The following is a 72089-nucleotide window of genomic DNA, read 5'->3' as shown; positions in this document are numbered from 1 at the left end:
TCAAGATCATATTTTAGAAAGTCTCTCTCAGCATTTACATCAGCCAACCTAGTCTCCAATCGTTCAATCTCAGCATCCTTAGCCCACTCTCCTGCTCCAATGCTCTCACTTTGTTATTCTTGGGAACCCTCTTGGATGAACCATGTTCTTTAGGAGTAGTAAGGACTTCATAGTCATAGACAGTCAAAATGTTGGCCCCAAAGTATTCTTTACTAGTCCAAACATCCCATTTCTTGAGGGGAACCTTAAATTGAGCAAGCACAATAGTGAGTATGAAGCCATAAGGTATGACATGTGTTTTAGTGCCACAAACCACCCTATTAAGAAGCTGGATTATGAATAACTGGCAATTTATTTGCTTTCCCTTATCCAAGCACTCCATAAAGATCAGGTCCATGAAGGTAGCAATGTGCCTTCTCTCCTGCCTCGGCAGAACCACTTTGTTAACAAACTTAAAGAGTACTTTATGGGCAGGTTTCATTTCACTTCCATACACAGCCCTGGGTTCTTGCTCCAAGTCCCTATCAGCAAACTTCCTGGTGATGGTCAGTGAGGTAGGAAGACCTTCTAGACTAGGCCACTTCAACTTGGTGTAGTCATTATACCCCTCAGCATGTACACCTAGAATCTCCCATAGTTCTTTATCATCAAAGCTCACCTTCACTCCTTTCACTTCACTGTTGACCCTTCCATGCACAATCTTACAATTTGCAAGGAACTCAACAATCTTAGATCGGGCTAAACTTCCTCTTCTAAATCCCCGAGGAGCCTCCCCTTCAAAGTTGTTCTCTTCTGGAACTTGACTACTTTGTATTTTTCTTCATCAGTCTCCTCTTTTTCTCTCTCTTCCTCCACAAATTACACTTTTCTTGATTTCTTGGCATACCTGGTTCTTTTTTACAAGGTAGAGCTCTCTGTATCAGCAAACTTTTCTAGAGACTTCTTCTTAGAAGTCTTTCTTTTCTTGAAATTGGGAGTCATAGCCTCCGCTTCTTTTGCCTCTTCTTCATCATGAAGGACCAGGTCCATCTCCTCTATCTCAATGGTTTCACTTGTTTCACACAGATTTTTCTTGCCTTTAGCAGCAACTTTCTTTGCACTCTCAACTAAGGCCTTTTCTAGGTCGACCTCACTCTGCTTCCTCTGACCCTTGTAGTTCTTACTCATGTAGGAGAAGTCTCTACAGGGATAGAAGATGCAGCCTTTCTCTTTTTGTCACCCATTGCCTTTCCAGGAATCTTAACTCCAGCACTTGTTTTCTTCTTGGGACTGTAAATATCCGTCACTCTTTTTAGTAGGTCATGGAGAGGTTCCATCCTAGATGGAACAGGTTCTTGGAACCTTTTTATTAATCTAACCAGCCCTTCCGCTGCAGAAACATCCCCAGACCCACTTCCTCCTTCTTTTCTCATACTCTCTTCCTCCTCAGCACTTTCCCCACAGAACAACACCAATGCCCATGTTTCTTATGTCAAACCAACAAGAGTGGGTGAAGAAGGTTCAACCACTCTTTCTTCTCCCTTTCCCCTCACATCTACTTTAACACCCTCACTCATATTTTCTTTTCCCTTTTTATTTTTACCACCCATTTTCCAGTCTCAAATTCTACACAAGCAATTGTACCAACCAGGACAAACATTTTCTCAATATTTTTAGAACCTTTAGAAGAAACATCAAAATATTTTAACCCAAAAGGTACCGGTTCAGTTTCAGATGAAACCATTTCTTCCCCCTCAGTCGTAGACTTGAAGGACTCATCTAATTTTTGGGGTTTCTCTACTTGACTGTCCTGTAACTTCTCATTCAATTTCTTGGCATGTTCACTACCAACTACTGTTTTACGAGATAGCATCTTGACACGCTCTTTCTTTGGAGTTTGAGCGGTTGAAGGTGTGGGTGAAGGTTCTTTAGGTGGTCAGGTTGGGTTTTCTGTGTTCTTGATGTTTTTAGGTAAAGATGTCATTTGATCATTGTAGATAGACGAAGAAGGTTGAGAGAGTTTTAGGTTTTAGGGGCTTTGGTATTTTAGAAAATAAGAGATGAGAGAAGATAATAATTGCATATGAATATAAAGGAGGGTAGATTGAGTGTATAACGACACTTTTTGAAGTCTAGAGGTCTTATCACTTTGGGAGTTTAAGTTTGAAAGATGTTGGTCTTTTCCCTAGATGTGTGGCATTTATGGCGCGTGGAACTATTGATGAAACTAGTTCGTTTGTAACTAATTGGTTCAAAAATTAATTTGGGACAAAGTGGGACTCTTTTTAGACCATGATCCAAATACAATTATTTCAAATTATGCGGAGTGTAGAATACATACCTTATAAGCTTGATGAACCTAAACCAGGCTCTTCACTGAAAGTTCTCTTGTGTAAGACTGAATTTTCCAAAAACATAAGGGTAATATCATTAGACATAGGTGAAACATTTTAGTACATGGCACAAGTGTATACTAATAAAAGTATGAGAGTGGGAAATATCTAATCTAATTATTTATAAAATTCTCAAATTATCTAACCAATCATTGAGTTAAAACCGGGGTATCTTAATCATCCCTAATTCTAACTTGTTTCTTTCAATGTGATCTCTAATTAGAATTTTTATGAAGTTGTCAGCTATTTGCTTATCAGTAGCAAAAAATTCTATAATGATCAAACTATTATCAAAGTTGTCCCTCAAAAAATGATGCCCAACATCTATGTGCTTAGTTTTTTTGTGATGAGCCGGGTTCTTAGTATAGGTGTCAAGGGTTCGGGCCGGGCCGATCAGGGGTAGAGGAAAAGAGAACTGGCCAGTTTTATTACCGGGCCGGTTCCGATTATTTTTTACCGTACTTACCAGTTCCGGGCTTCCCCGATGCAAGATTTAACCGGAACGGTTCCGTGCCTAATGGGTCGGGCCGGGTGTTTTTATATTTTGTATAAAAATCGTAATTTATAAAAACAAAATCAAAAAATAGCCATTAAATCGGTCTGGTTAACTGGTTCCCATATGACTTGACCATAACGGGTCGTACCGGTCTGATTAACCGGTACCAAAAATCTACCCAGCACAGTACGGTCCCCGTCCCAACCCAGCCCTACCCGGCCCCTTACCATCGGGTCGATCTAAAATCGGTCTGGGCCGGGCCGAAATCGGGTCAGCCCGGCCCGTTTGACAGCTATAGTTCTTGGATATACTAATTGCACTAGTGTTGTCACAAAAGATGGAGATACAATCTACATCAATTCTAAAGTCTATTAATTTTTTCTTAATGCTCAACAATTGAGCACAATATGAAGCAGCATCCACATACTCAGCTTCACTAGTAGACAAAGTTACCAAGTTTTACTTTTTGATGGCCCAAGACACAAGACATGAGCCAAAACAGTGCACCATACCTAAAGTGCTCTTTTATCCACAAAATATTTGCATAATCAGCATCAACATACCCCACTAAATCAAAATTAGTACCTTTTAGATACCATAGGCAAAAATCAGAGGTGCCTTTTAGGTATCTCAAGATCCTCTTGACAGCCTTCAAGTGAGACTCCTTTGGATTTTCCTTGAATCTACCACAAAGACCTACACTGAAAACAATGTTAGGTCTACTAGCAATGAGATATAACAAAGAGCCAATCATTCCCCTATATATCTTCTAATCAACAGATGAACCAGGTTCATCCAAATCCAAGTTCGTGATTGTTGCTATAAGAGTGTCAATTTCATTGGAATCTTCCATTTAAAACCCTTTATGTAACTCTTTTATATACTTTTGTTGATGTATTATAGTTCCATTTGAAATTTATTTAATTTTTAAGCCTAAAAACAATTAAGCTCACTCATCATACTCATTTCAAATTGATCGCCCATTTTGGGTCTTGATACCAGATGCCAAAATTGACTTCTCTCAAATTGGTTGAATTCATCTTGCATTGCATTCACCTAATCTCTATCCTGCAAAGCCTTAGAAATATATTTAGGTTCAATAAGAGATAGAAAAGTATCAAAAGCACAGAGGTTCTTTAAAGAAGATCTGGTTCTGATTCCAGAGGTTGGATCGGTGATTATGTTCTCAATTGGATGAGAACTTTGATACTTGTAAGGTTTCACAACCAACTGATTTTCTATAGATGTTCCTTCAATATTTTGTTGTTGAGGAATAGGTTCATGGACAGGTTCCCCCGAGTTTTGAGGATCAGTTCCTCTTTATTCAGTTCCCGTTATTAGGTTGCCCTAGGTAGAATGACATGTTCCATCACTTGTTCCTTCCTGTGGTGCAGCTTCAGGCTGGGCTGTGGTTTAATTTGAGTCTCTTACCAGCCCAATTTCTTCATCATCTTGTTCCTTCCTCTTAGAAAGAATATTAGTTTCATCAAAAACAACATTTACACTTTCTTCTACACACATAGTTCTTTTTTTTAATATATTTTATAAGCTTTACTATGTGAAGAATATCCAAGAATACTCCATCATCACTTCTGGGAACAAACTTACCTAGGGAGTTTTTATCATTATTGTGCACAAAGCACTTGCATCTAAATGTCCTAAGATGGGATATATTTGGTTTTCTCCCTTTAAGTAACTCATAGGGAGTCTTCTCAATAAGAGGTCTAATCATGCATCTATTTATAATGTAGCATGCAGTGTTCACAGCTTCTGCCCAGAAGATGTGAGGCAATTTACTAGAAAGTAGCATAGTCCTAGCTATTCCTCGAAGGTTCTATTCATTCTTTCAACTACCTCATTTTGTTGTGGAGTTCTAGGGGTAGAAAGATTATGATCTATGCCATGCTTATCACAAAATTCTAAAAATTTAGCATTCTCAAACTTAGTACCATTATCAAACCTAATTGATTCAAGTTGATTACCTAGTTGTATATGAGTTTTTCTAACAAATGAAGTGAACATGTCAAATGTTTCATCTTTAGATGATAAAAACAGTATCCAAGTAAAGCTAGAGTAATCATCAAAAAGCCCCATAACATATCTCTTATCACCTCTGCTCATTGACCTCATTGGTCCACACAGATCCATCATCATTGGTCGACACAGATCCATAAGGACCAATTCCATCGTCCTGGTAGTACTCACCATTTTCTTACTTTTGAAAGAGGATCTTACCTGCTTCCCCCTTGCACAAGCCTCACAAACTTTATCTTTCTTGAACTTAATGTTAGGTATCCCTATCACTAAATCCTTGGAGACTAATTTTTTGAGTTGACTCAGACTTGTATGTCCAAGTCTCTTATGCCACAAGAGGGGATCATTGTCCAACACACTTAAGCAATTGAGTTCATTATCTGAGAATGTGGACAAATCCACCACATATATGTTGTTCACTCTTTTTCCCTACAAAAATATCTTGTCAGTGGTAAGATTTAGCATAAAGCATTTTATAGAGGTGAAGGCTACTAAGTTTTCTCTATCACTTAGTTGTGATACACTTATCAGATTGTATTTCAGTCCATCTATCAAGTAGACATTCTTAATAGAGTGAGAATCATATTTACCTACCTTTACAACCCCAATGATATCACCTTTATTTTCATTTCCAAATGAGACATTACCTCCTTTAAGGTCCTCAAGTGAAAAGAACTGGTTCTTGCTTCATGTCATATGCTTTGAGCAGCCATTATCCATAAACCATATTTGGTTTCTCCCCTTCACTTGGACATTTAAAAAAAATTAGGGGTTAGTCTTAGGAACCTAAACTAGTTTGGGTCCCTTTCTATAGGCAAAAGGATATATCATATTCTTTTTAGCCCAATTTGATACCCTATTTTTCTCTAGAACAAAGTTTTTGTTCTTTTGACTTGCCTTTTCTTTTGCAGTGCACTCACTCTTATAGTGACCAATGTTACCACACAGAGTACAAATTTAATTCTCAGGGAGTGTGAGGTACTTGCTTTTGGGATCCCATTTAGGTGTAGAGTTCCTGAAGCCAAGTCTTGTTCTATTGCTACTATGGTATTCTTGTTGCCGTGAAAGTGCATTAGAGGACCGGTTCCATTTACAAGTTCTATCTAGCTCATGCTTAACCTTATTTAGTCCTCCTTCAAGACTCCTACATATTCATCCTTTTTATACAACTCATATTTCACTTTACCTAAATTTTCTTTTAGTGTGAGTTGTGTGTTACCAGCTATCTTTTTACCTATTCCTAACTTCAATTTTAGATTTTTAGATCTAAGTTCTAGAACATTTGTATCAAGTGCATGAACCTGGTTCTTTAACACGTCAATTTTATTTTCAGTTTCACAAGCCCTAAGTTCCAGGTTTTTGCACTTTGCTTTCAAAATTACACACACTTTTGATAGTTATTCCTTTTCATTATTCACATCTTCAAACTCAACAATAAGATCTAATAGTAATTCAGATAGTCTTTCTTTAGAAGAAACTTAATCTTATATTTGAGTTAAAAGAGACATACCTCAATTTCTCCATCAGATTCTCCATATCCATTAGTGCTCGCTCATCATCATCAAAACTTTCATCTAAGCTATCTCCCCAAGCAGCAACCATTGCCTTGGTTGATCCCTTGTTATTGCCTTTCTTGGGATGAACTTGTTCCTTATTTCGGTTCCTTCATTCAGCTCTTTCCTTTTTCCACTCAATCTCCCACAAGGTACAGTTCTTGATTATGTGATCAGGATTGTTACACCCCATGTTTTCGTACGTGAAAGTACTCCATAAGTAAATTGATGGAATCTCAAAAAATGAGATGTTACATCCTGCATTTTCGTATGTTAAAGTTTCGTTGTAAGTTAATCGACATAAGTTCGGGGATGAGGTTATTTTGAGATTATAAGCATTATGCTATTTCAATCAAGTGATAAGTAAATTCGTGAAGGAGAGAGGGTAAGCAAATCAAAGAAAATGAGTTTCGTCAAAGTTTGGCAATTTGGGATAAAATATGGTCCAAGCTATAATACCCCGTATTTATAGACTAGTACCCTACAAGGTACCACATGATCATGATAATAAGGTGTATAATATGTGTTAAAGGGGAGTAGTATTTTAAGTAGTTTGAGATAATTCTTAATTATATGAGTAATTGGTTAATTGTAGGATTAGTGGAGAATTACCAAGTTAATTAAGTAAATTGGTAATTAATTAAGACATTTTGGATAAAATTTGTCACGACCCAATTTCACATATAACTCGTGATGGCGGCCAATACTACATCTAGGAAAGCCAACTAATAAATTAAGCATACATTGATAAAATTTAAAACCAAGAAAATATAATAAAACCCAAACTCTACCAATGTGTGTGCCAAGATCTGGTGTCACAAGTGTATGAGCACCTAGTAGATTATACAAAATTCCAAATACTTTCTGAAATGAAGTAGACAGAATGTAAATATAAGAAGAGACATTGGTAGCTGCAGAACGGCTCAGAAAGGCAGCTCACCACTATGTCTCGAGATGACGTGGATATGTGATGATAGGTCCTCCACTAGTACCTGTCTCAGATCCTGCACAAAAAGTGCAGCAAGTGTAGTATGAGTACGTAAACAACATGTACCCAGTAAGTATCAAGCCTAATCTCGAAGTGGTAGAGACGAGATGGCCGACTTTGACACTCACTATGGGTCAATAATAATAATTGAAATACAACTAGGATATTTAAATTAGTATGATTTATAGAGTTTAAAATAATTTATTTAATCAGCGGAAGTAATCAAATTTCTTCAAATGCAACAATTCTCAAATTAATTAAATTCCTTCCATTCAAATAATTTTCAATTTATCAATTAAATATCATTTATAGGGATAACAATTAATTCATTAACAAGCAAGAATAATAATTCAATGAATTCCAAGAATTTTCCAATTTATCAATTAGCTTCGCAAGCTGAAATAAGCTATTAAAGTATCATGTAATTATTATTATTATTATTAAGCACGATTTCTACCGAGGACGTACGACCCGATCTAGAGTGTCGTATACACTGCCGAGGGACGTGCGGTGCGATCCATAGATGCATCTATCCTGCCGAGGCGTTCGGCCCGCTCCACAAGAAAGGAGGATATTTTCTTATGTACCTTCGGAAGGAGAGTTTATTTATTATGAGATCAATTCGGGAAGAAGAATAATTTCTTTTAACAGTTAACTAATTTAAATAGAAAATCAAACATATAAATTTTCCATCCTGTTATATTTTGATCTAATAATTCACAATATATATATATATATATATATATACACACATACATATATATATCAAATAATATTAATTAAACAAGAAATATAATTTACACAAGTAATTCATGCTTTGGGTCCTAAACTACCCGGACTTTAGCATTAATAGTAACTACGCACGGACTCTCGTCACCTCGTGCGTGCGTAGCCCCCGCAGTTATCAATAATTATTCAATTTAATCCTTATAGGGTAATTTTCCCCTCACGAGATTAGACAAGAGACTTACCTCGTCTCAAAGTCCACTTTCTAATTATCGCGTCGCGTAAAATTCTCGATTCAATGCCGAAAAATCCGAAACTATCCAAAAGTTATATAAAATAATTAATATATGTTCAATAATTCGAAATTCATCTATTAAATAAATTACCCTATCCAAAATGGTAAATTCCTAAAATTCACCTCGTGCCCACGTGCCCGGATTTCAGAAATTTTCGGATGAAAACATTACCCATAATCTCAAGAACTCAAATATATAATTTCTATCCAATTCCATAACCATTTTCGTGGTTAAAATCTCATTTTTATAAAAATCTAGGTTTTTCACCTAAACCTTTGATTTCTAAGATTTACTAGTTATAATCTACTTATAATCTATGTATTTTACTCAAGGGGTGTAGAATTAACTTACCTCCAAATTGCTAGTTGAAATCCCCTCTCAAAAAGCTCTGAAATCGCCCAAACATGGAAGATGAATTGGCAAAAATGGTGAAATTCCGTTCTTTTAAGCTTTCTGCCAAACAGGTCTTTCGCACCTGCAGAATTTGGAATGCACATGCGGCTCCGCACCTGCGGAAAAATCCTCGCAGGTGCGAGTTTCACTTGCCCGGCCAATTCTCGCATTGCGCACAAAGCTTCGCACCTGCGCGTTCGCGGGTGCGCAAATTGTCCGCATCTGCGGTGGATTATCCCTTCCCATTTCCGCTTCTGCGCTCAAAATCTCGCATATGCGAGTGCCGCGCCTGCAAGCTTCTGTTGCATCTGCGAAAGTCGCACCTGCGACTGGCCAAGCGCAGGTGCGATTATGACAGTAGCTGGGAGCTTCAGTTTTATCTCCCAACTTCCAACTTGGTCCGAGTCTCGTCCGATTGACACTCGGGGTCCCCGGGACCCCGCCCGAACATACCAACAGGTTTGAAATCATAAAACGGACTTGCTCGAACTCATGGAATGTGTAAAACAACATCAAATCTAAGAATCATACCACAAACCAAATTGAATCAAACTTAAGAAATTCGAGTTCTTCAATTTACTTCCAATGTGCCGAAACGTACTTAAACTACCTAGAATGACACGAAATTTTGCATGCAACTCTTAAATCACTATACGGAACTATTCCCGAACTCGAAATTCCAAACGGACTTCAATTTCTCAAAAACCTACTCCAAACCAAATTTAAAGAACTTTAAACCTTCAAATAGTTGATTTTCATTATTAAGCGCCAAAATGCTCCCGGGTTATCCAAAACCCGATTCGGACATACGTCCAAGTCCAAAATCATCATACAAACCTATTAGAACCGTCAAATCCCGATTCTGAGGTTATTTTCTCAAAATATTGACCGAAGTCAAACTTGTCCATTTAAAGCTAACTTAAGGAACCAAGTGTTCCGATTTCAACCCAAACACTTCCAAATCCCGAACCAACCATCCCCGCAAGTCATAAATTAATAAAAGCATGTTCGGGGAGTTTTGTTTTAGGGAACGGGGTTCTAAAAGTTAAAATGACCGGTTGGGTCATTACATTCTCCACCTCTTAAACAAACGTTCGTCCTCGAACGGGTTTAGAATAATACCTGGAGTGCTAAATAAGTGTGGATATTTGTTCTGAATGTCCTCCTCGGCCTCCAAAGTCGCTTCCTCGACTGGTTGGCCCCTCCACTGTACCTTTACTGCAGAAATCTTCTTGGACCTCAACTGGCAAACATTTTTATCAACAATGGCAAATGGCTCTTCTTCATAACCCAAACTCTTATCTAGCTGAACTGTGCTGAAGTCCAACACATGTGATAGGTTAGCATGATACTTCCGGAGCATAGATACATGGAAAACCGGATGAACTCCTGATAGACTGGGAGGCAATGCAAGCTCATAAGCAACCTCCCCAACTCATCTCAACACCTCAAATAGGCCTATAAACCTTGGGCTCAATTTCCTCTTCTTCCCAAATCTCATGATTCCCTTCATCGGAGAAACCTTCAAGAGAACTTTTTCACCTACCATAAATGATAAATCACGTGCTTTCTAATCTGTGTAACTCTTCTGTCTGGACTGTGCTGTACGAAGTCGCTCCTGAATCAACTTTACCTTTTCCAAGGCATCCTTTACCAAATCAGTACCATAAAACTTAGCCTCACCGGGCTCAAACCATCCAATAGGTGAACGGCATCGACGACCATATAAAGCCTCAAATGGAGCCATCTCGATGTTGGATTGGTAACTGTTATCATAAGCAAACTCGGCCAAAGGCAGGAAATGATCCCACTGACCTCCAAAGTCAATCACACATGCTCTGAGCATATCCTCTATAATCTGAATTGTCCGCTCTGACTGCCTGTCGGTCTGCGGATGAAAGGCTGTGCTGAGCTCTACACGGGTCCCCAACTCACTATGTACTACTCTCCAGAAATGTGAAGTATACTGAGTGCCTCTATATGATATGATGAAAATTGGCACGCCGTGCAACCGAACTATCTCCTGAATATAAATCTGGGCCAACCTCTCTGAAGTATACATAGTCACAACAGGAATAAAATGTGCCGACTTGGTCAACCTGTCAACAATCACCCAAACTGCATCAAACTTCCTCAAGGTCTGCGGCAACCCCACTACAAAGTCCATAGTAATTCGTTCCCATTTCCACTCTGGTATAGTCATCTGCTGAAGTAGGCCACCTGGCCTCTAGTGCTCATATTTAACTTGCTGGTAATTTAGACACCTAGCTACATACTCAACTATGTCCTTTTTCATTCGTCGCCACCAATAATGTTGCCTCAAGTCACGATACATCTTAGTAGCACCTGGATGAATAGAATACCGAGAACTGTGTGCCTTCTCCAGGATCGTTTTCCTCAGCCCATCCACATTAGGAACACATAGACGATCCTAGAGTCGCAGAACACCATCCGATCCAATAGTAACTTCCTTGGCACCTCCTCGTAGTACCGTTTCTCAAAGAACCATCAAGTGTGGATCATCATACTGACGAGCCTTGATCTGTTCAAATAGTGAAGACTGAGCTACAAAACATGCAAGAACTCGGCTGGGCTCTGAAATATCTAGCCTCACAAGTTTGTTAGCCAAGGACTGAATATCCAAGGCTAATGGCCTTTCCTCTGCTGAAATGAAAGCCAAACTGCCCATACTCTCCGCCTTTCTGCTCAAGGCATCTGCAACCACATTTGCTTTGCCCGGATGATACAGGATAATAATATCATAATCTTTTAGTAATTCCAGCCATCTGCGCTACCTCAAATTTAGGTCCCTCTGCTTGAACAAATGCTGCAAACTGTGATGATCAGTATAAACTTCACAGAACACCCCATAAAGATAATGCCTCAAAATCTTAAGGGCATGAACAATCGCAGCTAACTCCAAATCATATACCGGATAATTCTGCTCGTGGGGCTTCAACTGACGTGAAGCATATGCAATAACTCGCCCTTCCTGCATTAATACACAACCCAAACCAACACGTGAAGCATCGCAATACACTGTATACAACCCCGAACCGAAAGGTAACACTAACACTGGTGCTGTGGTCAATGCTGTCTTGAGCTTCTGAAAGCTTGCCTCACAATCATCGGACCATCGGAACTGAATACCCTTCTGGGTAAATTTGGTCAAAGGTGCTACAATAGATGAAAAACCTTCCACGAACCGACGATAATTACCTGCTAAACCCAGAAAACTCCTGATCTCAGTCGCCGAAGTGGGACGATGCCAATTCTGAACTGCCTCAATCTTTTTGGGATCAACTTTAATACCTTCGCCCGATACAATATGTCCCAAAAATGCTACAGACTCTAGCCAAAACTCACATTTAGAGAAGTTAGCATATAACTTTTATTCCCGCAATGTCTGAAGCACTACTCTCATATGTTGCTCATGTTCCTCCTTACTGCGTGAGTAGATCAATATGTCATCAATGAAGACAATGACAAATGAATCAATATATGGCCTGAATACCATGTTCATCAGATCCATAAATGATGTCAGGGCATTAGTTAAACCGAAGGACATCACCAAAAACTCATAATGACCATATCTAGTCCGAAAAGCAGTCTTTGGAGCATCTGAATCCAGAATCTTCAACTGATGGTAGCCCGACCTCAAGTCGATCTTAGAGAATACCCTAACACCCTGCAACTGGTCAAATAGATCATCAATACGCGGCAACGGGTACTTGTTCTTAATAGTGACTTTGTTCAATTGGCGATAATCAATACACATCCGCATTGTTCCATCCTTCTTTTTCACAAATAACACCGGTGCACCCCAAGGAGATACACTCGGTCTGACGAAACCTTTGGCTAGTAACTCTTCAAGTTGTTCTTTCAATTCTTTCAATTCTTTCGGAGCCATGCGATACGGTGGGATAGATATAGGCTAGGTATCTGAAGCCAAATCAATGCAGAAATCAATATCACGATCAGGTGGCATACCTGGAAGATCTGACGGAAATACATCGGAGAATTCCCGAACTACAGGCACTGAATTAATAGTCGGAGTCTCTACAGTAGTATCCCGAAAATAGGCTAGATAAGCTAAACAATCCTTCTCAACCATGTGTTGAGCCTTTATAAAATAAATAACCCGATTAAATGAACTAACCGACGAACCCTTCCACTCCAGCCTAGGAAAAGATGGAATAGCCAAGGTAACAGTTTTGGCATGACAATCTAGAATAGCATGATATGGAGATAACTAGTCCATACCTAGAATAATTTCAAAATCGATCATCTCAAGCAATAAGAGATCTGCTCTAGTTTCATAACCACAAAATGTAATAATACAAGACCGGTAGATCCGGTTCACAATAATAGAATCGCCTACAGGAGTGGACACATGAACAGGAGTACTCAAGGACTCACGAGAAACACCCAGGAATGGAGCAAATAGAGATGACACATATGAATACGTGGATCCTGGATCAAATAATACTGAGGCATATTTGCCGCAAACAGAAATAATACCTGTAATCACAGCATCTGAGGCCTCTGCATCTGGTCTAGCCGGAAAAGCATAGAATCGAGCTGGAGCGCCAACTGTCTGGCCTCCGCCTGGCTGAACTCTACCTCTAAGACGGCCCCTACCCACCTGTCCTCCACCTCTTGGTGGTCGGACTACTGGTGGAGCAAATGGTCCGGTAAGCTTAGGCTGCTGACCCTACTGTACTGGTCTACCCCGAAGCCTGGGGCAAAACCTCCGCATGTGACTAGGATCCCCGCACTCATAACAACTCTTCGGTGCGATGGGATGCTGACTAAGTGTCTGGCCCTGGGGACCTGAATACCCACGGGAAGAACCCTAAATAGTTGGTGGGCGATAAGAACTCTCTGGTATAGCACTAAAATAAGGTCGTACTGGAGCACCCCGAGGAGGCGGGGGTGCTGGATATGGAGGCCTGCTGGACTGCCCTCTCACGAACTGACCTCTGCCCCCAGATGAAGCACCTCTGAACTTTCCAGAATACCTAAACCGCTTATCTCTAGTAACCTACTCTCGGCTACGCTGACGTACACCCTCAATCCTCCGGGCTATCTCCACGACTAGCTCATAAGAAGTACCCATCTCAACCTCTCGAGCCATAATGTCCTGAATGCCAGTATGTAAAATCGTAACAAACCTCCGCACTCTCTCTGCCTCAGTAGGGAGTATCATAAGTGCATGGCGAGATAATTCAGAAAACCTCGCCTCATAATCAGTCACTGATATCTGACCCTGCTGGAGCTGCTCGAACTGAAACCGCAACTCTTCCCTCTGGGAGGGTGGAACATACCTGTCCAAGAAGCTACGGGTGAACCTGTCCCAAGTCATGGGAGGAGAATCTGCTGGTCTGCCAAGAGTATAAGACTACCACCATCTACGGGCTCTGCCCAATAGCTGAAAAGTAGCAAAGTCTACCTCATGAGACTCGAATATCCTCATGTTGTACTGTCTATCCTTGCAACGATCAATGAAATCCTGTGGATCCTCATGTCGCTCACCCCCGAAGACAGGAGGATGTAGTCTAGTCCATCTGTCCAATAGTTTCTGAGGATCGGCGGCTACAGCTGGCCTGGGATCAGGTGTAGCTGCTGCCACTGGCTGGGCTCCCCCACGGGTAGTGCACCCTGGGTCTGATATACAGCAGCTGCCTGTCCATGAGCCTGTGCGGTAGGGGTCTGTGCTCCCCCGCCCGCCTGATATGTGGCTGGGTCTGCCGGAAATAAACCGGCCTGAGTCATATTATCCATGAACCGCAGCATACGACCTATGACATCCTGAAATCCAGTGCAGATGTGAACTCCACCGGAGCTGGCTCTGCCACAGGCACCACTATGCCTCGAGATGACGTGTATATGTGATGATAGGTCCTCCACTAGTACCTGTCTCAGATCCTGCACAAAAAGTGCAGCAAGTGTAGCATGAGTACATAAACAACATGTACCCAGTAAGTATCAAGCCTAATCTCGAAGTGGTAGAGACGAGATGGCCGACTTTGACACTCACTATGGGTCAATAATAATAATTGAAATACAACTAGGATATTTAAATAAGATTTACAGAGTTTAAAATAATTTATTTAATCAGCGGAAGTAATCAAATTTCTTCAAATGCAACAATTCTCAATATATTAATAAAATTTCTTCAATTCAAATAATTTCCAATTTATCAATTAAATATCATCTGTAGGGATAACAATTAATTCATTAACAAGCAAGAATAATAATTCAATGAATTCCAAGGATTTTCCAATTTATCAATTAGCTTCACAAGCTGAAATAAGCTATTAAAGTATCATGTAATTATTATTATTATTAAGCACGATTTCTGCCGAGGACGTACGGCCCGATCCAGAGTGTCGTGTACACTGCCGAGGGACGTGTGGCGCGATCCATAGATGCATCTATCCCGTCGAGGCGTTCGGCCCGCTCCACAAGAAAGGAGGACATTTTCTTATGTACCTTCGGAAGGAGAGTTTATTTATTATGAGATCAATTCGGGAGGAAGAATAATTTCTTTTAACAATTAACTAATTTAAATAGAAAATCAAACATATAAATTTTCCATCCTGTAATATTTTGATCTAATAATTCACAATATATATATATATATATATATATATATATATATATATATATATATATTAAATAATATTAATTAAATAAGGAATATAATTTACACAAGTAATTCATGCTTTGAGTCCTAAACTACCCGGACTTTAGCATTAATAGTAGCTACGCACGGACTCTCGTCACCTCATGCATACGTAGCCCCCGCAATTATCAATAATTATTCAATTTTATCCTTATAGGGTAATTTCTCCCTCACAAGATTAGACAAGAGACTTACCTCGTCTCAAAGTCCACTTTCCGATTATCGCGTCGCGTAAAATTCTCGATTCAATGCCCAAAAATCTGAAACTATATAATAGTTATATAAAATAATTAATATATGTTCAATAATTCGAAAGTCATCTATTAAATAAATTACCCTATCCAAAATAGTAAAATTCCTAAAATTCACCCCGGGCCCACGTGCCCGGATTCCAGAAATTTTTGGATGAAAACGTTACCCATAATCTCAAGAACTAAAATATATAATTTCTATCCAATTCCATAACCATTTTCGTGGTTAAAATCTCATTTTTATAAAAACCTAGGTTTTTCAACTAAACCTTTGATTTCTAAGATTTACTAGTTATAATCTACTTATAATCTATGTATTTAACTCAAGGGGTGTAGAACTAACTTACCTCCAAATTGCTAGTTGAAATCCCCTCTCAAAAAGCTCTGAAATCGCCCAAACATGGAAGAAGCATTGGCAAAAATGGTGAAATCCCGTTCTTTTAAGCTTTCTGCCAAACAGATCTTTCGCACCTGCGGAAATTGGAATGCACCTGGGGCTCCGCACCTGCGGAAAAGTCCTCGCAGGTGCGAGTTTCACTTGCCCGGCAAATTCTCGCATTTGAGCACAAAGCTTCGCACCTGCTCGTTCGCAGGTGCGCAAATGGTCCGCAGCTGCGGTGGATTGTCCCTTCCCATTTCCGCTTCTGCGCTCAAAATCTCGCATATGCGAGTGCCGCGCCTGCGAGCTTCTTTCGCATCTGCGAAAGTTGCACCTACGATTGCCAAGCGCAGGTGCGATTATGACAGTAGCTGGGAGCTTCAGTTTTAGCTCCCAACTTCCAACTTGGTCCGAGTCTCGTCCGATTGACACTCGGGCTCCACGGGACCCCCGCCCGAACATACCAACAGGTTTAAAATCATAAAACGGACTTGCTCGAACTCACGGAACGTGTAAAACAACATCAAATCTAAGAATCATACCCCAAACCAAATTGAATCAAACTTAAGAACTTCAAGTTCTTCAATTTACTTCCAATACGCCGAAACGTACTTAAACTACCCGGAATGACACGAAATTTTGCGTGCAAGTCTTAAATCACTATACAGAACTATTCCTAAATTCGGAATTCCAAACGGACTTCAATTTCTCAAAAACCTACTCCAAACCAAATTTAAAGAACTTTAAACCTTCAAATAGTTGATTTTCACTATTAAGCGCCAAAATGCTCCCGGGTTATCCAAAATCCGATTCGGACATACGCCCAAGTCCAAAATCATCATACGAACTTATTGGAACTGTAAAATCCCGATTCCGAGGTCGTTTTCTTAAAATGTTGGCCGAAGTCAAACTTGTCCATTTAAACCTAACTTAAGTAACCAAGTGTTCCGATTTCAACCCAAACGCTTCCAAATCCCGAACCAACCATCCCCGCAAGTCATAAATTAATAAAAGTATGTTCGGGGAGTTTTATTTTAGGGAACAGGGTTCTAAAAGTTAAAATGACCGGTTGGGTCATTACAAAATTCTTGAAGCCCAACGTGGTAGCCCACTATGCCTATATAATGACTCATGAATTATGTGGTAAGGTGGCCTAATTAGAGGCCTTTAGGCAAGGATGAGTCATTCAAGTGGGGCCCACTCAATAAGATAAAAATTCAATCTTCCTAATTCATTAAAGGGAGATGGATTAAGAGATTCAACAAAGAGTTTATATGAAATCGTCGACAAGGTAACGGGTGGAGCTCCTAAATTTGGTGATGCTAAGCTTAACAGATATTGTTTTGTGATGCTACGTTTGGTGATGTTAAGCTTAAGAGACTTCGTGATATTTGTTTGGTGATGTTAAGCTTATGGATGGAGTTCAAGCAATTTGCTTGAAACATCATGATACGATAAAGCGTGAGATTGGCAATTTTAAGGGATTACGGTGCAATCCTTCTCAAGAATATCATACGGATTTTTCTCTACTTCGATACGTCGTTATGTGGTTTGTCGCAACTGACGTGTGTTATAGGGATTGTCAAGAGAATCAAATCAGGTAGGTTAAGACTAAGCCCTTTCTTCATTCTGGCATGATCTCGTAACTACATGTGTTTGATAATGAGGCATAAAGAGAAGTTCATACTCCTAAATTTATATACATTATCCTAGCCTCATAAGTTACAGTATTCTCCCTTAACGGGACTTTATATTCAATTGAGTATTGTCTTCTTCCAGTCAAGAGAGCAGAGGGTATATATATATATATATATATATATATATATATATATATATATATACAGTATTATAGTATTTTCACCACCATCGAGCTATAATCGATGGGCAGGCCCCTATTGGGCAACCTCTGATCAGATGGTAAGTTATATACCGAGACTACTGTGGCCGAGCGCCTATGAGCGAGCCCAGTTGGCCGAGATACAGAGCCTAGTATGGCCGAGCGCCTATGAGCGAGCCTACTACGGCAGAGCAGTTATACATACCGAGCCTTATAAGGCCAGACAACTATTTTACTTACTATATTGAGAGAGTTGAGTCAGTATCAGCAGGTAAGCATATCTTCAGATTATCTTTGACTCCCAGTTACTTTCAGTTATTATATTATCAGTTCAGTTTCAGCTTTCAGTTATTTGACTGCCTTACATACTCGGTACATTATTTTGTACTGACGTCCCCTTTTCTGGGGATGCTGCATTTCATGCCTGCAGGTATATACAATCAGTTTGACAAGCCCTCATAGTAGACAAGGTTAGCATTCAGCGAAGGATCGGTAAGACTCCACCTCATTCGGAGTTCAGCCGAGTCTATGAGTCATCGTGTCAGGATTTTGCTACAGACTTATGGCTAGGCCGGTACCCTATCCCATTTGACGTCTAATACTCTTAGAGGTTTGTAGACAGAGGTTCATTTTGTACAGTATGTCAGAGGCCTTGACGGCCCATATATATTCATGTTTTAAGAAAGATGGTTCATTGATACAGTGCTTTCCCACTTATAGTTATACATTACAAGTTGTGTCCATGTTGGCCCAGTTACCAATGATAGTATGATAAGAAAGATATGTTATGTTGGTACTCGGTTGAGTAAGACACCGGGTGCCCATCGCGGTCCTTTGGTTTGGGTCGTGACAAGGATTTCCACATTTATAACATCCGTCATTAGCCTGCTTCTCTGGAGCTCTGGCCTTGCTATAGCTTCCACTTCTTGAAGAAACCTTTCCTCTCCATAGGTACTTTTTGAAGTCTTTGGTAATCATTGTCATTTCACCATCTTCCAAGTCAGAACCTTCAGTAATTCTGAGTGCTAGGCTCATTTCCTTCTTAGGCACATCCATTTTCATAGTTTGTTTTCTAAGTTCATAAGCCGTGAGATTTCCAATCAACTCATCCAAAGGAAGTGTAGCAATGTTCTTTGATTCCTGAATGGCAGTGATCTTGCTTTCTTATGTGATTGGCAAGACCCTAATTAGTATCTTCTCAACCCTTTCATTTTCAGGGATAATCCTTCCAAGAGACTTTAGTTCATTTGTAAATGTAGTGAACCTTGTGTACATCTCCTGAATGGTTTCTCCATCTCTCATGGCAAAGTTTTCATACTGAGAGAATAATGTGGTTCCTCTTGATCTCTTTAACTGTGTTGTTCCTTCCTATGCCACTTGTAATGTATCCCAAATTGTCTTAGCAGTGGAGCAACCTTGGATTCAGTTGTACTCATTTGGACCAAGTCCACAGACAAGCCATTTCTTCACTTTGGTGTCCTTTTCCCACTTCTTTATGTCCTCAGCATTGCAATCAACTCTTGTCTTTAGAACATATTCTCCTTCGGCATTTTTCTTCAAAGTAGACAGTGGACCATCAATAATTATGTCCCATAGCTCGTAGTCCTATTCATGTATATTATCTCATTCTTATCTTCCACCAAGAGTAGTACTTGCCATTGAAGAGTGGTGGCCTAGCAGTGGATTGCCTTTCCAAATTTTTAGGTGGTGCATTCATTTTGATCCTTTCCTAAGGTGTTAGCCTATTCAAGGATAACCCGATCTGATACCACTTGATGTCTTATACTTCAATATCACACAAGAACGGGGGATTGATTTGTCTGTGTCCAATATTTGCGCGCACTGATTTATAGAAGGATCTAGTTCTTCTATGTGTTCCTTAGTCTACTATTGCGGAATAACTAATACAAAAAGTAAAGTACACAAGTATTTTAACGTAAAAAACACCCGGATCAAAAGGTAAACAAATCACGACCTACATCCTACTAGGATTTTTACCAAAACTCCACTATAACTCTAAGCCAAAACAATAGTGTTTAAAATTAACTAAGAATCTAAAGATATTGACTAATTACTATCGCAACAAAATGAAGCAAGGAAGTTATCAATGAGAGAAAATAGGGGTTGATTAGATAGGTACAAGATAATTATTTGGGATATAACTCTAGAGAATTCACTTCTAATGTTTAAGTGAGTCTTTCGAATTCACTCAGTTATTAGTTCAAACATTTAGTAGAAACTCCTCTCTCGATTAAGTTTCAACCTCAAAAGATGAACCAATTTAAGCACGTGAAGATATGCAAGAATGCGTAGAGAATTGGTCTTTAGGAGAACCTCTCTCGATTATCCTCCTAACTAGGTTTAATAAACAATTCAACTAGCCTAATTCGATTACTAAGAAGAATTAATGAACTCAACCAACAACATAATGCAAAGATATCACAAGATGTGCCTCTCTCGATTATCAATACACCAAATCCATCAAACCCTAAAGAAAACTACTCCATAGATATGGAGCAATTCATCAAAAATATGTTTAAAGAAAACAAAAACATAAAACGATCCAAACTCGGGTCATGAGTGAGTATTGAATGATGAACTCCCTGTGCTTTTGCATCTCCAACTCCTCCTTAGGTCTAATATGTGTCAAAAGTCTAGAAAATAACGTTTTTCCATGTATTTATACCATGTAGGGTCAGACCGAGATGAAATCACCTTCTCCTAGCTGAAACTGGATTTTCACTCTGTAATAATTGCACAGGCACGCCGCATGGGGCGACGCGCCATGCGGGGCATTAGTGGATAAATCCAGAGAGTTGATTTCAGACATACAGCAGGAAAATGTACGCGTGCGATGCCTCACGTGCTGCCCCACATGCCGCGACTGTGGGGCTTTCTCAGAGTACGGACTTTTCCTTGCCTTTTGATATCCAGGTCTAGTTCTCGGCCCCCAAACACCATCCCCGCTTAATACCTTGGGCTTTTACTCAGACTTCAAAGCTCCAAATCACTCCAATTCATTCCATAACATCTATATAGATCGAAGTCACTCTTACAAGGCATAAAACATATAATAAGTGCAAAACACTATCAATTAAAGCTCAAACACAATAAAAGTGCAGTAAATTAGAGTGCAATAAGCGACTAAAACGCAAGATTATAGTCGACCATCAACACCCCACACTTAAACAATTGCTCGTCCTCGATAAATCAAACTACACTTCACATAGACATGGCCTTTTTTAAACAATTCTCATAACTCATCACACCAAGAATATTTGAAACAGATTAAGTACAATACTGTAACATCCTAGCCTCAAGATTTGACTTAAAAGTACCACACATTATTTATAACCCGCTCACTTACTCTAACACAGAGGTCAATGACATTACCTTTCCTTCCGGAATCAAGTGCCCTCACACAACAATAGAGAGTAGTTCCACACACAATGAAAATTAAGAACCATTAGGAATTCAAGATAGAAAGAATTCGCTCACTCTCAGAAACAATATTCATATGCCACAAAAGATGCACCATAGGCTTGCCCGTAGTGTGCTACTCTACTAATTGAGCTCATTCAGTCAAGGATCAAGTAGGACTTTAATTTATTGTAATGTAGGTTGCGGGATGGGTAGGATACATTTAGATATAAGAGTGACTACACCTCCCAAAGCACTTTTAATACATACAATTAGCCATTCAAAACCTTACACTTAAGTCAAACTAAAACTCCACCTTCACATCAATATACATTAACTCCTTACTTCTTTAAGCACACTTACATCAAGTTACCACTATCAAAGAACACATTTCACAACTATACACTTTTTTTTCTTTTTCTTATTCAATTCAAGTGGCTCTTACTTTTTCAAAACAATTCACCTTTCTCCTCATTTCATTAGTTACACTCAAAAGCCCAACCAACCACCCCACACTTCAACTTTAACAAAGTTCATAACAAAGTCAAGTGCTCACGATAGGTAAAAGGTTCAAATAGCGCAGTATGTGTTTGCTTATGTCCTACGCCTTTGGGAAGTCCAACCGGCTATACGATCATCCTCCCTCATGAGACTTCGCCGGCAGCCAGTCATGAGGCTACTAATATAAGGCAATGGAGGCGCATAGGCTTGATTACATAGCCAAGGCATAGAGGTGACACTTGTACACACCCTTTTGCCCCCTCACTTGTACTCTTCCTTTTTTGGTCCTTTTTTCTTTTATTATTAATAAAATAACTATTGGCATCATGCTTAATAGTATAATTTGCTAAAAACAAATATTCGAATAGATGGTCCATTCAAACAAATGGGTAAGGCTTGAAATGTGGTTGCCGAAGAAAAGGGATTACAGGCTCAACGGGGTTTACTAAGATACATAACAATTAGGTGGGTAAAAGCTTATAACTAGCCAACAAAGAAACGCCTATATCACTTCCACGACTGAACAAAACAACTATTTTGCTTTTCAAACACACGGGGAAAGTTCTAGACATCAAATTCAATGCACAGAATCCACAAAAACTCAAACACACACATGGCACATAACTCACTCAGGATTGTACTATCACGACACTCTAGTCAAAGCAGTTAAGCAAAGTTAAGATCATACAGTTTAAGGTACTTACACAAGGGTCAAAACTTGAGCATAAGCGTCACAACTAAAGCCCTTACTATTCTCAAGGCATAATAAAGTTAAGAGATATTGCCTTCAATTCCAATCATAGCTCAAGGTTTCCTACTTCTAAAAATAAAAACTAACTACACCCGGTTCAAACAAAACTCTTGGAAAAGAACCGCGGTACAAAGAAAAACCAAGGGGTAATTAATACACTACCTAACAAAATAAAATCTTTCTGTCTTTTTCTTTTGACTTTATTCCCTCAAGAAACCTGTCGGTGATATCCATCGTCGAGAAAAATCGAAACTTTTTCAATTTTTATGGTTTTTTCAATTTTCCACTACTACAACTAACAAAACTAACACATATACATACAACATACAATTATCCCCCACTCCACACTTTAAGTTGTGGCATGTCCCCATAACACACAATTAAAAAGCATAAGGTAAATAAAACTTCCCTAAACAACTAGTCGCGGTCTGAGTCAAAGTTGAGATCCATTCCTCACCTTCGAACTAATGTGCAAATCCATGACGACAGCTTCTTCTCAGCCTTTTTGGGGTGCACCCCACACTTATCTTTCTCACTCACCGCAACCTTTTCTTTTGAGCCTTCACTTTCCACTCAACACTCGCTACTGGCTTCTCCTCACCTCCCCCCCCCCCCATTAATCTCGAAAGTTACAGTCTCTTCACCCACTCTAAGCATGAGCTTTCTCTCGAGTATATCTAATATTTCTCTACCCGTTGATAAGAATGATCTTCCTAAGATGAGGGGGATCTCTTTATTCTCCTCCATATTCACTACTATAAAATCTACAAGAAATACAAACTTATCTACCCGAACTAAGACATCTTCCACTATCCCCTCGGGTATCAGAGTCGTTTGGTCTACCAGCTGCAAAGATATTGGAACTGAGCTTGTCTCTCAAATCTCCTTCTCCAGTTTCCTGTAAATAGATAGAGGCATTAAGTTAATTGAGGCACCATAATTACATAAAGATTTATCAAAATTAATATAGCCTAAAGATAAAGGTATAGTAAAACTCCCTGGATCTTTACACTTTTGTGGGAGTTTGTTTTGTAAGATCGCACTACAATGCTCTGCGAGCTTGACCACTGAGGTCTCCTCGATTTTCCTTTTCTTTGTAAGGATCTCCTTCAAGAATTTGGCATAGGCAGGCATTTGTGAGAGCACTGCTGTGAATGGTAAATTTATATGAACCTCTTTCAGCACATCCAGAAATCTCGCAAACTGCTTGTCTAGCTTTTCTCTACATAGCTTTTGAGGGAAGGGTAAAGCATGCATATACTGGCTCTCCTCAGGTTCCTCCCTTCTTGATTTTTCCTCCTTCTTCTTCTTCTTCTCAGTTTTCATTGGGCCTTTCTTCTTCTTGTCATCGTCACTTTTCAGTTGCTCCCCACTTTTTTGTTCAAGTATCACCTCTTGTTGGATCGAGGTGGAATCTTTCAACACTTGCCCACTTCTCAGAGTTACAGCATTCACTTTTTCTTTGGGATTTTTTTCAGCGTCAGTGGGGAGAGTGCATGGAACCCGCTCATATAATATTGTTGCAATCTGTCCCACTTGTCTGTCCAGATTTTGCAAACCAGCGCCCAACTCTTTGATAGCTGCTCCATGAGCGTCCAGCCTCTCATCTGTCTTGATAATGAAAGCCTTCATTAGATCCTTTAGACCAAGTTGAATGGGCTGTTGAGGCTGAAACTGCTGCCTCTGCTGATTTTAGTATGCTGGAGCTCCTTGTCCCTACGGTCTAGAGTTATTTTGTTTCCAAGCATTCGCAGTACCTCCAGGTGAACTCCATGAAAAACCGGCGTGCCTCTGACCCATTGCATTAAAATTGTAGTTTCCCACAATATTTAGTTCCTCAGTTGGGGCTTGACACTCATGAGTAGGGTGTCCTTTTCCACATATATCATAAGCTGCATGAGGATCACTTTGTCTCGATGCTAAGGTCGGCTTCCTTATCTCTTTGTCCATAGCATCAAGTTGTACCTACATATATGTGTTAGCATTAACCTGGTGAACACCATTTGATCTTCTTCTTTCAGCACTTTTAGAGGGCCACTGATTTGCATCCTCAGATAACTCATCAAGAATTGTAACTATTTCCTTTGGAGTCTTCTTCATCAACGGACCTCCACCTGCATTGCTCTATGTTCTATGTGAGGCCAGAGTCAATCCATCCCACCAAAAGTCCTGGAGCGATATCCAGAGTTCAATTCCGCTATGTTGACACTTTCTGACTATTTCCTTAAACCTCTCCCAAGATTCAAACATAGTCTCAGTATCTTTCTGACATAAGTTATAGATTTCTCTTCTAAACTATCCCGTTTTAGCTGAGGAGAAGTATTTAGCAAGGAATTTTCTAGTCATCACCTCCCATGTTCTAATCGAACCTGTAGGAAAGCTTCGAAGCCCCTACTTTGCATCATCTTGGAGTGTGAAGGGGAATGCCCTTAAGTAAACTAGATCTTGTGACACACCATTGTATTGAAAGGGGTTCATAATCTCCTCGAGGTCCATTAGATGTGTGTTTGGATCTTCGTTTGGCTTCCCTCTGAAGACACAGCAATTCTGAAGTGTTTGAAGCAACCCTTGCTTCAACTCGAAATTGTTTTCTCCAATCATAGGTGGTCTCACACTTGATAAACCTTGATTGTAGACCGGTGTAGCATAATTGCCAAGTGGTCTCCCAGGCATGGGTGCTATATTTCTAAACTGGTCTGCACCCAAAGGTTGATTTTGAGCAATTCTACGGCCCCTCTCTTCTTCGTAGATAATTTGTGCATCTCTAACTGCTGCTTCCTCAACATCCCGTGCAGCTTGTTCAAATCGTTGGGTTGCTTCTCTCGCAACCAAATCCACATCATCATCACTGTTTCCAGTCATAGTTTCTATAGTTAAGGATTGCCCAACCTTTTCTAATGTCTCGATGAGATTTCTTCCTTCCTCTGATGTCGCGGTTGTTATTTTATCTCTGGTTCGTATGGTAGCACTTCTTTAGCAGAAGCTTGAGTCATGCACCAATCTAACCTGTAACATGCGCACAGTCAAAGAACACCAAATGTAAAAGGGAAAAATAAAATAAAATAAAAAATTTTGAATTAGCACTACAAACTATTTCAAACACTATTGATTGCCATTCCCCGGCAACAACGCCAAAACACCACTTTAATTATGCTCGCTAGTCAAAGATAGTATAGTATAATATCATATGTATAGGGATTGGAGTTAAATAGTATTTTCTTAGTTTCTAGCTTGATTGCTATCTAGGAGAATCAACAATTGAGATTTATATGATTAATAACTAAATTAAACTAAGAATCTAAAGTTATTGACTAATGACTATCACAAAAAAAGGAAGCAAGGAAGTTATCAGTGAGAGAAAATAGGGGTTAATTGGGTAGGTGCAAGATAATTGTTTGGGATAAAACTTTAGAGAATTCACTTCTAATATTTAAGTGAGTCTCTCGAATTCACTCAATTATTAGTTCAAACGTTTAGTAGAAACTCCTCTCTCGATTAAGTTTCAACCTCACAAGATGAACCAATTTAAGCACGTGAAGATATGTAAGAATGCATAGTCGATTGGTCTTTAAGAGAACCTCTCTCGATCATCCTCTTAACTAGGTTTAATCAACAATTCAACTAGCCTATTTAGATTACTAAGAAGAATTAATGAACTCAACCAATAATATAATGCAAAGATATCACAAGTGATGCGTCTCTCGATTACATGAACAAGTGAATATAGATGCAACAGTTAAATCATCCAAAACGCTTCAATACATAAAACTAGAGTTATAATCAACAAACAAATATCAATACACCAAATCCATCAAACCCTAAAGAGAACTACTCCATAGATATGGATCAATTCATCAAAAATATGTTTAAAGTAAAAGAAAACATAAAACGGTCCAAACTCGGGTCTTGAGTGAGAATTGAATGATGAACTCCTTGTGATTTGCTTCTCCAACTCCTCCTTAGGTCCGATATGTGTCAAAAGTCCAGAAAATAATATTTTTCCATGTATTTAAACCAAGTATGGTCGGGCCCAGACGAAATCACCTTCTCCTAGCTGAAATTGGATTTTCACTCTATAAGAATTGCACAGGCGCACCGCATGGGGCGACGCGCCATGCGGCGAATTAGTGGAGAAATCCAGAGAGTTGATTTCTGACAGACAGCGGGAAAATGTACGTACGTGGTGCCCCACACGCCGCGGCGGTGGGGCTTTCTCAGAGTACGGAATTTTCCTTGCTTTTTGATATCTGGGTGTGGTTCTCGGCCCCCTAACACCATCCCGGCTTAATACCTTAGGCTTTTACTCAGACTTCAAAGCTCCAAATCACTCCAATTCATTCCATAACATTTATATAGATTGGAATCACTCCTACAAGGCATAAAACATACAATAAGTGCAAAACACTATCAATTAAAGCTCAAACACAATTAAAGTGCAGTAAATTAGAGTGCAATAAGCGACTAAAACACAAGATTGTAGCCGACCATCAACACCCCACACTTAAACAACTGCTCGTCCTCGAGCAATCAAATTACACTTCACATAGACATGGCCTTTTTAAAACAATTCTCATAACTCATCACACCAAGAATATTTGAAACAGATTAAGTATAATACTGTAACATCCTAGCCTCAAGATTTGACTTAAAAGTACCACACATTATTTATAACCCGCTCACTAACTCTAACACAGAGGTCAACGATATTACCTTTCCTTCCTAAATCAAGTGCCCTCACACAACAATAGAGAGTAGTTCCATACACAATGAAAATTAAGAACAATTAAGAACTCAAGATAGAAAGAATTCGCTCACTCTCATAAACAATATTCATATGCCACAAAAGATGCACCATAGGCTTGCCCGTAGTGTGCTACTCTACTAATTGAGTGCATTTAGTCAAGGATCAAGTAGGACTTTAATTGGTTGTAATGTAGGTTACGGGATGGGTAGGATACATTTAGATATAAGAGTGACTACACCTCCCTAAGTATTTTTAATACATACAATTAGCCATTCAAAACCCCACACTTAAGTCAAACCGAAACTCCACCTTCACATCAATATACATTAAATCCTTACTTATTTAAGCACAATTACATCAAGTTACCACTATCAAAGAACATTTTTCACAACTATACACTTCTTTTTTTCTTATTCAATTCAAGTGGCTCTTACTTTTTCAAAACAGTGCACCTTTCTCCTCATCTTATTAGTTCCACTCAAAAGCCCAACCAACCACCCCACACTTCAACTTTAACAAAGTTTATAACAAATTCAAGTACTCATGAAAGGTAAAAGGTTCAAATAGATGGTACATTCAAACAAATGGGTAAGGCTTGAAATGTGATTGCCAAAGAAATAGGATTACAGGCTCAACAGGGTTATCTAAAATACATAACAATTAGGTGGGTAAAAGATTATAACTGGCCAACAAAGAAACGCCTATATCACTTCCACGACTGAACAAAACTACTAATTCGCTTTGCAAACACACGGGGAAAGTTCTAGACATCAAATGCCATACACAAAATACACAAAACCTCACACACACATGGCACATAACTCACTCAGGATTATACTATCACGACATTCTAGTCAAAGTATTTAAGCAAAGTTAAGATCATACAGTTTAAGGTACTAGTCAAAAATAGTATAGGATAATATCGTATCCACAGGAATTAGAGTTAAACAGTATTTTCTTAGTTTCTAGCTTGATTGATAACCAGAAGAATCAACAATTGAGATTTATATGATTAATAACTAAAATAAACTAAGAATCTAAAGTTATTGACTAATGATTATCGCAACAAAGGGAAGCAAGGAAGTTATCAGTTGGAGAAAATAGGGGTTGATTTGATAGGTGCAAGATACTTGTTTGGGATCTAGCTCTAGAGAATTCACTTCTAATATTTAAGCGAGTCTCTCGAATTCACTCGATTATTAGTTCAAACGTTTAGTAGAAACTCCTCTCTCGATTAAGTTTCAACCTCACAAGATGAACCAATTTAAGCACGTGAAGATATGCAAGAATGCATAGTGGATTGGTCTTTAGGAGAACATCTCTCGATTATCCTCCTAACTATATTTAATCAATAATTCAACTAGCCTCTTTCGATTACCAAGAAGAATAAATGAACTCAACCAATAATATAATGCAAAGATATCACAAGTTATGTCTCTCTCGATTATATGAACAAGTGAATATAGATGCAACAGTTAAATCATTCAAAACGCTTCAATACATAAAATTAGAGTTATAATCAACAAACAAATATCAATACACCAAATCCATCAAACCCTAAAGAGAATTACTCCATAGATATGGAGCAATTCATCAAAAATATGTTTAAAGTAAAAGAAAATATAAAACGGTCCAAACTCGGGTCTTGAGTGAGGATTGAATGATGAACTCCTTGTGCTTTTGCTTCTCCAAATCCTCCTTAGGTCTGATATGTGTCAAAAGTCTAGAAAATAATATTTTTTTATGTATTTAAACCAAGTAGGGTCGGGCCCAGACGAAATCACCTTCTCCTAGCTGAAATTGGATTTTCACTCTGTAAGAATTGTACAGGCGCGCCGCATAGGGCGACGCGCGATTCGGGGCATTAGTGGAGAAATCCAGAGAGTTGATTTCTGACAAACAGCAGGAAAATGTACACGCACCGTGGCAGTGGGGCTTTCTCAAAGTACGGAATTTTCCTTTCTTTTTGATATCTAGATGTGTTTCTTGACCCTCGAACACAATCCCGACTTAATCCCTTGGGCTTTTACTCAGACTTCAAAGCTCCAGATCACTCAAATTCATTTCATAACATCTACATAACTTGGAATCACTCCTATAAGGCATAAAACACATAATAAGTGAAAAACTCTATCAATTAAAGCTCAAACACAATAAAAGTGCAGTAACTTAGAGTGAAATAAGCGACTAAAATACGATATTATAGCCTACCATCAATGAACTCTCTTGCTTCTTTCATTACTAGGTTCATCTACAATACCATCAAATAATTTTTCTGTTGAAACACCAACCTTTTTTGGACTAACGTCCCTTGCAACCAAATCTTCCTTTTTAACAACTGGAGAAATTTTTGGCAGATCAATTTGAATATTATTTGACTTCTCTTTGTATTCAATAGAATCTCTATCACAATAAAAATTACATGTACCTTCTCTTCTTTTCTCCACTGTTTCTAAATTTTGGCCTTCTTGATTTATTTTCGTCATCTTTGATGTGTCTTCTTTTTTTTTTTGGTTGATCATCTTTTTCTTGTGATACCTCCTCCAATGTCTCATCTTTCTTTTGATTCAATGATATCTCAAATGTCACCAATTCACCTTCTAAATCATCAACTCCGAGAGTGCTAAGATCTTTGGTAGCTTCAAGAATAACTTTCTTGTTGCTAAACTTTAAAATTAGAGACTGCAATATTTTTTCAACAATTTTAACTTCTTCCAATACTTCTCCATTGGTCCTTACACCATCGACTATTTCTTTGATTCTTATAAAAAATTCTTTGATAGACTTTGTTGGTCTCATACGAGCCAACTCAAATTGACTCCTAAACTCTTGCAGTTTCTCCTTCTTTACAATTTTTTTTATATGACTTCACCAAGATTGTCCAAACCTCCTTTGATGACTTTGCATGCAAATATTTTTTAGATACATACAATTCGACCTTAATGGCGAGATAGTAGTGTGCCTGATAATCTAAATGTCTTTTCTTCTCCAATTGAGTAGCTGCATCACCTGTCAACGTTGTGCCTTCTAGGGGTTCCTTAAATCCTTCATCAATGATGGACCATAATCCAATATCCTTAAAACAATTCTTCATCTGTTGATACCAAGTTTCAAAATTACTTTTGCCATCAAACACAAAAACGGGACAATTAGGTAATAGAGTATCCATATTTCTTTTGGATCTCCTACCGGCTCTGATAGAATCTCACACAGGCTCTGATACAAATTTGAAGGATTGAAATACCTCGAAGAATAATTTAGGCATGCACAAGCAAAAAATTCAACAAAGATTATATAGAAGAAATTTATTAAACTAGGGAGAGAACGTGATATGAGGGTTTTTCACAACTCATATAACTCTTGAATCTCTCTACATCATAGTTACCTCTCCACAATAGAAAATATGTAGTGGCACCCCTATTTATAATACTACAAATTAAATTTGACTAGAATCTAAAAAGTTTATTCATACATAATTTTGGCTGTGAATCCTAATTAGACATAAATTAAATATCTAGTAAATACCAAATCCTAGACGATGTAAGAATACGAATTAATCTTGATTTAATTTCCAACTATAATCGATACATGCAAGTTTCTTGAAGATTCGTCTAAGCGAAAACGTCACGAAAGAATGTACACACTCTCAAGGCTGACAATTATATATATATATATATATATATATATATAAAAAGAAAACTATTTGTAAGAAATGTCTTTTTTTTTAACAGGTATATTACATATTTGGGTTTTGCTCATATATCTGATAAGAACATATTGTCTCCCAATATACATACTATCCAACATTTTGTAGGTTCATATTGTGCACCCCTCGGGGCCAGAGAAAAGGATGTACAGAAGAGACAGAGCAACAAGAAACAACTACTGCTCTTATTTGACAAATCTTCTTTACTCGGTACATTAGTCTTCCTTGAAAATACACATAAAAAAGGTGTGAGGGGAAAAAATGTGCAAACCACGTTCGCACTCTTTTCTTTTTTAAGATCCTCAATATCTCATCCTTAATTTTGAGATAAGGGTTTTCCATTATTTTTAGAGAATCCCTACTCTCGTTGCCTATGCGCCATAGCTAGGTTAGCAATATTCTTACGTATATACAGAGGCGAATTCAAAATTTAAGTTCTATAAAATCAAATATATTATATTTTTAAAGTTATAAATTTATATCTATTAAATCTCTTTCTAATGAACTTTTATACAATTTATATACCGCGCCAAAAATACTAATTTCAGATGAACCCACTACTTTCAAATTACATTCGCCCCAATGTATATCTACTGTCTCTTGCAATTCTAGTGATCTTTCTTGAATTACATGCATGCATGCAATCCTACTACCGAATTTTGTAAGAATCGTTTCTGAAACTAAATCTCAAATCAAAATCGGGAAGAAATCCTGACATCTCTATATGTTAGAGGTAATAACACGTGCAACGTAAGGACTTCGTGTCAGAACAAAAACCTCAACAAAGAGGTGGTGGCTATCAATTTTATGGCGGCAATAGTTTGGATCAGGTATGTTTACCGGAAAAACGGTACAGTTTAATTTATAATGTGATTTATAGGCACGTAAATTAAATTGATTGATAAAATAAAGTAATAAAGAACAAAGCAATTAAAATATAAATAAATGAAGAAAATACAAGTCTGGGCTTTAGAATATTTCCGTCGAGTTCAGGAATAAATGAAAAATCTCGACAACACTTATAAAGTTTGAGAAAGAGAATACTAGTCTTTTGCTATCAGTATTTCTTTATGCTTTATAATAGAATGAAAGCCTCTATTTATACTAGAGCTATGAGGTGTATGATTATAAATTATGCTCGCTTAATTACCAATATTAATGCTACAATAAAAGGTAATTAAAGAGTAATAATAAAGAGTAATAAAAGGTAATACAAGCTAATAAAGGTATGGGTCTTCCGTAACGTTTCTACAACGGTCATATTTTGAACTGCATCTTATATACTACTAGAAATTCGGCAAAAATCGATTGTGGTGGACTAACCGACTTCGATCAATGTCAAAAAACGGCCGATCGGTTTTTTCAAAATATCTTTTTTTATATTTTTTTTACGAAACCGATCAACTTTGGTCGGTTTTCTTTGGCGCAAAAATGTGAGAAATTATTTTTGCTTCCCGCGAATTTATTTTTCAAGAAACCGACCAACTTTGGTCGATTTTTCATTTAAAATAAATTAAAATTAATATTATAAAAACCGACTGATTCGACCAGTCATTTTCAAAAACCGACCGAATTCGGTTGGTAATTTTATTTTTTAATAAAATCGACCGACATCGGTCGGTTATTTTCGCCCAAAAATACAATTAAAGAGTATAAATGAAATAAAAGACAGTCTTAAAACAAAATACACCAATGGTCTAGTGGTAGAATAGTATCCTGCCACAGTACAGACCCCGGTTCAATTCCTAGATGATGTATTTTTTAATTACATAACTAAAATACCGACCGACTTCGGTCGGTTTTTTCGGCATATTATTTTTTTTTTTTTGGAATTTAATTGTCCGACCGAAATCGATCGAAAAATACCGACCAAATTCGGTTGGTTAGCTCTACCGACCTTACGATTACCGACTGCCACGAATCGGGCGATTTTTGCCAATTACCGACCAACATCGGTTGATTTTTCCCATTTTTTTAGTAGTGATCCGGCCACAAGTTTGTATCCGGATCACTACTGATTGATCATCCTTGACACATGTTACTTCCTAATTCACTCACCTTCTGAGACCGAATTTTATCGTATACACTGTATACTTCCTCCATCCTAATTTAAGTGAGGATATTTGATTAGACACGAAGTTTAAATAAAAAAACTTTTAAAACCTATGATCTAAAATGAACTATAAATATTTGTGTATATTTTTCTTGACGGACTAAAAAGAAAAAGTATCATGCTTCGCGTTTTGTGTTCATATGTTTTAGTGCCTTTAATTTGTGGTCAGAAAGAAGGAAGTTATGCCCTACTGCAGGGGCTTATGTAGCAAGTTAGTGACGGGTTTAATTGAACCCATAATGGCTTTCAGATAGTTTCTTTTGAAAAAAGCAGTCCAAAGTATGACTCCCTCTTATTGACCAGGCCAACTTTCGATGTGAAGCATAAATTTGTGTGTAAAAATCTATTCAAATTGCAACAAATAGTATATATGAACCAATAACTTTAAGAATATATTGGGTTCAATGCTAAAAATCTTAAAGGTTGAACCTATAAAATTTAAATCTTAAATTAACCTCCGCACTACTGTAATATATCATGTGCTTGCATGTAACTCAAGAAAGATGCAGACTATTTAATTTCCTGTACGACCTGGCCAATCGTTTTAAAAAGTTGTAGCCCTTACTCCCCTATGTATTGTTCATTCTGTGTTTTATAAATGTTATGTAACTTGTCGGGTAGTCGGTTCGGGTCCGGTGAGGTTTTGAAATGAATTGGAACACTTAGTTCCAAGTTTTAAAGCTTAAGTTTAAATAGTGACCGGATGTCGACTTATGTACAAACGACCCCCAAATAGAATTTTAATGATTCCAACATTTCTGTATGGTAATTTTGGACTTAGGGTCGTGCTCGGAATTGTATTTGGAAGTTCGTAATTAAAATAGGCTTGAAATGGCTAAAATAGGAATTTAAGTTTGGAAGCTTGATGGGGGAGTTAATTTTTTGATATCGGGGTCGAAATCCAGTTCTGAAAATTTTTATAGCTCAGTTATGTCATTTATGACTTGTGTGCAAAATTTGAGGTCAATCGGATTTGATTTGATAGGTTTCGACATCGAATGTAGAAGTTGGAAATTCTTAAGTTTTATTAAGCTTGAATTGGGGTGTGAATTTTGATTTTAGCGTTGTTTGATGTGATTTGAGGTTTCAAATAAGTTCGTATGATATTTTAGGACTTGTTGGTGTATTTGGTTGAGGGCCCGAGGGCCTCGGGTGAGTTTCGGATGGTTAATGGATCAAAAGTTAGACTTAAACAGCTGCTGCAATTTCTTCTGCTGGAAATACAGAAATCGAGCCCAGGATCGAAGCATAGAGTCGAGGGCCAGGATCGAAGGCCAGGGTCGAGAGCCAGGATCGAAGCCAGGGTCGAGACTCAGGATCGAAGGCCGGAATCGAGGGCCATGATCGAAGGCCATGATCGAGGGTCAGGATCGAAGCTATGATCGAGGCCCAGGATCGAGGGCCATGGTCGAAGCCTTGATCGAGGGTCAGGATCGAGGCAGGACCGAGGGCTGCCTGGACAAAATTATAAAACAGGGGACTTCGTCTCATGTGCCATTTTTGACGAATTGGAGCTTGAGGAGAGGCGAGTTTTGATAGATTTTCAAGGAAAAATATTTGGGTAAGTGATTCTAACTCAGATTTGGTCAATATACACAAATATATCATTATTTTCACCATTTAATTAGTGTATTGAGATGGAAATTTGAGAAAATTTTATAAATCTCATAGAAATGAATTTTTGAGATTTCGGTATCGATTCGGAGTCCGATTTGAGTGAACCTGGTATGGTTGGACTAGTAATTGAATGAGTTGTCGAATTTTGTGAGTTTCGCTGGATTCCGAGACATGGGCCCACGGGCGATTTTTGAGTTAATTTTAGGTTTGTATTGAGAAATGTAGTATATTCTTATGAAATTGATTCCTATAATTTTTGTTGACTGTATCAAATTATTTTGGTTAGATTCGAGCTATTCAGAATCGGATATTCGTGAAAAAGGCATTCTTACCGATTGATTGAACTTGGTTCGAGATAAGTGACTTGCCTAACTTTGTGGGGGGGGGGGGGGGGGGGGAGAATTCCCCGTAGGATTTGTACTGTTTTTGATATATGAGCATCGTGTACGTGAGGTGACGAGTACGTACACGGGCTAATTGTGTAAAACCCCGATTTTTCTACTATGCAATAACCTGATTTTCTTCTTATTTGAGTTCCATCAGAATGTGTGGTATCCGGCTAGACTAGAATAGCATGCCTACTTGTCTTAAATGTTTACTTGAACTATGTGCAGCATGTTTAGTGAATTTACCTGTCTTTCCTTAACTTGTACTTAGGTTGAACTGTAGAATTTCGTGCCGTAACTATTGAATTCTATTGTTTGGCTGCATATTTACTTTGGGACTATGGAACGGTATTCCGGGAGATCCCTATGTATTACATATTTACTTTGGGACTACGGAACGGTATTCCGGGAGATCCCCATGTACTGCATATTTACTTTGGGACTACGAAATGGTATTCCGAGAGATCCCCCTGTTCTGCACATTTACGTTGGGACTAAGAGACGGTATCTCGAGAAATCCCATGTTGTTATATATGTGTACTGAGTTATTGTCTTCTATGATTTCATTCTGGTTAAATTTCAGTCTTTATTTTACTGCGGGATTTCATTTTATCTTGTGTTATTATACATATACCAGTAGGGACTTGACCTGACCTCGTCACTACTCGACCGAGGTTAGGCTTGGCACTTACTGGGTACCGACTGTGGTGTACTCAAGCTATTCTTCTGCACATATTTTTCATGTGCAGATCCAGGTACTCCTTATGAGTCGCACTATCAGTGAGTAGGGACAACTTTGGAGACTTCAAGGTATATCTGTCGCGTTCGCAGACCTCGGAGTCCCCCTCTACTCTTTCCCATGTCCATTATCTTCTGTATTTTTTTTTTGATAGACTCTGATGTATAGAGACACTAGATTTTCCTCCTGTAGTTTGTGATTTACGATGTTCCGGATTTTGGGAATGTTGTGTAGTATATTGAGAAGTTAGTTGTTAAATTTATATTTTCATTTCATTTATTCCGCAAAAATATTAGGCTTATCTAGACCTAGTCATAGGGTCTAGGTGCCATCACGACGTCATACGGATGAGAAATTGGGTCGTGACAATTCGATAACTTGATCACCATATATTATAGTATACATTAAGAATATTGCTAACCTATGGAGTATAGGCAACGAGAGTAGGGCTCCTTCAAAAATAATGGAAACCCTTTTCACTTGACACATTTTATGTGTGGATTTTCAAGAAGACTCACGTGTGGTCCTATTTCTATTCATTGGTCCTATATCCTATTCTCTGTACCGAGTAAAGAAAGGATTTGTCAAACTAAAGCCGCATTTCTTTCTTGATCTCGCTTCTCTACATCCTTTTCACTTACAAAATTGTTCACTAAGTGCAAATACGTCTTGAGATCGTGACACGTGGCAACATCTCCAGCTTTGCTAAATTTAGAGTCTTTACTACTTAATCTAAGTTCCTTGCCAACCTCAGCATATACCCATTGTGTATCCTCCATGCATCTTTGAAGCCAGCTTGGCAGCCCTGTTGTCGCCACGTGGGCACTCCCTCTTTCTGCCACATCATCGTCTCCGTCGATCACGAACCCCGGAACTTTTGTAATTGGATCGTCGGAGTTGACAATGCGGAGAACATTTGTACCACTTTTCTCCAATTGGCATCTAAAACTTTTGTTTCCTATCCTAGGCCCTCCAAATGATACAACTGTTACTATTGGTGCGTGACTAAATTTTGTAGTTATATCGTACGCTGTTAATGTTGCAAGGGCAGCTCCAAGACTATGGCCTGTGACAGTTATACTTAATGGCTCGTCATTATACTTATCAAGAACGTTGCCAATTTCTTCTCTAATTGTGTCCTGCAAACTTTGATCACATTCGTTTTTTGTTGTGTACAAGCTCAAGAATCCACTTTGTACCATGGGTTGATCGTAATTTTCCGGTGCCATGTCATCTGGTAAAGAAGTTAACGTGGCACGTAAATTTTCGAGCCATTCGCATGAGGTGGCAGTGCCTCGATAAGCAATCACCACGTCACGACGCCCAAGCCTAGCGATCTCTTCCTCATCTTCGCAAACTGCCACGTAACCAATCCAGCTAGAGCACGGGGATGCTAAATTCGGGAACCTTTTAGTCCAACTTGGCATTTGAACTGCACACGTGGCATAAAGGTTCTTGATTACCTTATATCCGCTCGTGTCTAGTCCGCAGTCTGTCAGCATCGAACTCGTAGGATAACGACATGTGGCGTGCGTGGGTGATGACACGTCAAAGTCGAAGCAGCGATAGGCTGCTTCCACAAATTCCCCGTACCTTAAGATCTCCTTGCGGAGATCATCGTCAAGTGGATCAAGCAAACCTTCCCAATTCTTGATACCTTGGAATTCCATCCACCGGTGTCGGAGTTCAGCTGCTCTGTCTCCGACAGAGCAGTGACCCGACCCTGGGTTCCACGAGCTCGTGATCCTGAATCCACGAGCACTCGATTTTCTTAGTGTAGAGCACCTTGAAGTAGGAAGTGCAAATCCCAAATGCTTTTTAGTAAAAAGCAAGTTATAATTTGAGGAGTGTATTATGTTGCAATTTGATTTGAAATTTCCAGCTAAGAGCCTCATGTTTGTAGGTAGTTTTTAAAGATTCTTGGAATGTGGATGATGAGGTTCTTGCACTTCACGTAGTTACATTTTGGCTTCACTCAAATGATAGTATTTATAGTTATAGAATGGAACTAAACTCATGCTAAAAGGGTATAATAATGGGTGGTGGGTCAGTGGGGAGAATGTAATGAGGGAGAAGACTATAAGAGGAGATTGGAGCGGACGGTGCATTGATTTTCATGGGATAGGTTGTAGACTAGTTAAGTGGGGACAAACTGAGTTAGCAACTGAAAAACGTTGGTTGAGGACTTATTTTGCAAATTTTCTAGATTTTGGTATTAGAAATCCCCCTAAGATAAAAGAGGAGGATATAGAAGCAGATTTAGTTGCAGGTAAGAGCGAGTCTACCTGCAAATAGGGGTGTTCATGGTTCGGTTTGAATCGATTTTTTTCCTAAAAATAAATCAAACCAAGTAAATCGATTTTTCAAATATTGGATCCAAGCCAAACCAATTAAGTCGATTTTTTATAGATTCGGTGTATATCGGATTTTTTTGATTTTTCGATTTTTTCGGTTATTTATCGATTTTATCTTAAATATGAGACGTACATTACCAAACACATATTCAAGCAATTATATTTTCAACATAACATCACCAATTGCTCTTTGAGAAATCTATCACTTATCAAAATATATTGATGATAATTGAACCAAATAGTGATGAATAATTTTAGGACTCAATTATAAATAAATTATTTTCAACATGAAATAAATTCATGTACCTAGCGACAGAAAACTATTAATCAAACTATAATGTAAAGGCAAAGAACTAGATTATTATAATAGCAAAAAACTAGACTAAAAGTGCAAACTATTAAAATGTAACATTAAATTTTAGAAACTTTGTATAACAATATACATATATATAATAAAAAAATTTAAATAGCTACTTCTATATTCGGTTTGGTTCGATTTTTTCTGGTTATTTTTTTATTACAATCAAAACCAAATCAAATTTGGTCGGTTTTTAAAATTCAAGACCATAACCAAACTAAATCGTAAAAGGATCGGGTTTTTTAGTCAGTTTGATTCGATTTTTCGGATTTTTATGAACGCCCCTAAGAAAGCATACATATAACGCCCGTTTAGATTGACTTAAAAAAAAGTGACTTTATTTCAGCAGAAATAGTTTTTAAGTCAAAAGGCAATAAGTTGGGCTTGCCCAGTATATTGCTTTTGGCTTATTTTAAGCAAGTTTAACTTATTTAAGTATTTTTTAACTTTGCCAAATATTAAAAAAAGATAAAAAGATCTTAAAAGCTTATTTGACCAGTTTAAAAACCAATCCAAACATCCTCATAGAATTTGTCATACATACTTTCATTTCATGTGATGAAGGCTGACTAGGTACGAAATTTTTGAAAAAAGAAAGGACTTAACAAATACTTTAAAAAATATTATTTTGATCTTGTGAATTGAAACTCATCATGACATTTATAGGTCACGGGTTCGAACCGTAAAATGAGTTATTAATACTTGCGTAAAAGTAGGTTGTCTGCATTATACTTCTTGGGGTGTGACTCTTTCCTAGATTCTGCATGAATGCGGGATGCTTTGTGTACTGAGATGCCCTTATCATTAAAAGCTAAATAAAAACTTTATAGTTAAAGAGTTTCGAAATTTGATAAAGTGTTACTCCCTCCATTTCACGTTGTTTATCGTAGTTTTACTTAGCACAAAGTTTAATTAAAAAAATATTTTGAAATTTACAATCTTAAATATTTCATAATATTTATGTGACTATAAAAAAATTTAAACTTGTGATTTTAAATTTGTTGTAGCATCTGTATGAATATAAAAATTTCTAACTAAAGAAATATAAAAATATATTATTTTAGAACAAACTAGTAAGGAAATATAAATACTCAACAAAGTGAGACGGAAGAATATTCTTATTAAAATTGACAAAAAAACAAAATACATCAGTTTCCTATAAAACATAGATGAGTATGAAAAGGGAAAACTAAAATAGAAGAAAGCTGAGAAAAAAGAAAAAAAAAGATTGACCTTCAAAATTTTGACATATGTTGACCACCAACCAATTACGTACACCAAAGAAGAGTAAACGAAACGAGTAGAGAAGAGTGTAGTGAGTCCGAGTGCTTCTTTGGCTCCGACCATATTGGTTGCACGTGCGTTCACTGTACGCGTCCCCTGTAGTGATATTTAATTTTACTAATCCCATATTAAATTTGAGATAGTTTATCTCATATTTAGTTGGGATAAAATCACAATTAGTTATTCCGGAATTGCAGTATTTTTTTATTCCAATGGAAGGGTGGGATAACTAGTTTTAGGATAAATAATACCGGGATAATTAATCTCGAAATAATTTATTTCCAACCAAACGACCCCTAAGACCATAGTTTTAAAATTTATCTACATTCGATATTTACATCAAATTTTAAAAAAAATAATCTAATGCATGAGATATTTCGTGTTCACGCAGGGTCTAGAAAAGGACTGCACCTCATGGAATGTGATATAGGCAGCATACCCTAATGTAAGTATCAATTGGCTTGGCTAATTCTACGGTTGAAACTCTTTACCGTTACTCTAAGACTTTTCTTCATCAAATCAATAAATGTATAACATGTTTTGATGTAAATAATGTAAATATTAAGTGCAGGTAAGTATTTATCCCCTCACAACTCTCCCTTTAAAAACCAAATTGGGGGTGGGGGTGGGGGTTCATGGTTACGAATTTTGTTTTCATGTATCTTTAACCTCAATGAAGGGGAGCCTTGGCGTAACTGGTAAAGTTGCTTTCATGTGACCAAAAAGTCATGGGTTCGAGCCGTGGAAACGGTCTCTTGCAGAATTGTAGGGTAATGTTGCGTACAATAAACTCATGTGGTCTGATCCTTCCTCGGACCCCGAACATAGCAGGAGTTTAATGCACACGACTGCCATTTTTTTTTATTATCTTAAGGAAAAAGGCCTAAAAATGATCTTGTGGTATTCGAAATGGATCAATTATAACCTCCGTTTAAATTTGAGTCCAAAAATGACCCTGTCGTTATAAAATGGGTTTAATAATGCCCCTGTGTTATTCAAAATGGATCAATTATAACCCTCATTTAAATTTGAGCTCACTAATGACCCTGCCGCTAAAGAATGGGTCTAATGCTGCTATTTTCCTCAGTCAGTAATGATTAGGGGTGTAAATGAATATTTAAAAACCGACTAAACTAACATAATCGTACCGTGCCGATTTTTAGGTTTTTTTTAATAAAACCGTATATTTTTATATAAATCTATAACTGTACCGATAATTATGGTAGATTTTTTATTTTATAAAAATAAACCGAAAAAATATTGAACCGTCAAATTGAAAAAAAAAGATTTTGCAAAATATTTTATTTTTTTAAAACTAATGCATATGTAGTCCACTGCTTTAGGAGAGTTTTTTTCAGTTTTTTTTTAAAAAAATCCAGTTTTTACAAAAAAAATACTTAAAAAAAACTGAAAAGACTTAAAAATATATATTTTGCAAATTCTTTTCTTTTTTTAGTTTTTACAGAATAAATATTTTTCAGTTTTTAAAAGTATTTTTAAAAAAATATTTTTTTTCCAGTTTTTACAAAAATAAATACTTTAAAAAAACTGAAAAGATTAAAAATATATATTTTGCAAATATTGAACCGTACGGTTCAATATTTTTTCGGTTTATTTTTATAAAATAAAAAATCTACCATAATTATCGGTACAGTTATAGATTTATATAAAAACATACGGTTTTATTTAAAAAAAAAACTAAAAATCGGTTCAGCACGGTACGATTATATCGGTTTAGTCGGTTTTTAAATATTCATTTGCACTCCTAATCATTATTGACTGAGGAAAATAGCAGTATTAGACCCATTCTTTAATGGCAGGGTCATTAGTGAGCTCAAATTTAAATGAGGGTTATAATTGATTTATTTTGAATAACACAAGGGTATTATTAGACCCATTTTATAATGGCAGAGTCATTTTTGGACTCAAATTTAAATGGGGGTTATAATTGATCCATTTCGAATACCACAAAATCATTTTTGGACCTTTTCCCCTATCTTAACCTCAACATTATATTGAGTGTAAGTTCTAAGTATAGGGGATATAAGAAAATATTTACACAATCAAATCATATTTAAAGTAATTAAATCTATACGATAAGAAATTATATTGATATAGAAAAAAAATCATAATTAGTATATATATAATTTAAATTCTATTTTAGGAAGTACTAGTTAACTGACATTTGTAAGTAAATGTTTAAAATTTTAATTATTCTGTTTTCTTAAAATTGCTAGGACTTCCTTTATGTCTTTCCCAAAACTAACTATCTATATTATACTAAAAGCATGAATGCTCTTAACGAAATGTTCACCTTTTTTGTCCTTTTAAATTTAATTTCACATTAGGCAAAATAGTTATTTAATTATTCTAATTTTTATTAAGACTTTAAAATCAACTAAAAATCTTGCATATTAAATAATTACCTTATTTGAACTACTAGGTAAGAAATTCTAATATTTAAAAATTAAATATTAATTAAAGATTTACCTTATAGAGCTATAAGATAAGCATAGTACTGTAATTAAGTAATATATAAAACCCAACATAGAAACTTCCGATAACTTATACTTTCTTTATGGTGTTGAATCAAACGGTAAATAAGGAATTGAAAGAATTAAATCAAATTTGACATTAGTCTTGTTTATTATAGGTCCTCTGTAATTTTTCTTCTTTTATTTTTTGGACTTACCATGAATCCATGACAAAGAATAAATTGATCAAATATTTTATGTAAAAATATTCTATGGATTAAGTACGTAATAAATAATAGGAACTGATATTCCGTGTATAAAAAATAAAAGTATGTTTCGTACTCATTATTAATGTATTATCTATTACTCCTTATAATATTTTAACGAATATTTTCTCATATGGTTTTGAATATCTCTCTTAATTTTACTTTGTTTTACTTTAAATTCTTTGGCTCTTATATCGTATTTATCTGTTTTATTTAACAATCTAAGCTTGCTATTAATATTTATCAATTTCAAAGACTTACATGTTTGATACTAACTTTTACTATAACTTAACATATCTTAATGCATTTATTATGTAGTTTTAAAAAAATTATACTGAGAGACTAAAAGTTTTAAAGCAACTAAATTTTATACATTAAATTATTTTTTGAATTATATAAGTTTCAATATTAATATCTTGTATAATATCAGTTGGCACTCCTATGGTTTATTTATTCTCAATTATAGATTTATAACTTATCATAAAATTAAAACTAATTAATTTTATATAATTTAATTATCTTAATAACAATAAAAAAAGAAAAATATAGAGAAAAACTTTTTGTGAAAAATTATGTTTCATTCTCTGGTTATATACAAATACAAATCCTATTAAATACTATTATTAGGTATAATTTATCCCAATATTCATAATTATTATACGTTTTAACTCAACATCAAATTTTTAAAAACTATCGGATGAGACAGAATAATTGCACATAAGATATACAAAATTTAATAATATTTATATAATTTTTAAAAATGTTATATTATCGATATAAGGTACATGCACAAAATACGTACCCTAAGACTAATACTTGTTAAGAGTAAAAACGATGCAGATCATAACATAGGAACCTTCGAATTCAAAGCCAAATTGAGGAAACAAACAAATATGAAAGCTATAATTGTAACTCACAATCAAATATGTGAAAATATTGATTTGCAAGCGTTACCCAAAATGATACCCAAAATGATTGGACGTAAAGCATTTGTGTGGGTCTAGTTTCTATACTTTGACCTAATGTATGATGCATGGGGCTCCAAGGTGGAAAGCGTTTTTGTCACAATGATTTCATTGTCAAAGTGACCATTTCTCAAGCAAATCATGTAACCAATAAAGGCAATGGTGAAACGATAAGTAACGAACCAAACCAAACTAACTATTGGATTTTATCAATTTGGATTGGCTCGATTTTATCGAATTTTTCGGGTTTTTATTACGTGAGAATATTATTTCAATATTAATTTATTATAATTTTAGATAAAGTTTTGATATGTGAATATATATTTAGTAAAAATTTAAAAGTTTGACGAATATATGATATATTAAAATATTTTTATGGGAGAATTTTATAGTAATACGTGACAGTTATTTTCTTAGTCATCTAACAATAATTTTTCGTTTCAAGGTTAACCGAATTTAATAATTAAATAAAAAAATCAATATGATATGTGATATTTTCTATTTAATTTTAAATTATCTAAATACCATTCAAATTTGAATATGGAATATGGAAGAACAAAGAGATGATTGACTCATTTCAATAAAACTTGATAAGAAAGTGATACAACTCATTATTTAAAGTAAATAAAAATAAATGCACTTAATAGTTCTATTAAATATTACATCCCATGAAAGGATCCCAAATATTTCTAGACATTTTTTAAAATACATTCTATATAAAGTCTTAAAAGTATAAATAAAAATTATATATTTATATATTGATTTGGTTCAAGTTTTTAACTAAATACCAAACCGAATTAAACCAAACCTTATCAGAATTTTTAACCGGTTTGATATAATTTTTCAATTTGGTGCGATTTTCTGGTTCGGTTTGAACGCCCCTAGTGGTAAGTACTCTTTCATCCTTAACAAGAGGTCTCAGGTTCGAGCCCTGGGTGTAGAGTCGCCTTTGTTATGGAGCGCTTTACCCCTAATGTGAGATTTTTCAGTACGAATTCAATTTTAGCCGTGTCCCAATACAAGTACCGAATAACAGGTAGGAAACCAAAAAAAAGAAAGAAAAGCAAATCCTCTAGAAAAAGTAGGACTACTCGTTTTTTCCCATTCAGATACTATGTACAATAAGAAGAATCCATTTAAATGATAGAGGTTTGCATATTTAGCTAGCTTTAATTTAATAAAGAAAGAATTTTCAAATCAAATCTTTGACAGAAGGAAAGAATCCTATGAATATGACTGGAGTCTAGAACATATATACGCATCTAAGACAAGAAGTCAACTTTAAGCGATCCGTGTTTATTACACACAAGACAAAGAATAAAAATTTGGAAAAATGACATTGTATCTCTCAAAATAATAGCCAAAAATATATATTTATTTGTATATTTTGTATATATATACATTCTATATGTTATATACAAAAATTATACAAATTTTATATACTGTTTCAGCTACCGAATGTAAATAGTTTCTGACGCACGAGAGCTAAAAGTGAAACCCCCCTAAAAGTTTACTCATACCTAGTGTTTACACCAATCTAATTAATATAAAATATCTGTCTTACATATATATTTTTTCATTTTGTTTTGTTAATTTTTAAAGTATAATATTTAGTTTGGTGTTAACATACATTACTAATAACTATTTACCCAAGATCAATATTGAAAACTTTTACATTCCACCTTTTTGGACAAGTGATCGGATCTCATGATGTCACGATCCGAAATTCCCACCTTCGGATTGTGATAGCGCCTAACATTTCACTTGCTAGGCAAGCCAATGTTAGAATAATATTAACTAATTTTTAAACAATCTTTAAATTATTAATAATCAAAGAAACAAATGTGGAAGCAAAGTTTGAAATATAGTGAAATAACCCATAAAAATAACGATGTCTAAATACCATCCCAGAATTTATGTCACAAGTACACGAGCTTCTAGAGTAAATACAAATAAAGGTCTGAATAAAATAAAGCTGTCTGAAAATAAACACACAGCTACAGTAAAATAGACGGGGACTTCAGAAGTGCGGATGCCATGCAGTTATACCTCAAGTCTCCTCTGGTAGCTGAAATCCGAGCAAGTCTATGGTACGTCACTGGGACCAACTCCGAAATCTGCACAAGAAGTGCGGAGTGTAGTATCAGTACAACCGACCCCATATACTGGTAAGTGTTGAGCCTAACCTCGACGAAGTAGTGACGAGGCTAAGGCGGTTCACTTGCATTAACCTATACGCAATATTAATAACAATAACAAATAATAGAAATAAATCAGGTAATTCATTTATAATAATTGAAGCCAACTCAGCAGTCATAATCCATTATTATTTCAACAAACTCTGTTGTAGTATGCAACCCGCTCTCTCAATATATTCACATTCAATTCTGTTGCAGTGTGCAACCCGCTCTCCCAATATATTCCTTTTAATCAAGTCTGTGTATATATATAGACTTTTAAATAAGTCTGTTGCGGCGTGCAATCCGATCCCCCAATATTGACTTTTAAATAAGTCTATTGCGGCGTGCAATCCGATCCCCCAATATATATATATTATACTTTCATTTCCGTTGTGGCATGCAACCCGCTCCCCTAATATAATTTTAAACAACTCATAAATGTAATAAAACTTACTCCAATAAATACCACGTCCAATGAGAAATTATTAAGCATCAAGGCTCACAATAATTATAATTTATTTATGAACCAAACAATGACAAACAACAATTTATTATGAAAATCATAGAGAAAATAGGTAGTTTAATATTTAATATGTTAACTGTCAAATAATAATTAAAATACATAATTCAAATAGCATGTAACAATTAATGCAGGAATTCAAGAATTAATATTTGACAAAGAATAGGAGAGAAAATAATTATTATAATAATTAATTTATGATTTAAAATAATTTATGATTTTTCAAGTAAGCAGGCAAATAATTAATTTGACGACACTCATCACCTCGCCTATACGTCGTTCACATGCAATTCACATAACAAATAAATTAAGGGTTCTATTCCCTCAAGTCAAGGTTAACCACGACACTTACCTCGCTTTGCAAATTTCAATCAATTATTCAACCATAGCTTTTCCTTTTAAATTTATCTCTGAAAGCTTCAAATCTATTCACAAATAATTCAATATACTCAATACGAATCATAGGAATTAATTCCATATGAATTTACTAATTTTTCGGATAAAATCCGAAATTCATTAAAATATTCGGCAGTGGGACCCACATCTCAAATCTCGGAAAAACTTACGAAATCCGAACACTCATTCCGAGACGAGTCACGATATATAATTGGTTTTGGAATCCGACCTCAATTCGAGGTCTAAATCCCCAAATTTCGAAATTCCTAAGTTCTACACAAAAATTCTAATCTCACCATAAAAATTCTAGATTCTAGGTTGAAATCTTGTTATAAGATGTAAAAGATTGAAAGAGACTAGTTTAGAATCACTTACCTATGATTTGGGGAAGGAATGGTCTTTGGAAAATTGCCTCTTGTGTTTTAGGTCTTGAAAATTTGGGAAATGAATGAAAATTCCCGTCCAAAAGTCATTTTAATAAGCTGCAGATGTCGCATTTGCGACCTGAGCTTCGCAATTACGAAGCTCGCAAATGCGAAGGGTTCATCGCAAATGCGAGAACCTTCACATTTTCGCCGCCTTCGCAAATGCGAATATTATGTCGCATTTGCGACAACTGACCCTTCGCAATTGCGAGAATTGCTAGCCTAGGCTTTCTTCGCAATTGCGATAAAAAAACTCGCAATTGCCATACCTGCTTGGTTCACATTTGCGATGCCTGATCTCGCAATTGCGAGATCAGAGGCCTGCAACAGGTTCAGTTATACCAGCAAAATTTTCTAAGTTCAAAACATCCCGTGGCCTATTCGAAACTCACCCGAGCCCACGGGGCTCCAAACCAAACATGCACGCAAGTCTAAAAACATCATACGAACTTGCTCGTGTGATCAAATCACAGAAATAACACCTAAAACTATGAATTTAGCACCAAAACTCATGAATTCCTCAAAAACTACTATCTTCTCAACCGGACGTCTGAATCACGTCAAATCAACTCCGATTTCTACCAAATTTCACAGACATAACTTATATATTATATTAAACTTGTACCGGGCTTCGGAACCAAAATACAGACCCGATACCAACGAGATCAAACATTAATCAATTTCTTTAAATGCATAGAATTTCAGTCTTACAATTTTCATCAAAAATTCATTTCTCGAGTTAGGGACCTCGGAATTCGATTCCGGGCATACACCTAAGTTTCATATTTTATATGGACCTTCCTGGAATGTCGAAACACGGATCCGAGTCCGTTTACTCAAAACGTTGACCAAAGTCAACTAAAAATCAATTTAAAATCCCAAAATTATTACTTCATAAATTTTCACATAAAGGCTTTTCGGATTTATGTCCGGACTGTGCACACAAATCGAGGTGAGTAAAAATAAATTTTTTAAGTCTAACAAACCCGGAATAAAATCTTAATTCACAAGATGACCCTTTGGGTCATCACACATGGAATGTTGGTGATAAATTATCCTGATAAGCCATGATTCATTTAGTACAATTATACGTTCATATCTTGGGACGTCTTTAAGATGAAAAGTTATTTCGTATGAGTAAAATAATAGACTTTTTCAACATATTTGGCAGATCGGTCAAACCATAATTTGAGAGGTTAGCCAAATATAAAAAATATATAACCTAATTACGTATACTATATATATATATATATATATATATATATATATATATATATATATATAAAAAATATGCACTAAGCGAATCATGAGTCACATATGCTCTCGGCGTAAGATAGTTAACCTACGCCGGTGTGTCCATGGCAGGGGCTAGAGGACGCGAAAGAGGACGAGGAAGAGGGAGAGGTCACCCAAAAAAAGTACCGATCATCACCATCGGGAGCTCAGTAGGAACTCGTAGCTCAGAACCCAAGAACATTGATGAAGAAATACCAGCATCCCCCCGTGAACAAAGGAGATCTAAAGAGGGGAACCAAGGAGAATCATCAACTGGAGCGATGAAAAAGCTCCAATTGAGCCCAGCAACACCAGAGGAAAGAGCAGATCTAGAAATAGAGAAGACAAAGGAAATCACTATCCCACCAGTGAAACAAAGCAATGAAACTGTAATTCCAGCAGGGGAGGAGAATAAGCAGGCAGAGAAGGAAGGCACTCAAACGTGGGTTAACCTATTTGCTAAGAATAAGGCTGCTGAAAATGGTATGGCCCTAACCTATATCCCACCACAGATTGTCAATGGTCAAATAATTGTAAAATTGGATAAGGATAAAGTTGATAGAGAAACTGAGAAATGGAAAGGGGCTCTAATTGCATATGTAATTGGGGACATGTCGGGTTATAATGCTATGGAGAGGTATATAGAGTTAAATTGGAATGCTATTCCAGAACTAGATCTGTATATGCATGAGGAGGGATATTACATAATCAAATTCAAAACAAGAGAAGATATGCAGGAGATTCTGTATTCTTGCCCATATACTATCAACAATAGACCTATTATTCTCAAGCAATGGACAACAGATTTCAATTTTGAGAAGGAGTTTCCAACAGAAATTCCTTTGTGGATCAAATTTTCTAAGCTACCACTGAATTGTTGGGGGAATAATTCACTTAGCGGGATAGCCAGCTCAATTGGAACACTCATGTACGTAGATGAATGTACTGTTAAGCAAATCAGAGTATCCTATGCAAGGATGCTAAATGAGGTTGATGTGACTAAACCACAGTTAGATGAGATAACTGTGGAGGATCCAAATGGGAGAGTATTCCTACAAGCAATCATTTATGATTGGAAGCCAATGTTCTATGAAAAATGCCAAGTCATTGGGCATAAGTGTCAACAGGAAGGTAGAAGGCAGGACCAACAACATAAGGATCAAACGAAAGAAAAGAGGGAAACAAAGAAAATAGTGCAGCAATGGATTACTAAAGACAAAGGAAAAGTAAAGCAGCATATGGAAGAGGAATATCTGCCAAATCTTAATCAAGACAATCATCAAAAGGTGGAAACAAATGCAATGATAAGAGTCACAGAAGCAGGGCGGAATTCAGGGGTGGTGAAGACCAATATGCAAGTGCAACAGAAGGACACAACCCCAGTGGAAACAAACACGAGCAAGAGCAAGCCCAGAACTAAATGACATCAATTTCCCAGTACTAGGCTCAGTTCCAGTGAAGAATGGGTTTGGAGTATTGGATAGAGAAGTGATAGAAGTGAAAGGGGATCAATCAGAACCTCCTGATATAGAAGGTAGAACAAAACGATCAATATGACTTGGCTTGTGTGGAACATACGAGGATTGAATAAGAGATATAAGCAGAAGAAAGTAAGAAATATATTGAAAATAAAAAAATAGGAATAGCTGCTCTAGTAGAAACAAGAGTTAAGGAGAATAAGGCTGGGGCTATAAGTAAGAATATAGCCCAAGATGGGGATGGTTACATAACTACTCAACTGCTAGTAATTGTCGAATATGGGTGTTATGGGACACTAATAGGTACCAAGTAAATAAGAAAGCAGAAGGAGCACAAATGATTCACTGTGAAGTAAGAGGACACACTACAGAGTTAGAGTGTGTGATTACTGTTACCTATGGGTTCAACACTAATGAAAAGAGAAAGGATCTCTGGGAATCCCTGAAAACACTAGCTCAAGGCATTACAGTATCTTGGCTAGTGTTAGGGGATTTTAATGCATTGTTGTGTTCAATGGATAGACTACATGGGAATACAGTCTATCAGGCTAATATACAAGATCCACAGGGGATGACAAAGCTCCAGGAGTAGATGGATATAATGTTGTCTTCTTCAAAAAAGCATGGCACATCATTGGGGAAGAGGTGACTAAAGCAGTGAGGGAGTTCTTCTCAACTGGAAGAATGTATAGAGCCATTAATTGCACAGCCATTACCTTGATCCCAAAGACTGACAATCCAATAACAATCAAAGAATATAGGCCAATAGTATGTTGCACAGTGCTATACAAACTATCTCCAAGATACTAGCAGCAAGGCTACAAAAAGTAATTGACAGCATCATTTATGAATCTCAGGCTTATTCCAGGGAGAAGAATAGGAGATAACATCATCATGGCCCATGAATTAATCAAAGCTTATACAAGAAAGCATGTATCACTGAGATGTATGATTAAAATAGACCTCCAGAAGGCCTATGACTCGGTTGAATGGAGCTACTTGGAACAAATTATGAACCTGCTGGGATTCCCTGGTAAATTCATAGCTTGGGTGATGGAATGTGTAAAGACTGTGAACTATACTATTATGGTGAATGGTGAACCAACAGACCTCTTCAATACTGCAAAGGGACTCAGGCAAGGAGATCTTGTATCTCCCTTCCTGTTTACAATTGCAATGGAATATCTGAGTCGCAACTTAAAGTTGATGACTGAGAAAAAAGAATTTCACTATCATCCTAGATGTGCAAAGCTGGAAATAACCCACCTATGTTTTGCTGATGACCTGCTGATATTCCCAAGAGGTGATGTTTCTTCAGTAACAGAAGTACAACATAGTTTCAACCAGTTCTCAAAGGCATCAGGTTTGCAAGCAAATTTAGGAAAGAGCTTCATTTATTTTGGAGGTATACCATAGGTTGAACAAGTGCTGATACTGAGCCAACTGAGATTCACAAAGGGAGCACTACCATTCAAGTATTTGGGAGTTCCTCTATCTACAAAGAAGCTAACACTAATGCAGTGGCAAACCCTCATTGAGAAGATAGTAGCAAGAATTACATCATAGACAGCAAACAAACTATCCTATGCAGGAAGAGCTCAACTGATAAGAAGTGTGCTATTTGGTGTTCAATCCTATTAGGCATAATATTTTATACTACCAGCAAAGGTGATGAAAATAGTGGAAGGTTTCTGAGGGAGCTACTTATGGACAGACAACAATGTAATAACAAGGAAAGCATTGGTCAGCTGGGACAAAGTTTGTTCTCTAAAAAGTAGTGGAGGATGGAATTTGATAAACTTAAGACTATGGAACAAGGCAACTATAATAAAGTTGTATTGGGATCTTGCAAGTAAAAAAGACAAGTCGTGATAAGTTAGATACATACATACTATCTAAAAGGACAATAGATGGAGCATGTAACAGTGCCAAAACAAGCAAGCTGGATGGTGAGGAAAATCCTGGAAGCAAAGAATATCCTAGAGCAGGAAAGTATACATGTGTGCACAGGCAAGAGTGTCATTAATCAAATTTATCTACATTTGCCGGGAGAACAACCCAGGATTTCATGGAAGTGTATGATGTTTGGAAATGCTGGAAGACCAAAAGCTCGATTTACACTTTGGCTTTAAATGCAGAATAGACTACTAACATCAGATAGGCTGAATAGATGGGTATGGTGATAGAGAACAAGTGCAACATATGCCACCAAGCAGAGGAGTCTAGAGATCATCTCTATGTGGAATGTGACTACATGAAAGCAATGATGAACAAGATAATGCAATGGACACATAGCCAAAACATAGCAGTGTGGGATTGGAAACAACATGTGCAGGAAGTGATCAGGAGAGCTAAAGGAAAATCAAGAGAAGCCCAACTCTTCAAGATGGTATACACAGAGATAGTACACTGCATATGGATTGAGAGAAGACAAGTGTAGAGTAGGAAAGAATAGCAAAGGAGATTGCATGCGTATGTTGTGTGCGAGCTCCTCCTAGAATAGCTGAGATAGTACATAGATATGGATTCTAAATAGAAGCCTAGGAAGAGATATGAGATCCATTGTAAATATGTTAGCTAGCTGAGTTAGCTAGCTACGGTTCTTTGTACAGCTATTACTGGTGATTAATAAAAAGTTAGTTACCAAAAAAAAAAAAATCATGAGTCACATTGCTAAAGTGGCATAATCATAGGATAAAATGTATGGTATATTCTTTTTTATTTGATATTGAAGTGGGCTCAATTATGCATTCGTAGACTAAAGAGTATTTACCATTAGAGGTTGTGCGGTGGCGTATACATAATATTTCATAAGTGGTGTTATAATATTTTTAAAAGTGGACTAATGAATAAATTACTATAACGATAAACAGTGTCATATTTTTATAAAGTATTTATCCTCAATATTTTTTTTTATTTTATATATATCTAGTAAAAGATTTTGACGAAACGATGTCATATGACACTGCATGCAACAAGATACATACGCCCCTGATATTGTGGTGGGAGTGATAAGTATTTCTTCATCGTTAATCAGAAATTTTAGGTTCGACGCTTGGATATGGAGTTACCTTTAATAGGAAACACGTTTTATACCTAAAGTAGCATTTTCCCGCTCGAATCCGGATTACTCATATCCTAAATTGCGGATATCGAACATCGGATTAAAGGAAATAAAGAGTATTTGAGACACTCTAAAATGATTGGAGCAGCCTTGGAAATAGTGGGGGATCATTTAATGTTGATTGTAACAATCATTGTAAAGTCTATATCGAAAAATGAAAGTGAAACGCCACATACATACTTCTACGTTTTAATCATAGCGTATGATTACATTTTTCAAGTGACGATTTAGTCATGAATTCGCATTTTGTATGATTTAATGGGCGTTTGGACAAAAGAATAGTAAAATTCCGGAAAAGTGAAAAAAATTCAAATGAAAATAGTATTTGAAAATTAGAATCGTGTTTGGACATAAATATAATTTGAAGTCGTTTTTGTTTGTGAGTGATTTGAAGTGAAAATTTTGAATAATAATTTTTTAGAGTTTTTTAAATTTTCGAAAAATTTCTAAATTCAATTTCAAGTAAAATTTGAAATTTTCATGGCCAAACACTAATTTTGAAAAAAAGAAAAAAAAATTCGGAAAAAAGTAAAAATAATTCTTATACCAAATGGGCCCTTAAAAATTCTCTACAATTATCATTAAATGCTCTATTGTTTTTACCAATATCCCAATTAAGATAAAGTAAAGAGACAACTATCAAATCATAAAACCTTTGAGATGTCAAATTTAACTTCCTCCATAATTAACTTCATTGAATGACCTAATCTTCGTGATTTTGCTAGGTATAATAAGCCAAGAAAAGGGTCAATAAGGATATGACTCAACTTATAGTGATAATGTGATATACCATTTACAAAATATATTTAACTTTTATTTTTTTATTTTTTTCAGAATATATTGCCACCTTTGGCGCGCTATTTTTGAAAAATTGATCTCTCCCCCTCTCACTCCAAATTTATTTGGTCGGACTGTAACATGTTTTGAGCAAAGACCGATTTTATGATCCATTATAAATAACTGTCCACTCAACCACTTAATAGCCGATAATTATCTTATAATATATGCATAATCCATGAATAATGTATATAAACATGTTTAATTAAAATATAATCTATGTATCTCGTCTAGAAAAAATAAACGAACAATCCGGCTGGCTATTGTGTAAAGATCCATTTCTTTTTCTTAGGCAAGAAAACAACACAATATTAAATAAGATAATTCACTTAGAATCCAGGCAATTTTAAAAATAAGCTCAATATGAATATCTCCATTCAATTGCATGGGGTAACCAATTAATTTAGCAAGTTTTGACGATCCGACAAAATTTGTGGATACAACAACAACAACAATAATAACCCAGTAAAATTCCACAAGTGAGGTATGAGGAGGGTAGTGTGTATGCAGATCTTACCCCTATCCCGATGGAATAGAGAGGTTGTTTCCGTCAAAACTTGTGGATACAACAACAACAACAACAACAACAATGACAAAGTAAAATCCCACAAATAAGGTCTGAGAAGGGTAGTGTGTATGTAGATCTTACCCCTATCCCGAGGGAATAAAGAGGTTGTTTCCGTCAAAACTTGTGGATAATTAAACATAATTGGTAGGTGAAGATAGAAAAAAGTTTTGATGGTAAAATCCGGACTACACCTCCATGTACAAACGAACACATTTTTCTTGCTATAAAAAGTTTGTATTGGAACTGATTAAAAAAACTTAGAAATGGTCGGAAAATGCAGGGAAGGACCCTGAAAATATTTTTTGTATAACTGATAGAAAAGCATCGGAATGCCAATAACATAGAACTGTGGGTCTGTGCAACTGAATTCAGGTGAATGTCTTTTGGCTTTTTTATGATTCTACTTTATGTCAATCATACCATTGTGTCCTTTGTATTTCCTTTTTCTTTTCTTCCATCCCAAACAAAAAAAGAACCAAGAATTCATGCAATAAACGTGTAACACATTTTGGAACTATGAAGTAGAAAATCAGGAGCGGATGCAGTGTTGCGATTCAGGTTCATATGAATTCAGTACTTTTGACGCGAAACAAATATATGTGAAAAATTCACTAAATTTAAAACAAATAGCAGATACAAATTCATATTTTTAAAAATATATAACGGGATCAATACTAAAAATATTAAAAGTTGAACTCATAGAGTTCGAATTCTAAATCGGTTAGAAAATGGCGTGCGTACTACAAGAAATGACCTGACCACTAAACACAATGAAACGTACTATGATTGGATTTGGTAACTGTGCTACATAGAGGGAAGTTGATTATAGATATGCATGAATCTTCATTTCATATCGTCTAGTCTTTTTCTAGCCTTTCTAAAAATTGTGGTGCATTGAACTATATTTGGTTCTAACGCATAAGTTTCACACATATCTATCACACTTCAAAAACATAATAACATGATATAAGTTCTCCATATATTTCTTTATTTATTTTGCATTGTTATGTTAAAATATTATGTCCTCCGAGGTTTGGTTCAATAACAAAAGTTTTACAACTTAGAATGTATGGCTTCACAATGTACACTATTTCCGAATCGGAGAGCCTTTTCTCTTTTACTTCACACAGCTTTTCACTCCTTTCCTTCATAGCGAAATAATAAATTTTATTACATACAAACCAAATACCTGCATTAGCTGAAAAAGGAGAAGGAAGGTTGGAATGCCAACATGCGTCTATTATTGAATTCACACAACCGACTCATTGTACTAGTTACTACTATGATAGGTGCACATTTTGAGTTCAAAACTTGGCTTCACAGTTCACACTAGGTAATCTATTTAAGTGAAAGAACCATTATTCGCCAAGTCTTAAAGCTGAAAAACAAACTCTTCGGTTATAAAAAGAAATCTGATAAGCTCTTGTTTTATATTAATTCATTGCTTAAAGGTAGAAATGGTTGTTAAATCACATATTAGTACTTTCGTCAATAGCTAAAATAATAGACTGCTATCTTTTCTTTTTCAAGAAGAGTAGGAATTAGTTTCAATAACCAAAAAACTGAACATCACACTCAGAAACTGATAAAGGAGGTGGTGAGGGGCCAATACTAAAGGGAAAATGACATTCTATAGCCGCTCTCAAAATAATAGCCGAAAAAAGAGTATATGTTTTGTATATATATACATTCTGTATATTATATACAAATTCTATATACTTTTTCGGCTATCAAATGTAAATAGTTTCTGTCACGGGCTAAAAGTGAAGAGCCCAATACTAGTAGCGCAGTCTCCTGAAATGGAAATATAACACAGGAACTTCGGCAAATAATGCTAATATTGACATGTTCACAATTACAAACTATTCCACAAACATAAAGGTAGTAAAAAAATATATTGCAACAAAAGAAAACTTTACCAATGTTTAATCAGACCACAATAGACATGACAAGGACGAGACAGCAAAGCAAATATTACAGTAGCAAACAATTTTTTGTACTCTAAGATGAGCAACAGCCACCACTCTGTGTCACCGGCTGTCCACGGATATTCACGGTTGGAGGCTTAGCGGAATTATTGGCTGGTTGGCTTGCCATCCTGCATTTAGGAGAACATTAGAGAAAGAAAAAATAGAGGCAAGCAAAACGAGGACCAGCGCGACACTACTTTATCTCTTAAATGCAAAAAAGATCATTTGGAAGACCCCTTCAACAGTGGCGAAGCCACATGGTCATAAAAGATCATTTGGAAGACCACCCTTCGTCGAAAAATTACACTATGTACATAGGTAAAATATTATGTTTTAGAGGTATATAACACATTGAACACCCTTTGTCGGAAAGTTTTTTCACTTCTTTAAATTTGAACACCCTTGGAGAAATTCCTATCTTCGCCACTGCCCTTCAATAGCATGAAAATGAAGCTGAACTCTACCTATAACCAACCAACTGCACTTGGTTGGCCCAAACTAACTAGCCCAACCATGTAGAAAAGGCCCGCAACTGCCCCAAACCCTTTTTTTTTGTATCTGGCCAGAGGGGCGGTAGGATCAGTGGTGAGTGTTTGGTAAGCCAACAGCCTGGTGAACCAAGGGGGCCAAGCCAAGAGCAAGCTCAGCTAGAATGAAATTCTAACTCTCGCTGAAAACATCGTTTTATTCATTCTATTGCTTATGAGGTTGGTACAACAGCCTTAACGCACAAGTTTTTATTAGGCATTACACCCAATTTTTCATTCATGAAGTTTGGGCTGTCAATTGCACCAAAAAGAAAGTTCTAACAGATCTCCGACAGTTGAGTGTAGCATTTGAAAAGGTTAGTTTTTTAGCCAATTGGCCAAAAAATGAATCCACACCCTCTCCCCTTTTTATTTTAACTTCTAAAAATTACGCTTTAGCTCCAAAAACTTAATCCCCCACCCCCCACCCCCACCACAAACACACAACAAAAAGAAGCTCGCAACTTTCTTTAACTCTCTTAATATTAGCTTAAACTCTGAATTTTCAATCTTTCAACTCTTAATTTCTCAAGTAGTTCAACAAGTTTGTGAGTCCAGCTACAATTAACGCCTCCAATATTTTAGTTACTATCGGCAATTTGTACCTAATTGTTCCAGCTTTTAGTTTAATAACTAGTCCTAAAAAACAATTACTAGTTTTACTCGTATATATTTGTTACTCCCTCCTTCACAATTTATGTGAAAGCATTAGATGATAGAAAACGCAAAGCGCCTAAATAGCACCACAGATCAGGCTTGAGCAACTTAGGAAAGATACAATAGGTTATTAAAATTTAACTGCCATCTGAAATGAGTACGTGTTTACCTATTTTTGATAGCAGAAGTCATAGCCATGAAAGCCTGTTCTACATTCGTAGCATCTTTAGCACTGGTCTCCAAGAATGGAATACCAATTTCATCAGCAAATGCCTAAGAACGAAGAGGTCCATCAGTATAGTTTGAATTTTGGAGCAAAGAATTAAATATATGGTGGAAAATGGATTTACCTTAGCTGTTTCATATGAGACAACTCTATTTGCAGTAAGGTCAGACTTGTTCCCGACAAGAATTTTGTTAACATTGTCACTAGCATAACGATCAATTTCACTCAGCCACTGTTTTACATTATTGAAGCTCTCTTGATCTGTCACATCATACACAACCTACCCAAGAGGCCATTGAGAAACATCAAAAGATACAGAAAACAATTGATGATAAACTTTATGGAAAAGCACCTACTATTATGCCATGGGCTCCACGATAGTAGCTGCTAGTGATGGTCCTGAACCGTTCTTGTCCAGCTGTATCCCACTATATGGTGCCAAAAAAGAAAAACACCAGGGATCCAGTTAAAATTTTGGTTCGAAGAAAATTAGCAACATAAAAGAATTTAAACAGAAATGCAAGTGAAATCTTACAATCTGAAGTTTTATAGTCTTCCCATCTTGCTCTACTGTCCGGATTTTCTACACGAAAAGATTTGGTAAAATGAGCAATTAGACGTATTTAAGAATGGGATGGCAGAATAAGATCACGGAAGACTCCAACTATATATAAATGAAGTAGCTCATCAACTACAAGGGTATTTACTTACAAAATCAACTCCAATGGTGCTTATGTAACTTTCCAGATATGTGTCGTCCTGATGATAATAAAAGACAAACAGTTAGCGGCATTTGCAGAAGACACCTGTTTTTTGAATAAAGACAACTTTAACCACAATAAACTATAATGCGGTAACATCCAATAAAATTTCACTCTTAAAAATCTCTTAAGAATGAAGTTCCATAAGAAACAAGATGCATCATCAATTATTCAGAGGGTTTACAGTACGAACATGAAACTAGCAGAGCGTATCAAATTAGTGCCTTAGGAAGAAGGGACAAAGTTGATGCTAGAAGTAGTTTACCAAAGTAAACAGGAATGATCATAAAACCTGCAAGATGGGTCAAGGTTAACACCTACAGACTATAACAACTCTACAAGAGTTCTAAGGAGATTTGTAGTTATAAAACTGTATGAAAATTAGATGAAGTAAAAAGGATTTTCAAGGAGATGCAACGCGGAAAAAATCCTGCCAGGTTTGAAAGTATTGGTCATTCAAAGATGTACTAATAGCAGCACAATTACAGAACCACCCCAAAAGGTTTACAGTTATTGATAATCTCTCCTAGTAAAAAAGCAAATCAATAAAAAACCTTTTTTTTGGATAAAGTAGATCAACAAGAAACTTGCCAAAGCAAAAGAATAGGGAAGTGCTAAAGCAATATTTTTTTTTGGATAAAGTAGATCAACAAGAAACTTGCCAAAGCAAAAGAATAGGGAAGTGCTAAAGCAATAGTGTTAGTCAATAGCTCATCGGTGTTGTAAAAGGTTTCGCTAAGGTGCGGTCAAGCCTTGAAGCTAAAAAGATTTTGCTAAGGTGCGGTCAAGCATTGAAGCTAAAAAGATTTTGCTAAGGTGCGGTCAAGCATTGAAGCTAAAAAGGTTTCGCTAAGGTGCGGTCAAGCATTGAAGCTAAGTATAGCGCAAGTTGGCGCATCTCCTTGCTTATGTGACTCCAAGGTGCTAAAGCATGTAATGAAGCCTCATCATCCATGAGCTCTATCATGAAGAGGGCAACGATAAAGGATAAACATAGTACGGAAAGTGATATATCAAATTAGACAAAAGAAATTACAATTAAAACGAGAAATTAACTTTCTATGTATAATAAAACTATTCCTTCACCTGATTTAGAGAGTTAAAACCAAAAGTATTTACATCAGGCTCAGAAATTTAAAATGGTTCTTGTACTTAATTCGCATAAATTTGACTTCATATATTTCACTTGTAGTTTTTCCAATTACTTTGTCCATATAATTGTTGTGCCTAATCATAATTATTTTTTCTTGCATTACAGCATTATTTCTTTATTTATTTATTTAATTTTCCCTTTGTGCCTTTCTTCTTGAAAACCCACGTTCTAATGAGCTTTGTGCTAGAAGCTCCAACAGGTTTTGGCACTTTTATAGGCTCTTTGGCCTTTGAAAAATGTGTTCATAGATACCTGATTAAAGCTCTTTGGCCTTTGAAAAATGTGCTCATAGATACCTGATTAAAGCTAACGAGAAGGAAATAAGAAAGAACACAAAATGGAAAGGTGGTGCATATGGCCAACATGCTCCCTATGATTTCAGTCCTCCATTTGTTTTCTTATCAGAAGAAATCAGCATTTATGTTTTACAAAGAAAGAAAAAAAGATACTAGAGTAGTACACCTAATTTCATGATCAAAAAACTTACGGCAAACCTCAGAAGAAGACATGATTTCCCAACGCCAGAATCACCAATGAGCAAAAGCTTAAAGAGGTAGTCACTGCATGGAAAGAACAGCAATACAATCATCATATTATTTATTAGCTTGCTAGATGTTTAAAGTATGGCTCTCTATTGTATAGTATGATACTTATTGTGATTAACTTTTCATTTTAATCCTAGTTACTCCTTATAAAAGATATTTTACACTGTTATAGCATGTAGTATGGTTATATGTGACTACTAAGATAACTGCTATTCTAGAAAGAGAACATTTTAAGGATTTTATCCATTTGATACGGTAAAGTAATGTAAACCAACTACGCCTCAATCTCACACTAGTTGCAGTTGGGTATAGGAATCCTCGATACCCATTCCTATCTTTGCTATAATGTTTATCACGCATAATTACTTGTATAAAAAATACCCGATAAATCACCCATTAACTCTAGCATATATTAAATTAGGGTCAGGGCTAATCAGAATCTAGTTCAAGCCTATTCTTCCCTGGAGTGTACCTGATATGGTTTAAGGCTATGTTAGGTGACATACGATCCAAGTTTTCTAGCCCGAGCCTTTGCTGAAATAGGATCAAGAACTAGGATCAAAAGCTTCCACCTAATCCACTCTACCCCCTTTCCCCAAAGAAAAAGCAAAAAAACTTGGGAATTATCATTATCTGAGAAAATATCATGGAAACATTTTCAGCCAATTTCAAGATAAGAATCAAGGTCTACGACTCTGCCTAAATAAGTCTCAAAAGCTTGAGCTATGGAGAAGCACTTTAGATAGTAACTCATTTAGGATAAGTGGGAGTAAGATAGAGTACATGCACTGCAAGTTTAGCCAACGAGATAGCAAAGAAGTTTAGGTGAAATTAGATGGAATTGAGGTACCTAAATGCAGGAGTTATTTAAAAAGAAAATCTTGAATATCTCGGAATCCAGGCAAGTCTAGCAAAAAATGGAAAACAATGGAAGTTGAAAATATGTATAAATGATACCAACTAGAGGACAAGTGTTCACTAGAAGAGACTCCTAGAGGCTTAGTATATTAGAGATATAACTACCAGAGTATATTACAGAACCCTAGTGTTAGATAATCCTTAAGAGCGGCGTATTGAAACATTATGGACCCAAATTGAGCATTTATGATATTCAGGATTCATATAGTGACTAGTCAGGGGCGGATCTATAATGCACTATATGAGTTCACGTAAATCCAATAACTTTGCCCAAGACCTTGTATGTATTAAACAATCCACTAGATATCTATAATATTTGATTGTGAACCCAGTCATTACTGTATATTAACTCGACGTAGCAATAGGAACCCATAAATTTCAAATCTTGGATCCACCTATCCGATAGAGCCGACCCCAACAAGATTTGGATTAAGGCGTAGTAGTAGTTGTAGTCATATACCTATGAAAGTTACATGGACTATCTCATAGATCCTCTAATTTTTTATATTATAATGTTCAACCACCATATTTTGTGCACCAAAATTATGAGGGGATTTAGTTAGGCATTTTATGATAGTGCACAAACACGGATATTAACAGATGTAAAATTGAATGGAAAAGCAAGAGATAATCCTAAACGTTAGCTGCTACGTGTGATTTAATGACTTAGGGTTCACAAATAATTTCGCTAATATAAAATACATAAGGATCCTATCTGAATTCAAGCACAAAATCTACAGTTCGACACTGAATGTTAAAAGATAAATAAACAACATGAAATTTACTCAATGCTTTAACAATGATGCGATATTCAAAGAATAAGGATAAGGAAGAGGATAAATGGAACTTACTACTCGGGATTCATTGCGATCGAGGGAAGATGAAATTCGCCGGTGTCTGAGGGATTTACCGGCGAGAATTGACCGGAATCTGAATCGGAATCTTCGTGGGTGAATTAAGAAGCAAAAATGTGAGGAGCAAAGGATATTGAATGAGAGAGCACGTGTGATGAAGACACGTAGAGAAGGCGTTGAAATTTGAGGAAGAGAATTTGCTTTTCGTTTTGCTTATTTTTCTTTTCTTTCCCTTTGAGTTTTCTTTTTGGATTAGTTTGGATTTACTCGATGTTTGAACTTGAGACCAATGTTTAAAAGGCTTTTTCGAAACTTGCCTCAAGGCTCGTCTCGGGGCGTTGTACAATCGAAATACCTTAAGGCTAACATATGAGAGCTTACTTCTCCAAGCGTTCGATTGTGTGTCATAAATATGTTTAACGCTCGACGCTTAGGATTCGTCGATAATTTCTATGCAAATTATATGTCGAATTACCTAATTAGCATTGTTGTCCCTCAAATTTCTTTAACAACTGAATGTTTAATATTCCATTGATCTAAAATAATATGAAAATTGAAAGTAATTCAATTTACAAGCTATAGTATTGCATATTTGCTGATTGAGAATATTATGATGGTGACTATTATTTGAATCTAATATAGATAGCCAAACTTTATATCTTTACTTGCTAGATATTCTTATCTTAATTTTATATTTCTCAAAATTATTAAACTTTTATTATTTTCTTATTTAAAAGTAAATTTATAAATTCATGAATTATATTAGTACCGATGAACCTTATTAATTATTTACTTTTAAGGAGGTAAAATATATCGTTTGATAGTGTTTTTAAGAAGTTATGACTTTTAATTTTTTGAAAGTTAAGACGCCATATTTGTTTTATATTTCATAGTAACTTTACCACTATTGTATTGTTTATACTTATAAAAATATGGTAGATATTTTATTTATTACGTGTTTCATTAATACTTTTTATTTTTCATAAACTTTTTATGTATTTTTGTTTTTTATGTAATTATATTATATTATTAATTTATAAATTAAAAAATTTAAAGATTTGCGGGGCTTATGTCCTATATATCGAGACTTATCTTTCATCCCATATCAAGTAAAACGCCACACTTCATATCCCCGCCTTTTAAAACACTGCTTGAGACCTCTGCCTAAGGATAATTTGAGTTAAATTGTTCTTCATACTCATCTTTTCTCCATTTTTCCTTTAATTTTACTTTTAATAATTTGCGCATATGATGCAATTGGTAGAAGACCAACACTATCAAGGATTGGGGTAGGTATGAGATATATTCATCCTAAAAGGCTTTAGATTCACGTCCTAGAAATGAAGAAATTCTTGATAATGGAAGGTTTTTCTTTTAAAGGATCTTATGTGACATGAATTCAAATTAATTTGGTCAAATATATTTTTATTAGGATACATTGAGGTTCATCGAGTAGGATATGCTAAAAAGGCATACTTAAAATTTTAAGATAGACTAGATTTAGAGTACGCGTTTTGCGTGTGTACCCCATATCAATAAGTATAATTTTTTTTTTAAATTATATAAATATTGTTAAACTATGTATACTTGACGTGCAATTGTTAAGTATCGTTTAAAAAACATTTTTAAAGTTTGACGATGAGTTAAAAAAAGTATAATAGTTATGGATATTGGGATAATTTATATCTAATTATAATATTTATTAGAATGCGTATTTATGTTTTGGTAATAAATTTTATAGAAGGTAGTTTGATTAAAAGGTAATGGGTATACAATTATAGAAGGTAGTTTGATTAAAAGGTAATGGACATACTATTGTATACTTAAAGAATCAAATATAAGTTTTACGAAAAATATTTCCTTACTTTTTTTCATTAAGTACGATAGTTAAATTGCATATATAATTGATTGATTTTAATTCCATGAATGGTTATAAATCTATAATTAAGAATAAGAAAATTAAAGGAGTCTGACCAATATTACCGACTTTAGTTATAATTTTTTACTTAGTCTTTCTCTATTTCATTACTAAGATAAATAATTATATAGACTTAATTGGTTAGAATTCTATGACAAAAAATAATTCAACCCGCAATAAACAATATCCACATTCTTACTTGTTCCTATGGATTTGTTATTGCCAGATTTATCTATTCGTGTAAATAATAAATCTAAATATTAGGATTTTCTATATAATATTTCCAACAAAACATTGAGTAAGCAAAATTTTAGTTGATGTTAGAATTTCAGTTATTAGAGAAAATTAAATGACTTCCAATATTATTTTTTATTTTAATAGTGTAAAGTTATTTGAACCGTCAACGAACATGACTATAAGAAAGGGACAAAATACATAAGTTACCCTGGAATTATGGACCAAATCCCTAGTACACACTTTTTGCGAACGAAAATTACTTTACACACTTAACCTTTTCAAAGTGTGCGTAATACATACCACTTTTGACTAGGTAAGTTACATGCAAAAGGAGCGTGTGGAGAGGTGAAAAAGGAGCATCCGGAGTTTTATTTGAACGGTGTAGATTTGAACAAATTGATCCAAAGGTCTAAATATTTTTTCCCCTTTATCATTACACACAAAATACAATTAAAAAAAAAGGAGTCAATGGATTTTTTCTCGTGGCTCTGATGTTTTGGAGGAGGATTCATTGCATACTTTTACTATAACTTAACTGGCGCAAAATTGATTTTTATGTGGAGCTCTATCATTAAATGTTTTCCTCACATAAGGTATTCTCTTGCTCATTCATCCTCTATGGTTCATTTCTTTTGCTTCTCCTTTTTGCCTTTATATATATTTCTTGTTTCCATTCAAATTAAAAGTTTCTTCATTTTGTTGCAATTTGCCTTTGGTATGTGCTGTATTTCTCATGAGTTCTAATTTAAACTTGCGCTGTAATGTATCCCGTCGCACCAAATCCTAATGCGGTAGCAATATATGGAAGCTCTAGACTTGAAAGAGTGACCTTTTTTCTTATAAACGTAGTGTCCGGGTCTGCTTGAGAACATACGAAATGCGAAAGAATGCTATGAGCACATATGTAATGCAAAAGGATGCTACGTTACAGGGGCGGATGTAGCGTTCTACCGGCGGATTCAATTGAATCCATAACTTTCGACAGAATAAAAATTTGTATGTAAAAATTTATTAAAATTGCATAAATAATAGATATAAACTCATAACTTTAAAAATATAATGGGTTCAACGTTAAAACCTTTAAAAGCTGAACCCATAAGGTTTAAATCCTGAATCCGCCTATTGCTCTCGGTCTTAAATAAAACAGTACATCACTTCCTCTTGAAACGCACGTGAAAGACAACTAAAACTTAATTTGTTACGAAGATAAAACATCAGTTGCAACGGAGGTAAACAAATAGTAGTTCATCACTAGGAATTAATCGTTCATCATTATTTTCTTCCATTTCCATCCTGGCTAGCTCTATATCATATCACCTGAAATTAAACCAGCAAATTAACCACTGAATTAGGCAGTGACATAGAAATAGATAGCACTATTTACAAGTATACCAAATGTGATCTTGTAAGTTGTAGAGAATGGGGCTTGTCCAATTCTAGACCACTCTATATCCAATTAAATATCATCATATAAAATTAAATAGATAACGTATAACAATATGCGAGAATGAAAGTGACCTTGGCGTAACCGGTGAAATTGATGTCATGTGGTTCGAGCTGTTGCAAACAACCTTTAATAGAAATGCAGAGTAAAGGTGCGTACAATAGACCCTTGTGGTCCGGCCCTTCCCCGAACCTCGCACATAATAGGAGCTTAGTGCACCGCGCTGCCCTTTATAACAATATGTGAGAATGCAAGAATGCGGAAAAGAAGTTCAACAAAGATATAAAAGCCTAAATATCATAAATATTGTTATTATAACTGTGTTCGAAACCAGAAAATCAGAGGAAAAGGAAACGTTAGTTCAGTAAATAAATCGTAAAATAATTATGAGTCCACAAGTTGCTTGTGTGTTCTTAAGAAATTTAATCCCCTCACTATTACCCAAGGTTATGGATTGCTTCCTCCTAGGATAGAACGGAAAAATTATTCTGTAATACTGGCAATCGATATTACAGAATTTCAACGAACTCAACAAACGGAGCAAATCACACTTGACACTTTATTTATTTGAAAAATAATGCAACAATACAGAAAAGAGGGGAGAAGTTTTCAGATTTTTTATGTCTGAAAAGTGAGGCTATGTCTCTAAATTTATAGACAATGAAAGGGTGAGATGAAGAGGTGCAATTCAAAAGGTGCCTCTTCCATTTCCCATTCACGAAACCTAACAATCCCCCACATGAATAGGGAATGACCATATTTATAAAAAATATGCATAAAACTTGTGTGATTCGCAAGTAATGATTAATCGCATCTGGATAAGTAGGTTTTCCTTTGAACTTTCCGTAGTGAACATATGTCAGATATACTCGGTCAATCGGTAGATTTGATATCTTTGAACCGTCGAGCTTTGGTGTATACCTAGACAACTATAAGTCACACAATCAACCCTTAACTGTCTTTGGCTCTCATTGTTGTGTTCGTTTCAGCCATGAACACCACCTGGTTTCATAAGTGAATAGAGAATTGGCCTTACAGAACTCTCCTTGAAGCGGCTAACACTTCACACTTACATAGATGATTCCTAAATTTATAGATACACTATTTGATATACCCCGTATCAAACTTAGAAACCATTAAAAATCCTTAACGTTTTATCCTTCGTACTGAACATTGTCTCATCATGAGAATGGACCAAAAAGAAATTGTATTTGACAATGTTGAACCGGTATTAATGACTTTGTTTGATCTCCTTGAACCTAGATCTTGGGATCTCCAGTATTCTAGGTAGAGTTACCGCCATAATGACTTGTCATCGGCCATAGTCTCATTCCCTTTGATGATCTCTCAACTACCTCTCTAATTAGGCCTTTTGTAAGTGGATCCAACACATTATCGCTTGACTTCACGTAGTCAATTATGATAATCCCTTAGAGAGTAGTTGTCCAACGATTATATGTCTTCGACGTATATGACAAGATTTTCGGTTATACATAACGCTCACAGCCCTTCCTATTGCCGCTTGACCATCGCAATGTATGCATATAAGTACCAATATTTTGGACTACGATGGAATTTCTTCAAAAGATTCCGGAGCCATTCAACTTCTTCACCGACCTTGTCTAAGGCTATAAACTCAACCTCCATTGTAGAGCGGCAATGCTCATTTATTTGGACGATTTCCAAGACACTGTTCCTCTACTGATGTAAAAATATATCCACTTGTGGATTTAGTTTAGGTTGATCCGGTGATCCAATTTGTATCACTATACCTCTTAATAACCGCATGATACTTATTATAGTGCAATGCATAGTCATGGATATATTTCAAATATCCCAAAACTCATTTTATTGTCATGACAGTTCAATGCGAAATTCCTTATGTCGTAGAGTAATACGTCTCGATTTTTTATTGCATATGAGATTATTGACTACACTTAATGTATCAATAGTATATTATAACAACAACTGGAATGATTGGCATTAGTTGTGGCCACAACCTTTTAATATATAACACATTTCGCAATCACTCCGCCATTTTCTAGCATTTGTATGCTATTTATTCATACGTCTATACAATATGCAAATTATAGCACCTCCATTCATGAAAAGATCCAACTTGCAATGAATTTTGGTCATGTTCATCGGTTGGTTCGCCTCATTATAGACCAATGATAAGTTGGGATTTTGACCCCTTATTGGTATTCTTTAACTTACGTTTTAGCTCAAAAATGCTTAAAGATATTCTCGAGAACTAATGAAATGTACTTTCTTGCAGGAATATTGGGAAACTAGCCAAAAAGATGAAAATCAACTCAAGAAGGAGTAAAATTGGACAAGGACCAAAACACAACAACAACAACAACAACAACAACAACAAAAGATCAAAGTGCGGACCGCACAATACTGTGTGCAGCCGCAAACTATGAAAAGCCACTACCAAAATTCCTTCACAAAGTGCGGACCGAAAAATTATTGTGCGGCCGCAGAAGACAAGGTTAAGAGATATGGTGTTTTGGGGTCTGAAAAAGTGTGGACCGCACTATTATTGTGCGTCCGCAGAATGCTAAAGTGCTGCCGTACTCATAAATGTGCGGTCCGCAGAAATTATCCAGGTCCAAGTCATATCCAGAGTGCGGCCACACTCAGAAATGTGTGGTCCTCACAATCAGAAGAAGTGCGGCCGCATCCCAGAATTATGCGGCTGCAGAAGGTCACCCTATCAAGTCAGCCTCAAAGTGCGGACCGCATACAGAATTGTGCGGCTGCACAACCTCTGCAGGGACAATTTTGTCCGATAATTTTAACTGGGTATAAATAGATATTTTTATCATTTTTAGGTTAAGTTTGAACTCCAGAAAGTAGATAGCCGTTTTTCCTTTACTGCTTTGGGAAACTTTGTATTAGATTATCATTTTAACATTGGATTTTCATCCCTTTATTATCTATTATGAGTTTAATCTTATTTTCTTCCTCAATTTCTTCATCTTTACCTATGAGTAGCTAAATCTCTAGCTAGGGTTGTGACCCAACCCTAGTGTGGGTATCTAATGGGTGTTTGATTTAGGGCTTGTTTAAGGTTGGGTTTATGATATTTAGCCTAGTTTTTGCTTGAATTTAGGAATTAATGGTTGCAAACATTGATTCATACCTAATTGGCTTAGTCTCTACTTGAAAAAGAAAGACTAAGTCTAGGAAAACTTGGCTAACAAGAAATTGGGGTGAACTCAAGAAATTGATAGCCCTAATTAAAGGGTTGAATTTTGATGGTAAAACCCGACTTGAGCATATATCAACGGTTTTATGAATTACCCATTTGGACTTGAGAAAGTCAATTTGGGCAAAACCACTCTAACAACCGAGAGGTATCGAGTGGGTAATCACGTGTTGATTGCTATATTACACTCCGACCAACGAAACATGCTCTTAGGCCCACAACTCGTTAGGTAACCACCTAGGTGGAAGTCACGACCCTAGATCTTTTATAAACTTGAAAAACAACAACACCAAAAATATTGTACTATAGCTTTACATTTACAAACAATAGCATAAACTTTAGAAATAGAAAGTAACAACCAAGTATGTGGAAGTGCATTTTAGGCACGTCATACGCCTAGTCTAAGTATATACCTAATCCAATATAAGCTCTATAAGGAATCGACTCCGACTCAAAGTTGGATAATTATAATTACATCGACCGCTTCACAATCCCAATCGGTGGTGTGAATTTGGGCGACATCAATTTTTGGCACCGTTGCCGGGGAGCTAAAAACGGATTTAGCTATATATTTGGTTTTGTGTGTTATTTGTCTTCTTTTTCTTCCGGGTTACATAACCTTTTGTGAATCAATTGTAGGTACAAAAAATTCTCTCAACAATGATCCTCTCGGAAATATGCCTTTGGGGGATGTGGACGTGAAAGATGATCCAGTTGAAGAGATTCCTCCCGAGCCTCAAGAAAACAGACGTGGCCGACTACCTCAAGACAATATTCCCGTTCCACCCCCAAATACATCAAGAGCGACTACACACCGGGTGTTGCCGAATGAAGGGTATGAAAGTACTATAGTTCCGCCCCGTATTAGGGCGGGCAACTTTCAAATCACAAATGTTATACTCACATTGCTTGAGCAATGGGGATTCTTCATCGGGGCTCCGAATCAAAATGCTTACAAACACTTGAAAGAATTTGTGGACACTTGCTGGAGGAGTAAACAGACCAACGTCTCCGAGGATGCTCTAAGGTTGAGGCTATTTCCCTTCTCTCTACGGGGGAAAGCCTTGGACTGGTTAGAAAGATTGCCAAACCATTCTATTCATACACATGATGAATTCTTTTCTCTCGGGCATATGGTTACTCTTAGAGATGAGATTCTAGCATTCAAACAAGAATCCAATGAGCCTTTGCACGAGATATGGATGAGGTACCGCACTATGGTGAAAGAGTGCCCGAATAATGACATGACTGAGGCTATGATTCAACAAACCTTCTACAGGGGGATGAATACTACCAATCAATGCGTGGTCAACCAACTTGCTGGTGGAAATTTCATGACAACACCATATGCCGAAGCTTGTGAAATCTTAGATGAAATGGAAGATACTTCATCGGCATGACAAAGTAGAGCAAATGTTCCTCAAGGTGATCCAAATGTGATTCACATACACAAAGAATTGCATGATCATGGGCAAGCAATTGCCGAGTTGACCACTACAATGAATCGATTGGCCAAAGCTCAACTTCAACAGGTTCAAGGTCCTAAGCAAGTAAATGTAATAGAAGGTGTCAATATGATGGTGAACAAGCGAAGGCAAAAGGGTAAACAAGTGCAAAACCATGTGGAACAATTTGTGCAAGATGATACTGGGTTTGACCAAGACGAAGCATACAATGAGCAAGAGGAAGAAGTGAAATATGTGAATAAGTACTAAGGGCAAAGAAACAACTCTCAAGGCCCGAATTACCAACAATGGCGATCTCAAGGAAATTAAGGAAATTGGAACAATCAAAACCACCAAGGCAATTTGAGTCAAGGTAATTGGAACAATAACAATAATCAAGGCAATTGTAACAATCAAGGCAACCAAGGCAATTGGGGTGGCAACAATCAAGGATATTGGGGAAGCAACAACCAAGAGGGGTGGAACAATAACCAAGGGAATTGGGGGTCGGGCTTTCAAAAGCCCCCAATGTATCAACAACCAAACAATCCGCCTCCTTATCTGTATCATGGTTCTAGCTCTTCCAATAATGAGATGGGACATATTAAAATTATGTTCAAACAAATGATGGAGAAAAATGCCGACTCCGATGCTCAACTAGCCTCTCATAACACTTCAATACGCAATTTGGAGGTTCAATTAGGGCAAATCTCACAATCTTTAAACACTCGTCCTAAGGGGGCACTACCTAGTGACACGATGGTGAACCTGAAGGGTGGGAACAACACGGGACATACCATGGCCATAACCACAAGGAGTAGAAAAGGTGGGGAGGCAACAACAAAAAACCAAAGAAGAATTGTGGATGATGATGTAGTGATTCAAGAAGATAAAATTCCAAGCAATGTGGTTCAAGCTAATGAATAAGTGAGAACGGATATTGATTAAAATGTGGAGGAGACTCAAGAAGAAGTGAACCCATCTAGGGAACACGTGATTGACATACCGGAACCGGTAGTGCCAAAGGCCAAGGCACCAATGCCAAGGCCTCATTCTCTATACCCTCAAAGTCTCTCCAAGAAAAATAGCGAGAACCAATTCAAGAATTTTATTGACATGATGAAGAGCTTATCCATTAATGTGCCATTGGTTGAGGCGTTGGAACAAATTCTCGGCTATGCAAAGTTCATGAAGTATTTGGTGACAAAGAAAATATCAATAAATTGTGAGACTATCAAGATGACACATCAAGTGAGTGCTATTGTGCACTCAATGGCTCCGAAATTGGAATATCCCGGCGCTTTCACAATCCCTTGCACTATTGGAAGTGCCGACTTTGCCAAATCTCTATGTGATCTAGGGGCGAGTATCAACTTGATGCCCTACTCGGTATTTAAAACTTTGGGAATTGGGGAAACAAGACCCATATATATGAGGTTACAAATGGCGGATCTTACTACGAAGAGACCATTGGGTATTATTGATGATGTGTTGGCTCATGTTGATATCTTGGGTAGACCTTTACTTGCTACGGGGAGGGCTCTTGTTGATCTGGAAGCCCGTGAGCTCACCTTCCGGGTGGGTGATGAAAAGGTGGTTTTCCATGTGTGCAAATCTATGAGGCAACCAAATAACAACAAAGTTTGTGCGCTTGTGGACTTAGTGACCGAAGTGATTGTTGATGATGATAGTGTCGTGATGAATGTTGATGACACTTTGGAAG

The 72089-nt window shown here is 36.4% G+C and overlaps 2 protein-coding genes across 2 annotated transcripts; both read right to left on the bottom strand.

The window, feature by feature from the left end:
• Positions 1 to 36400: 36400 nt before the first annotated feature.
• Positions 36401 to 38012, bottom strand: LOC104102584 (phospholipase A(1) DAD1, chloroplastic-like). The gene has a single exon (XM_009610329.4). It carries the CDS (start codon positions 37883 to 37885, stop codon positions 36575 to 36577), a length of 1311 nt encoding a protein of 436 aa, XP_009608624.3. The 5' UTR covers positions 37886 to 38012; the 3' UTR covers positions 36401 to 36574.
• Positions 38013 to 56314: 18302 nt separating this feature from the next.
• LOC104102583 (ras-related protein RABD2a-like) lies at positions 56315 to 62374 on the bottom strand. Its single transcript, XM_009610327.3, has 8 exons — positions 62103 to 62374; positions 60276 to 60348; positions 58586 to 58633; positions 58410 to 58457; positions 58231 to 58302; positions 57999 to 58154; positions 57818 to 57921; positions 56315 to 56592 (listed from the first exon to the last, which is right to left on the bottom strand). Exons 1-8 carry the CDS (start codon positions 62114 to 62116, stop codon positions 56496 to 56498), a joined length of 612 nt encoding a protein of 203 aa, XP_009608622.1. The 5' UTR covers positions 62117 to 62374; the 3' UTR covers positions 56315 to 56495.
• Between the last annotated feature and the right edge of the window lie 9715 nt (positions 62375 to 72089).

Source organism: Nicotiana tomentosiformis, chromosome 5 (genome assembly GCF_000390325.3).
Source record: "Nicotiana tomentosiformis chromosome 5, ASM39032v3, whole genome shotgun sequence".
In the NCBI taxonomy this organism is placed as follows: Eukaryota; Viridiplantae; Streptophyta; class Magnoliopsida; order Solanales; family Solanaceae; genus Nicotiana; species Nicotiana tomentosiformis.
This window is presented reverse-complemented; position numbering and strand designations above follow the sequence as displayed.

What these genes read in the sequence shown, in the direction of transcription:
- LOC104102584 (XM_009610329.4), bottom strand. Translation starts at nt 37,885, where the DNA reads ATGAGGCTCTTAGCTGGAAATTTCAAATCAAATTGCAACATAATACAC.
- LOC104102583 (XM_009610327.3), bottom strand. An exon ending in TCTCATATGAAACAGCTAAG is followed by an intron (nt 57,922 to 57,998) that starts GTAAATCCATTT and finishes CTTCGTTCTTAG; the next exon opens with GCATTTGCTGATGAAATTGG. An exon ending in ACTTCTGCTATCAAAAATAG is followed by an intron (nt 56,593 to 57,817) that starts GTAAACACGTAC and finishes TCCTAAATGCAG; the next exon opens with GATGGCAAGCCAACCAGCCA.